The sequence below is a fragment of the Chelonia mydas genome, chromosome 3, assembly GCF_015237465.2.
Source record: "Chelonia mydas isolate rCheMyd1 chromosome 3, rCheMyd1.pri.v2, whole genome shotgun sequence".
NCBI lineage: Eukaryota > Metazoa > Chordata > Testudines > Cheloniidae > Chelonia > Chelonia mydas.
In genome coordinates this window covers 49927249-49999337 of record NC_057851.1, presented here as the reverse complement: position 1 = coordinate 49999337, position 72089 = coordinate 49927249, and the positions used below count along the sequence as shown (strand labels likewise).

Genomic DNA, 72089 nt, shown 5'->3' with positions numbered 1-72089 from the left:
GGAGCTTCTAACAAAGTGGCTGATGCACTCTCCTGGGAAGGTTTCCCAGAATCAGCTGGTAAAAATTTCTCTGTATTCTAAGTCATTGTAGTCCTTAAAATGTGGAAAATACTGTTTAGTTCTTCATGTAATTAGTAGTAAAATTAGAGGTGCATGTATCGTATTAACTCTGTTTTCCTAAACCTCCAGGAAGAAATCCCAGCCGGGGTGGACCTGATCTGAACCAGGCTGGCCAACACCATCTGTGATTTATGGGGCATGTGATAAATGAAGGCGGGGGGAAGCTCCCTTTTATGGACACCCACCCAGCCAGTAGCTATAAAATCCCTCTTATTAGCTGTTCTCTAATTGCTCTACCTGTAAAAGGTTAAAAAGTCTCACTGCTATGCATAGGTAAAAGGAAGTGAGTGGGCACCTGGTCAAAAGAGTCAATGGAAAGGCTAGCACTTTTTAAAATTGAAACAAGACTCCTTTTTTGTCTATCTGTTGTTGTTCTCCCGAGGAGAGGCGGACATGGCTTGTGGATTCCTCTGTGCTAACCCCAGGTGCTTTTGTTTTGCTTGTAACCTTTAAGCTGGACCTGAAGAAACCTATTTTTGGTGCTTAACCCTTGTAGTTGTTCTTTTTAAATCTAGCAATAACCTGAGTTCCCAGATGTATTTACTTTTTTTTTTTTAATAAAAATTACGCTTTTTAAGAATGGGATTGGATTTTTGTGTCTTAAGAGATTTGTGCATCTGTTGTTTATTTAGCTGGTGGCAACAGCGGATTTCCTTTGTTTGTTTTCTTTCTCAACTCTTCCCGTGGGAGGGTGAGGGAGAGCTTGAGGGTACCCCACAGGAAGGAATTCCCAAGTGCACCTTCCTGGGCTCTCAAAGGGGTTCTGCACTTGGGAAGCGGCAGCATCTACCAATCCAAAGTCTTATTTGTTTGGACTAATTTAGTCTCTCTGCGTCTCTTGGACCTGTTTATAACATTCTTATTGGAAGCAACTTAACTTACTTTTTATTGACATTTGTTATTTTATGTTATTGTGACATTTTATGAATTTCCATATACTTTTTACAATTGAGTTTACAATTAAAGTAAATTTATAAGCCCAATTATCACAATATAATGCTTCCATTTTATGAACCAATTCTGGGATTAGACATTGGTTCATAAAATCACAATCACAATTACAAACAAACAATCTTATTTTAGTTGAAGCTTATAAAGGAAAGGGGTGATGGGAAGTACTTGGTTTAAATATATTATGTTATATACTAGCAACAAATATCTCCAATGGCCAGTGATGGGACACTAGATGGGGAGGGCTCCTAGTTACTACAGAGAATTATTTGCCAGGGATTTTGCTGGTGAGTCTTGCCCACATGCTCAGGGTCTAACTGGATTTCCATATTTGGTATTGGGAAGGAAGTTTTCCGTGGGTCAGATTGGCAGTAACCCTAGGGGTTTTCGCCTTCTTGTGCAGCATGGGTAAAGGCTCACTTACAGGTTTAAACTGGAGTAAATGGTGGATTTTCTGTAACTTTAAGTATTTAAATCATGATTTGAGAACTTCAGTAACTGAGACAGAGGTTAGGGGTCTATTGCAAGAGTGGGTAGGTGAGATTCTGTACCCTGCAATGTGCAAGAGGTCAGAATAGATGATCATGATGGTCCTTTCTGGTCTTAAAGTCTTTGAGTTTGCACATTTTTTTATCCCAAAACTGGGATTTACACATTTTACTTGATTACATATTACACAAATTACAATTAAACATTTAAAATGTAAACAAAGCTTAAGAACTTACAACTCACTTCATTTGTAGCTAAAACAAAACTCAAAACTGCTGCTGTTATATGTTCGTGTGATGTTTAAGAACAAATCAGCTCTTATCACTTCTTTGGCTGCCTTCCCAGAGTATGCAAAGATGGAAAAACTTCTGCTCTCTTTTGCCGCTTACATAGTTAAAGTTGTACATTCATGCAAACCATGACAATTTTATGCATTTGTGATTAAGCTTGCTGATTTGGAGAAAAACTTTAGCCCTGGCTGTATTTTCCACTGAATGCATCCAATGAAGTGAGCTGTAGCTCATGAAAGCTTATGCTCAAATAAATTTGTTAGTCTCTAAGGTGCCACAAGTACTCCTTTTCTTTTAGCCCTGATGACATTCTTACCCAAGTGTATTGCTTTCTTTAAAAAGAAGCAACAAAATGGATGTTCTTTTGGAACCACTTTTGATCTGTGAGCCATTTGCAACTCCCAAAGATGGCAAAAACAACAAGGAAAAAACATTAAAAACAAAACAAGAGAAAAAAATTGCAAAAGCAAAACAATCAGAAAAAAAAATCACTGAAAAAGTTTGATGTTGCAAGAGCTCTTGGTACTGATAGTTTCAGACTTAGTTAAAACTTAATGTGGTAGCAGCCCTGAGTTAAGCTGCTGTGTTGTTAATAAGAAGATTATGCAAGATTTTATTTCAGTAAAAGACTGTATTAGTAACTTAACATTCAGCAATGTAAAACTTCGTTTTTAACACTTTTGCTTTTTTTCTAAAAATATACCTTTACATTAAACCTTCAAAATTATTACCCATCACAGAAATGACAATCATAAAAATTTAAAAAAAAGAAAAGAAATGAAGCACTTGTTAAAAGACATTAAAAAAATAATATAACTAGTATTATTGCTATTTTATTTCTCCTAAGTCAGCCCATCTGCTTACCAAGGACCTCCAGAAAAAGAAGTATAAAAGACCATCAAGTTTTTATTTTTCCTTCAAATGCGTGGTCCATATCTAAGCTCTACAAAAATAATAAAAAACAACAACAATCACAATCCCTATCCACCAAGAGAAATAACCAGTTTCCTTTTCACCAGAATGTGGGTATATATTAGGAATATGTTTATGTACGTTGCTGAATAAGGGCCTAGAACTTGCTTGTGTTATTCAAGTCTCCCCATGAACTTCTCTCAACTGCTTGGTTTTATCACTGTACATTCTTTTATACCTTACTGCTCTTTTTATGCACTTACATGTGTTACCTTGTATGACTTATTGCTGCTCTCCCCTCTCTCCTCATCCCCTCTCCACTCCCCCTCTGTCAGCCAATAACTCCCAGTTTTAAGAGAGTTAATTTCAAAGCAACTCTGTTAGATCAATAGTAGATGTCAGTACTCAACACTATTGAAAACCAGGCCTGTTTTTTATGCACTGATATGTGGGGTTTAGATGCCCACTAGGGTTCCTCACCCTCCAGGATTGTCCTGGAGTCTCCAGGAATTAAAGATTAAGCGGGCTGTCAAGATATTAACAAAATTAATCACAATTAATCGTTCGATTAATCACGCTGTTAAACAATAATAGAATATCATTTATTTAAATATTTTGGATGTTTTCTACATTTTTGAATATATTGATTTAAATTACAACACAGAATACAAAGTGTATAGTGCTCACTTTATTTTTGATTACAAGTATTTGCACTGTAAAAAACAAAAGAAATAGTATTTTTTTCAATAAACCTCATAAAAGTACTGTAGTGCAATCTCTTGTCATGAAATTTGAACTTACAAGTATAGAATTATGTACAACCCCCCGCCCATCTAAATTTGCAAGTTACACTTTCACGATAAAGAGATTGTACTACAGTACTTTTATGAGGTTTATTGAAAAAAATACTATTTCTTTTGTTTTTTACAGTGCAAATACTTGTAATCAAAAATAAAGTGAGCACTATACACTTTGTATTCTGTGTTGTAATATAAATCAATATATTTGAAAATATAGAAAAACATCCAAAAATATTTAATACATTTCAATTGATATTCAATTGTTTAAAAGTGCGATTCATTGCGATTTTTTTCATTGTGAATAATTTTTTTTAGTCAACTGCGTGAGTTAACTGCGATTAATTGACAGCCCTAAACATTAACATTTAATTAAAGCTTATGTCATGTGATGAAATCTCCAGGAATACATCCAACCAAAATTGGCAACCCGAAGGCACACAAGTTTGAAATTTTTGATCTTGATAGCCAGATGCAGTACTATGATGCTAAATCCTGTTAGCCTGGCAATGAGATGTGCCAGGACCAGTCACTTAATTTATCATAACCTTAGTGGATTGGAGTTCTGTTCTGTCAGTTCTCAGCAAAAGTGAGTCCTGAATGAAAAATAGTTTGTCTTCTGTGACCAAACCAAAAGGCTTGAGAAGTGGGGTAAAATGTCGTAACAGAAAAACAACAGTCAAGATCACAGTGCAGGAGACAATTAAAAAGGGGAATATGCTATGCTCTCTAACTGCAAGTTATCATTCATACTAGACTAGTCCTACAAGTGGGTATAAGACCAATCATGTGTCAGCACAGACCTCTCTTACTTTTCAAGTGTTTTTTTTTTAATTATTTTAATATTTTGGTATGCTACAGCATGGATACCTACTACGTCCTGCCTCCTTGTTCCATATACACATTTGTACGCATGGACACACCCACGCATTTGCTAATCAGCCATTCTGACAGTTGTAAAATGTCTCTCTAGGTGGTCCCATTCCCTAAAGAAAAATCCAAGTCCTTCATTCTTCCTTCTTCCACTCTGATTCTAACACATGCATGCACATGTGTGCACACATACATTTTATAGCCCTTTCTTTAAAGAATGACTCTTTCAAACAAAGGTCTGCAGCATTTCTATGTAAACCAAAGCTTGACTACGTGCTGAACTCAGAGGTTAATGGCAAATGTTTGTTTTTAACATGATTTTTACAGAGTGACAGTGGAGATTTTGCTTCTTCTGAAGACCCTGAGAAAAGTGTCATTAAGCATGCCTAGAAAACAAACTTGTCTAGGGCAGAAACCATCTGACTACCATTGCAGTGCCCAAACTCTGTTCAGATTCTTGACACTCTTCTGGCTGGAAAACAGTTTTCCTTTAAACATTCTATCTGACCTGATCTGAACCTGGGTGCATTTCCAGCTGCAAACAAGGCCTAAGCCTTGTAGTAGTAATTGTTATTCTGTAGTTGTTTCATAGATTTTTTTTTAAAGTTTGCAACATAAACGTGGTTAACCCAGATTCTCAAATAAATATAACTAAGTTTATAATTATTAACCCTTGTCAATCACAAAGCAAGTATTTTCATATCTGGTTTAGTACTATATATTAGAGGTAGTCACAGATTTCCTGGGAAAACTTTTTTTGTTATGACAATGATGAAAAATGATCTTTTTCTTAGTGATTTTTTTTTTCATTTGAAATTTTCTGGTTTGACAAAAAACTGGGAAAAATGCAAGCAAAAGGAAAATTTCAATGACAATTTGCAAAAAAACCCAAACCAAACCAAAACAAAAAACCCACACACTTTAATTTCTCTTGAATATTTTTGGGGAAAATATTTACCATTTTCCAACTAGATCAACTGTATATATCTTTAAAAGTTGTTTACAGGTCCTTGGCAGATTCACATAGCATTTATTGTCCTTGAGAAGGACATATTGTCTTAGTATCATGAGGAAATTGGCCTGTGGTTTGCTATCTTGGTTTTTATGGACAGGTACAGAATGTTTGATAAAAGTCATATGAACAGTATTGTGGAAAAAGCAATTGAGGAGAGAATAAAAGAACCTGCTGAAGAGAGAGAGAGAGAGCTGACTAATTTGGCCAAGTGCTCCATCTGTAAGACCAGATCACTAGCAAAGTTATGGATAGATCTAAGAAGGAAGACAAATAATTCATTATAGTGTCAGGAGCCAAACCGGACTTTCCAGAACATTCAGCTGCATCATAACTCTTGACTAATACAACAGGCAACAAATTATTTAAAAGGGCTCATCTCAAAGTGACTTAGATGAGAGAATTTGTCGCTAAAGAAATGGTCAAGTAAAAGACTTTTACAAGTTCTTGAATACTATATTTGACTCTAAACTGACTCTAAACATTTCTGTGTGTTTATTGTACTTGGGATTGTATTTCTCCTTATAATTCATGTAACTGTAGGCATTTGAGGCCTGATACAAAATCCACTACAGACTGCTGTTCCTACCTACATGCCTCCAGCTTTCATCCAGACCACACCACACGATACATGGTCTACAGCCAAGCTCTACGATACAACCACATTTGCTCCAACCCCTCAGACAGAGTCAAACACCTACAAGATCTCTATCAAGCATTCTTACAACTATAATACCCACCTGCTGAAGCGAAGAAACAGATTGATAGAGCCAGAAGAGTACCCAGAAGTCACCTACTACAGGACAGGCCCAACAAAGAAAATAACAGAACGCCACTAGCCATCACCTTCAGCCCCCAACTAAAATCTCTCCAACGCATCATCAGGGATCTACAACCTATCCTGAAGGACGACCCATCACTCTCACAGATCTTGGGAGACAGGCCAGTCCTTGCTTACAGACAGCCCCCCAGCCTGAAACAAATACTCACCAGCAACCACACACCACACAACAGAACCACTAACCCAGGAACCTATCCTTGCAACAAAGCCCGTTGCCAACTGTGTCAACATATCTATTCAGGGGACACCATCACAGGGCCTAATCACACCAGCCACACTATCAGAGGTTTGTTCACCTGCACATCTACCAATGCGATATATGCCATCATGTGCCAGCAATGCCCCTCTGCCATGTACATTGGTCAAACTGGACAGTCTCTATGTAAAAGAATAAATGGACACAAATCAGACGTCAAGAATTATAACATTCAAAAACCAGTTGGAGAACACTTCAATCTGTCTGGTCACTCCATTACAGACCTAAAAGTGGCAATTCTTCAATAAAAAGACTTCAAAAACAGACTCCAATGAGAGAGTGCTGAATTGGAATTAATTTGCAAACTGGATACAATTAACTTAGGCTTGAATAGAGACTGGGAGTGGATGGGTCATTACACAAAATAAAACTATTTCCCCATGTTTATTCCCCCCTCCACCCCCCACTGTTATTCACACGTTCTTGTCAACTGCTGGCAATGGCCCACTTTGATTATCACTACAAAAGGTTTCCCCCCCACCCCCACTCCCCCCCCACTCTCCTGCTGGTAGTAGCTCACCTTAAGTGATCACTCTCATTACAGTGTGTATGGTAACAACCATTGTTTCATGTTCTCTGTGTATATAAATATCCCCACTCTATATTCCACTGAATGCATCCAATGAAGTAAGCTGTAGCTCACGAAAGCTTATGCTCAAATAAATTTGTTAGTCTCTAAGGTGCCACAAGTACTCCTTTTCTTTTTACAGTCAATATGAGTTTTTCTATTGATTTTCATAGGCTTTGAATCCAGTTCTAGATGAGGAAAAGATAATAAGTGGTTATAGGTTAGGAATTAACATACTAATGTTTATTTGCATGAGAATGTGATTGTGTTAAAGTTTAGATGTGCTTACATTGCATAACTAGTAGGTAATATGTGTGCTATTCACTGTGGAGTATTTAGCAGCCAATCGTTTCCAACCCCCAAATAGTCATCTGCATCTCCTGTAAAATTTTTAGTATGCGCAGATAACATCTTATCCCTCTAATTTAGATCCTAATCAGTATAATCCCATCATTAGCAAATCATTAGTGTTACATTTTCCTTGTGTTTATCTCTTGGAATCCCTCCCATTGAGAAAAAATAAGATATTATCAAGAATACAAATTTAAACAGCATGCCAATATTAAAATTAAATAAAAGAAAAAGTCAAGATGCTGGAACTGTGCTAAGAGTTTTGCAAACCATTTTAAAGAAACAACTAATTAAAAAAAGGAGACATAAACAGAAAAAAAAAGTTTTTTAAATCACAAATCAGCTGCTGAAGGATAGCATTCTGATATGAAAAATAATTGTTTACTACCTTTACAGATTTCATAATTCAATAATATTCTTCTTTAAGACTTCCTGTGATCAGCCTACATAAACTTCCATTGGGAAAATATCTCTGAGGGAAACAGCTTGCCCTCTTTTAATCATCTGCTTGTATATCAAAAGGAATAGCCTTCGTTGGAAATAGGAACCATCTCCAATCACAATGACCAAACGGAAACTCAATGCCCCTCTACCATGTACATTGGCCATACTGGACAGTCTCTACGTAAAAGAATAAATGGACACAAATCAGATGACAAGAATTATATCATTCAAAAACCAGTCGGAGAACACTTCAATCTCTTTTGTCACTCAATTACAGACCTAAAAGTTGCAATTTTTCAACAAAAAAACTTCAAAAACAGACTCCAACGAGAGACTGCTGAATTGGAATTATTTTGTAAACTGGATACAATTACCTTAGGCTTGAATAAAGACTGGGAGTGGATGGGTCACTACACAAAGTAAAACTATTTCCCCATGTTTATTCCTTCCCCCCGCCCCGTTCCTCAGACATTCTTGTCAACTGCTGGAAATGGCCCACCTTGATTGTCACTACAAAAGGTTTTTCCCCCCCGCTCTCCTGCTGGTAGTAGCTCACCTTAAGTGATCACTCTTGTTACAGTGTGTATGGTAACACCCATTGTTTCATGTTCTCTATGTATATAAATCTCCCCACTGTATTTTCCACTGAATGCATCCAATGAAGTGAGCTGTAGCTCACAAAAGCTTATGCTCAAATAAATTTGTTAGTCTCTAAGGTGCCACAAGTCCTCCTTTTCTTTTTGATCATTAAGAGTTCATTTAGTTTTAGTTTACTTATTGGATTGTTAAACCTTGCAGGTTAAGCAAGGTTGGGTTGATTGATCTTTGAATGGGAGACCTCTAAAAAATTTCAGGTAATTTAGGAAGTGATCTTGGTGATTCAGTAGATTTCTTCTCTTCAAATCAGTGATGAAGCAATGCCTCCATACAGTGATATGGAGAATTTTGGATTGCATCTGAAAAGGAAATCCTGACTACTGGGGACCATCAAAAACTTTTCATAAAAATAGCATTGTTTTTAAAAGAATTTAATACCCATCAGAACCTATTTCAAGCTGTGGTCTTGGTCAAATATGGATTAGTGTACACAGGTGTAATTCCCCTCAAAAAAGTTTTTTTAAAAAAAGGTTACTGGATGCCTGTTCCATGGCTAAGGCATTATTCATATCAATAATACAACGTTCAGTGGCCGCAGAGGTAAATTCTGCACATGGAATAGTGGACCACTTAACTCAATCACTACTTACACAATTTGTAAAATGAAGTAGTAGCAGTAAAGAGTTATATTTTGTGGTAAAGGACCCAACTGGGATTAGGACCCCTTTATGTAGGGTGCTGTACAAATGCAGAAAAGGGGCAATATTTGCCCTGAAAGGTTATGTGACTGATTTATCTTCCATCAGTGCATATAACACAGAAATAATAAAGGATTCTTTACAGTGAACACCCGGAAATTATGGCACTGATGGAAGCAAAAGAATTCCACTATATTGGTGGGAGGAAACCTTGTTGGTCTTCACTCACATTTTCATTAATCGCACTAGCTGAGGAGTTTTCAAGATAATGTTTTTTTCCCCTTCAAAACATTGATCAAAGGAATCAATTTCCAGAAAAAGTGAATGCTTTTAGTATTTGTTTCAAAAGACTGAAGATGAAGTGCTCTCATAGAAGGATTTTACTCACATGGCTGCTAACCTGAATATCATCTAGCAAATTGCATTTGTTAGCACCACAGCTAGCAGCCTGTGTTCAGCAGCTCATTAATATTTTGTGGGCTGTGGGAGTGGATTGCCTATATAGCACATCTCTAGCTTGTTTTGTTCACAGTTAAATTAAACCCTTAATATGATACAGACAGAAATGGCTGAAAGTGAAACTAAGTTCTACATTACATGGAGACGTGGGCAAAGCGTAACTGAATTAATAACGGTTCATGTGCAGCTGTCTAGGTTTTTTGATGTTCATAATGTTGGTTAGCCAGCTGTGTGTCTTATTCTGAAGCAATCGGGTTCAATGGTCTTTTCACCTTTTGGCTGCAGTTTCAAAGCGAGTTTCATACTGTCTGCTCACTTCATTCTCCAGAGAGCTGATTTTCTTTGAAAGAGATAAAGTATAAATAATACTACCGTTAGCTTCTTGACATAAATGGGCAGAAAAGTAATGGCTTTGTGTATGTATTTTAATCTAATGGGATGTGACATGTGATTATTATAAAACAAGAGAACAAAATCCTAAATCTTGAAGTGGGAAAGCTATAGCAGAACTTGCCAAAATAGCTTTCGTTTTATAAATTAAAACGAACGATGTTACAGAAGTCCAAGTATTGTAGTACTGCAGCTGAGAAAACTCTTTGGTGGCTTGACAGCTTTTGTCTGCCTGTTTGCCATTTCCTGCTGCTTGCTTCCTTGTGTGATGCAGGCTGGTAACCGTTTCGTGTACTCTCTATGTGTATAGCTATAGCCAAAGGCGAAAGTAAGCCGGTACGCCCCGGTACGGCGTACCGGAAAGAGCCGGTGCGCCGTACTGGGGTAAATCAGTTTCCCCAGGCACAATTTAAAGGGCCTGCAGCTCCCAGCAGTGGCTGGAGCCCCTGGCCCTTTAAATTGCTGCCAGAGCCCCACTGCCCTAGGGGACTATTTAAAGGGCCTGGGGCGGTAGTGGCGGCTGGAGCTCCGTCCCCAGAACCCTGCTGCCGGAGCCCTGGGGAAGCAGTGGCGGGGCTCCGGGTATGATTTAAAGGGCCCAGGGCTCCAGCCGTTACCACCCCGGGCCCTTTAAATTGCCACCCCAGCCCCACCGCCACTACCCCAGGGCTCCGGCAGTGGGGCTCCAGCCGTTACCACCCAGGGCCCTTTAAACTGCCGCCAGAGCCCCCGGCTGCCACTGTTACCTGGGGGAGGGGGAAGGAGGCACTTCCCAGTACAGGGTGGGCCGGGGCTGGCTCTGACCTCCCCCAGACCCACCCCTTCTGCCCGAGGCCCCATCCCTTCCGGGGGCCAGAGCCGGCCCCAGCCCAGCCCTGTACCGATAAGTCTCTAGACTTACTTTCACCCTTGGCTATAGCCTATGCTAAATATCGTGTTAGTGAAATACATTGGGCTTGTATGGTTTTTCTATCTAAAAGTGATCAGGGCCCTAATAGGTTAATTCCTTCTCACACTCCCAGGAGTCTATAAAAGCTAAAACTTCAGGCCTTTACTCAACAGTCCATTAAGAATGATCTTAAGTGCTTTGCTGAAGAAGGATTGACTTAAGCACATTCTTAAATGCTTTGCTGAAATGGAACCTCGGATAATTACCACACCCTCCCCCGCCAATTTCACAGATTGTTAACTTATGTTCTCTAAAGGGCAAGCACTACAGAGCAACTTAGTCATAAAAAAGAGCTGATCAGAACATTTAAAAAAATAATTCCACAAAAACAAACCAAAATTTTAAATTTGTTTTACATTTTGCAGGGTTTGAAATGGAACATTTTTTTTCTTTTCTTTTTCACAACATGTTGAATTTCTGAGCTTTTCTTCTTACTCCCTTTCTTCACCCCTTCTTACTACTTTGCTTTTGAGTGAAATCAAATGATTGTGTCTATTTTATTTTATTTTAATTTCAGTTTTGAATGTCATGAATGTTACATGAATTTCACTTTATAAATATCATTTCAGATTTGGAATTTGTCTAACATTACACTTGACCCTGAATGTCTTTTGGGGCACTGGCTCTCATTTTTGAGTAGATTGTTCTATCCTTCGTATAACCGCCTACCTCACAGAATAAGCCTTAAAGGAAAAAATAAAATCAACATCTCACAGTATAATCAAGCATAGCCTTCCTGTTTTATCTCTGTCATTCAGATATTTATGTTTTCCTCCAATCCCTTTATATCAGCCTTGCAAATTTGCAACAAAATTTTACCACACCAAGTACAAAAATATACTTGTCCATATTTGGAAGATGATAGAAAAATATTATTTTACTCAGACATAAAAAAGAAATTATTCCCTGTGGTCCAGTGGGCATGTACACTTCCATACAAATGTGAATATTTAAGTAGGACTAGTAGAAGTTTTCCTGTCTGAACTGTGTTGGATGGAAAAAAATGAGATTTTAGGTATGCATTTTTCTTTTTCACAAAAAGTCTGCTTTCTCTGGGAATATCAACTTTTTGTCAAAAAGTTAAAAACAAAAATTGGACTTTTGGCTACAGAAGTTGTCATTTTTTTTAAAGATGAAATTTTACATGGAAAAAATGACAATTTTCTGCCACTTTCATTAACATTTTCCTTTAAATAAAACCCTATTTTTCAAACAGCTCTATCATTAAGATTAAATTAATTAAAGATCAGATTCAACCCAATGAAGCAGGCCAGCACAAAGCTAAAGGACCACGTTAACTGGGTTTTAAACTGGGTCTAGAACATGTGTTCATCCTATGCATGGAGCTGAATTTCACCATAACTAAAATACAACTTTTTAACGCAATATCAGCTCCAGAAATATACTATATTTGAGTACAGAGCAGCATTTTTTCGTGGTAGTATTTCGTTTGTGAACTTTTTGCATGAATAGTTTTTAACTTGGTAACTCACTTTAAGAAAATCATTGGTGTTTGCTATCTGATTTCTCAGTAAACTAGGTTAGAGTATAATAACCCCTTTGGTTACTGATATCCTCTGAATGACTGAAACTTTTGCCTGGGTTTGGGAGAATATTCTTAGATTTTTTTCCCACATACTTAAGCCAAAGATTTTGCATTTTTATCATTTGTTCTGCTTCTGACAATGCAAAAGTGCAGCACAATTTTAAAGGGGGGGGAGCGAGGAAGAGTGGTGCAAAGCTGAGAGAAGTACTAGAGTTTCCAGAAAGTAGTTTAATGTTGCATATTTTGCAGTGATGCTTATCAGGTGGATTCCCCTCCCCCCCTAGTTTTTGTGAAGTTTTCCCTTCATTTTACTTCTGGTAAATAACATATGGAAAATACATTTTGAAACCCCATTTACACAGAGTTACAATTTCTGTGTTTACATTGTAACATTCTTTTATGGCTTTTTCCTGACTGTGGTAGAGCTGACAGTCCTGTTGTTAGTTGAACCCTGGCACTCCATGATTTGGGTGCTTCTTTCTTCTCTAGGTGGCTTTACCAAGTGGCAGTTGCTAATGCTGCTACTTCTTAGTGGTGATAAAGCCTTAATCAGCTAATGGAATGATCCTAAGAGCTGCTTCAGAGAGACTGGAGAGCATTGTTATTATTTACTATTTGTATGATCATAGAGCTTAGGGCAGCTAGGTGCTGTACAAACACAGAGACTTACTCTGTAAAGCATGGAGCACTTTTCCAGTCAATAGGAGGTGAGGGCTCTTGGATCCTTACAAGATTAAGTCCTTAGGTTCTAGTCAATATTCCACTGGTTGTTTTGACTGTTTAAAACCTTAAATATTTTATTCTGTAAACTATTTGTTCCAGTTTGATATTTTATTTATTAAGAATCTGTTCATCATCCCTAACATTTTTTAGGGGGAAATAAACAATCTTTTTGGATTTTTACCCAGGAGCGTTCTGTGAGATGGAAATTGATGAGTGTGGTTCCAATCCATGTAAACACGGAGGAACATGCATTGATTCCATAGGCCACTTTAAGTGTACCTGCCTCATGGGTAAGTCATTCCAGATAAATTGTACTTCTTTAGTAACACCAATATTAAATGAGAGAATTTAATTTAATTTAATTCACCTATTTAAATTCTCTTTCAATCATTTCCTTATATAAAAGTGGCCATACAGCTTGACTTAATACATCGTTATACAATGCATAATTTTTTGCAGACTCTCCTTTCATGCTTTGTTTGAAGTGTCCTTTTCGAAACATAAAATGGTCCAATTACTCCTAGAGTTATGTTAACTACTAGCGTCATGGCTAGCCCCAATGTCAATGTATGTGAATGAACTGTGATTAAAAATTTTCTCTTTGTATGGTATAGGATTTGAAGGTGAAAAATGTGAACTGGATATCGATGCCTGCTTATTCTACAATATAAGCTGCACCTCAGAGGAACTGTGTGTGGACAGACCTCATGGACTTAATTATACATGTTTGTTACCATGTATTGAAAATATAGAGGTAAGATAAAGTAATATGTTCACCCCAATACTTTATGAAAATAAAATATTATAAAACCACAATCAAGTAATGGTAGTTGAAAATATTATAAATTTATTAAAAAAAAAAACATAGAAATTCTCATTGTAAGTACTAAGAACCTGCATATATAGGATTGAATTAAATTTGGTTCACATTCAGAGTATCTCAAAATATTTTATGAAGTAATGAGTTATATAATAGTAATGCAATGACTGTTCAGGCAAATATATTATCCATTATGAACCCAGAAATCACTCCCAACACCTAAGATATTAGAATCCATTGTTATTATGTGAGGAAATGCTTCCCAGGGGAAGAGAGTAATCCCCAATTCATATTCAAAAAGTACAATGGAATCCTATGCATCTGTTTGGACAATGAATGTGTGGAAGAAACCTCAGTTCAGCATGGTATCCAAATGATCATACTACTGTTGCCCCCGCACTCCAGTGCTAGTATTAGCCGTCAGACTGATTCCACGTGTAGAAATTGTATTCAGGATCATTTGGTCCAGAGGCTAGAGTGCTACACATTGAGTTAGATCGTATAAAGAAACCTTCAAGACCATGTACATACCTGCAAGATATACTGATCTGACTTTAAAGGCTCAGCAGTCAATTGAATTGGTGTAAATTATGACAGAATTTCTTCTCTTTTTTTTTCCTTTCTGTACTACAGGACAACTGTATATTTACTTGGCTATTTTCAATACCATTACAAACTCTGTTTTAAAAACGACTCAACCCATTTCTAAAGAAAGATGTGATGAGATCTTGAAACTGTTTACTCATATGAGTAGTCCATTCAATAGAACTATTTGTGTGACTAAAATTTATTCACATAACAAAGGGCTGCAGTCCTGGGCCCTTATTTTCAATTTTTAGGATATTTTATTGGAGGAAATAAAATTCTATTGTATTTTTCATAATGATATTTATTTGAAAAACAATGTTTGTGTCCTAGTCATTTCAAACAGCTGCCCAGACATGATAACCTGTGCTTAAAAAGATTTGATGTAGTCAATTATTTTACTGAAATATACTTACCACAAAAATATACTGTACAAAGCAGGCAATGCATTTACAAAGAAGCAATCAACATTTATTTTACCTTGAAGTCCATGGGTACCACATTCACCAATGAATATGAAATATAACACAGAAATACTTACTGCCTTAAAGGTTTAAATTTAAATTGTTCAGCATCTGGTAAATTTTAACATTTTTATGATTTAAAGTGCTATACTGAGTGCAAATTTACTGTACCTTGCATAACACTATAATGATGCAATAATCATTATGGCTAGTTAGGATGGGAAGTGATGATGTGCCAAGGATGCTGATGGGAGCTACTAAAACATTTTATTGTAATATTTCCTTAAAAGCCTTAAGACATATCTAATTTATTCATACAAACATTACAGAGACAGTCATAAATTTATGTGGACTGTATATATATTGTGTGAGGCATTTAATTTGGTCATAATGTGATAAACTACTGTTTTCTCTAAGGTGAAAGAAAACAGAAATAAAAAGAAAGTATGAGATACATTTTCTTTTTGCTCAACTCCTTAGTGCAGAGATCAGTAAATTAATATCATTTGCTTCGTGAAAATGACTTAAAAAACTCTGAACGGTGTTTGGTGTAGTGTTAGTAATATTGTAAGTGATACTACAATTTCCATTAAGGAATTAAATTAAATAATTTCTTAAACATTTAAAGCCGTTATTTCTTTTTGTAGGTATGAATGATTGCAAATTGCCGGCACTACTATGATGGGTCTCGCGCTTTCTCTTCTTGTGGGGGGCGGGGAGGGGGTTCAGGGCACCATTTCTTGCCCCTGAACTGGGTATTAACTGCCCCACTAGTCTCCTAGAGGAGGGGAGTGGAAAGGGAGGGACCTGGGCCCGCCCTCTACTCCGGGTCCCAGCCCAGGGGCCCTAGGGATAGCGGTAAACCAACTAGCTTATGCTCAAATAAATTTTAAGGTGCCACAAGTCCTCCTTTTCTTTTTGCGGATACAGACTAACACGGCTGCTACTCTGAAACCTGTCATTTTTGAGTTATAAGTGGGGAAAAAGAATGGTTTTCGAAAACTAAAACCCACCCATTTTTCAAAAAATGGCTTTTCTGATTTATCTCAGACTTGTCCCCCATACAAATAATTCTTCTGTGGGCAGAATGTTTATTACTGGTGATGTATGAGCCAGAAATAGCATGGCTTGGCTTTTAGATTTCTGGTTGGCTTTGCAGGTCTGACATTTAGAAAAAAGCTATACTTGCAATGTAAGCAAAACAAATTTGATCTGGTTTCAATGAGACACGGTCAATGGGTGTAGATTTTTTTTTTTTTCAATTTAGGAGCCACTTTTCAAAGTAGAACTACATTTTATTGTTTAAAGTATGAACTAATTATAAACCCTCAAGTCTAAATATGTTCAAACATGGTATTCGCCTTCTATAGTACATTGGGCTGCTACAAGGACTGTTGTGGATATAAAAGATTAACAATTTATACTTTCAAATTGTGTGGGATTTTAGCTTGGGCCATTCTACCCCAGAGAAGGTTGGTATTTTAGTGCTATTATACAATACTCGTACAGACATGGAGCCTTAACATTCTACCTGCCCTAACTATCATTTATGGGGATTCCGTAATCCACCTTTGCGGGGACAGATACCCTCTGAATAACAGGTGGAATTTTAAAACTTCAGGATTGTAGTTTGAGACACACTTTAGGATGAAGTATCAGGGGGTAGCTGTGTTAGTCTGTATCCACAAAAACAACAAGGATTCTGGTGGCACCTTAAAGACTAACAGTTTTATTTGGGCATAAGCTTTCATGGGTAAACAACCACTTCTTCAGATGCATGAAGTGAAAATTACAGATGCAGGCATTATATACTGACACATGAAGAGAAGTTACCTCACAAGTGGAGAAACAGTGTTGACAGGGCCAATTCAATCATGGTGAATGTAGTCCACTCCCAATAATTGATGAGGAGGTGTCAATTCCAGGAGAGGCAAAGCTGCTTTTGTAATGAGCCAGCCACTCCCAGTCCCTATTCAAACCCAAATTAAGGGTGTTAAATTTGCAAATGAATTTTACTTCTGCAGTTCTGCAAATTTAGGATGAAAATCTCTGAATAAAGGTAGTAGCTCAGTCAGTTTTCATTGTAGGCATAAGTTTTAGACACCGCCAGCAACCACTATAACTTTCTGGAAAAAAGGTCTTTTCTGTATATTTCTATACATTGTCATGATATATTGAGTTTATAATCCAAGACCATTTCTCAATTTGAGGATGGATATTTATTTCATTGTCTGGGATCAGAGGTAAAAGACAGCAAAAAGGTAAACATTTGTTTCATTTCTTGAAAAAAAAAAACAAACAGAATCCTGCTTTCTACCCATTATGTCTCCCATGAGTCCTGAAGAGAATATCGTCACTTGCCATCTAGGGCAAATTAACTGATCATTTTCACTTTATGGCATTTTTTGGTTGCCCTGCCTGCAACTATGAGATTGGCTTTGCAGTGATAATGCCTGAGATAATCTGCAATAATATGATTAGGGGTTACTATAAAAAGGGACAATATTGTTTATTAAAATAGTAACAGGAAGCCAGGCAAATTGGACTGGGAAATTTCTTGGGAGAAACTGGACAGTGAAGCAGAGACAGAGAGAGAGAGTTGCCTAGGGAATCACACTGTTTCTTTATTGTAAGAAATGTTCTTGTTCAGTTTTAGAGAAAAGTAACTGCCTGTATTTCTTTATCATTATCACATAACAAGGCATTTAAAAAAAAAAACTTTATTTTTGATATACAAGCCTTGGGAAGATTCTGGTATTGGGGGAATGAGGAAAGGTGGCTCATCAAATGATCTCACTCTTATCAAGGACAGATTTTGATACCCTTACTTATACTTAATAGTATTTTACTCCACAAGTAGTCTAATAGGTACTACTGAGTGTAAGAGTATCAGAATTTAGTTTTAATTTGCAAAATGAAAGGGTTAGAAAACCATTTGTATAGAGGTCTTTTTGTGATTTGAATAGTATCTTAACAATTGTATTTAGCTTAAATTCCTTCTAAAATTATTTCTGTTTCTATCAAAACTGGAGTATAATAATCTAAGGCAGTGGTGGGCAACCTCTGGCCAGTAGGCTGCTACTTCCCGCAGCTCCCATTGGCTGGGAACGGCAAACCACGGTCACTGGGAGCTGTGGGTAGCTGTGCCTGGGGACGGTCAATGCAAACACTGTCTTGCGGCCTGCCAGCAGATTACCCTGATGGGCTGCCTGCGGGCTGCAGGTTGCCCACTGCTGATATAAGGACTTGTCTGCACTGCTCTGCAGTGCAGGCTACGGGAGTATGGATTGCATAGTGCACCAAAATGTCTCACTGTACTACTCTGTGTGGGTGCTGATGGTGTGAACTAAAAGGTAGCTTGCTTCCATTAACATAGTCCTTTTTCAAACAGACTATGTTAACGTGTAGTCCTGTTTGAAAGAGGACTATGTTTATGCGAACTATGCACTTTTTATTTCATACCAGCAATTAGAATGCAACATTTATGTGCACTCTGCAATTCATACCCCTTTACTCAGTTTCAGTTGTGACCTCAGTCCTGATTTAAATCTAACTGAAGGACAACTTTCCTAACAACCCCTCCCCCCACCCTTCAATCCTCTTTTCTTAGTTCCTATGGAAAGTAAAGCCACACCCAGAGGAACAGGTGACTCAGGGAACTGGTCATGGAATCTGGAGCCTTTCACTTCTAGGTAACTGGTTGGAATCCAGCCCAGGCTGGTAGTCACCAAAAGACATTGCCATATGATAACCCTTGGGAAATAAGCCCAGTCTAGTTCCCAGTGTCACCAGGCAGCCACATCACAAAAAACACCACTGTAACTGGCATTGACTTGGACTCCCTTCTGAAACTGCCTCTGAGGGTGCAAGAGCTGACAGGGCATGAAGCCTTGACTCCCCTCTAGGGAGACCATAGACGTATGTTCCAATGGAACAATGAAAGTGTCACCTGATATGGGGAGGTACGCAACTGCAGAAAACATATCCCATTCCCCCAACCCCGCAGATGGGCCTAGACTCTGGAACTCACTGCCAAAGAATGAAGAATGAGGAACATACAAAAGCCAGTAGGAGAACACTTCAATCTTCCTGGACACTCAATAACAGATTTTAAAATAGCATTCTTCAACAAAAAAACCTTTAAAAACAGACTTCAGAGAGAAACTGCAGAGCTACAATTCATTTGCAAATTTAACACCATCAGTTTGGGTTTGAATAGGGACTGGGATTGGCTGACTCCCAACAAAAGCAATTTTCCCTCTCTTGATATTGACAGCTCCTCATCAATTATTGGGAGGTGGATCACATCCACCCTGACTGAATTGGCCTTCAACATTAGTTCTCCACTTGTAAGGTAACTCCCTTCTCTTCATGTGCCGATATATATTTATGCCTGTATCTGTAATTTTCACTCCATGCATATGAAGAAGTGGGTTTTTTACCCATGAAAGATTATGACCAAATAAATCTGTTAGTCTTCAAGGTGCCATCGGAATTCTTGTTGAAGCTGTATCTAATCTAAAACATTGAAGCAGGTTGCTAGAATAGGTTACAGTACAAGTGGGTCAGTGTACCCATACTAGCTTAGTGGAGCCTCTCACATACAGAAAGTTACTCATGTGAGTAAGTGTTTGTAGGCTAGGGGCTTATGGATGATGTGATTGTTAAATGAACATTAAAGGGAGGTTGTCAGTTGTCAAGGTAGGCTCATTTGAACAATATACATTTAATACAGTAAAATGCAAGGTCATATATCTAGAAATAAAGAATTTAGGTCACATGTACTGGTGGGTAATTGCCCTGGAATGCAGTGAGAATAAATAGGACTTAGGGGTTATTGAAAGTACCAGCTGAACATAAGTTCCCAGGGTAATGCTGTAGCTAAGAGGACAAATGTGATCCTTGGTTGTAAGAGCAGGGGAGTATAGAGCAGGAGTAGGGAAATGGTATTATTACCTTTAGATAAAGCCATTCATGGATACTGTATCCAGTTCTATGGCCAGTCCACACTTCAGCAAGGATTTTGACAAAGTGGAAAGGGTTCAGGAAAGAGCTACAAGAATTATTTGAAATGTGGGAAACCTGCCTTATAGTAAGAGACTAAAAGAGCTCAATCGATTTAGTTTATCCAAGAGAAGGGTTAAGAGATGGCTTGCTCATGGTCTGCAAGTACCTAAATGGGGAATAAATTTCTGATAGTAGTCAGATCTTAATTTGAACAGAAAAAGGCAGTACACAATCTAATAGTTAGATGATGAAGTTACACAAATTCGGACTAGAAATAAGGTGCACATTTTTAACTGTGCCCCCTTAGCTACAGTACCACACTGGGAGCTCAGGTTCAGCTGGAATTTGCAATGATCCTAACTCCTTTGCATTGTCACTGCATTCCAAGATAACCACTGAAACAACTCACCTAGGAACATCATGGACTCGCCATCATTTGGAGTCTTTAAATAAAACTAGATATTTCTGAAAGGTCTGCTTTATCTCAAACAGAGTTTACAGGCTTGATGCAGGAATCACTGAGTGAAAATGTCTGGCCTGACATATGCAGGAGGTCAGACTAGTTGATCATAATAGTACCTTTTGGCCTTAAGGTTTTGGACTCTATAATTGGTGAGGAAGCACGCTTGCACACATATATACTATACTCATAATGCTGCTGTTATCTCTGATCAAATATAGAGAAACACCAGTGGGTAGACTACCCTCATATAGGTATATTGGGGATATAAAGACCTCATATTTTGTTTTATTCCTAAATTCAAATGTACTCTGCTTTTCTTAACATTTTATTTATAATTTCCTGATGCACAATTCAGTAATGAACTTTGAAATCAAGGCAAACATTTTATATGAGATCCAATAACAAATGGAGTGGGAGAGAGCATTTAGAGCCTTGAAAATTTAGCAAAACCTCAGGAAATACCCAGACAAAATAAAAGGGCAAGATATATACATTTATATATAAAAGGGAAAAGATATTTCCATAACTGTAAAGAGGGCTTGATTCTACCAACTTTATTCAAGCTGAGTAGTTCCCTCCATCAAGAGTAGTCACATTGAGAAATGAGCCCAGCATAATTCCAGTATTTAACACTAATAGCATAGCAAAAAGATCCAATTTTAAGGTCAGTTTAAAACTTAATCAAAGACAAATTAATATAGCGAATTTCTGGCAAGAATTTTTATTGCTACAAATCTTGATAACATTTTAAATGGATTCAGACTCAATCAAACTGAGATACTAGGGAGCTACATAGATCATTGGCCGAGCCCAACTCACCATTTTCTTTAGAAGTCAATAGACTAGCGAGAAAAGCCTTAGTTTCATATTTTTTAAAAGTAGTTTTTCCTATTTTTATGAAGGCTAAGTTTGCATGGAAGCTGAAAAGAGACCTTAAAACTTAAACACTGACAAGAAAAGAGGATACATTTCCTTCCTAGAGCTCAGGTGATCTTTGATACATTGGAAAATGAATGAACATTTTTGTTTAAAGAAAAAAAAAGAGTATTTTTCCCCAACAAAATTTATTAATCTTTCACAATCAGCAGATTGCAAAATGTGCTAGTCCTTGCCAATCCTGTAAAATATTTACTAAGCATCAAAACAGGTTCAGAACTATATACAGGATAGATTGAAGACACTAGCAGAATTTTAAAGGTTAGTCATAGAATTATATTAATTCATCTTCCTGACAACCCTTGGAAAATCCAGAAAACTCAAGTCATACAAACATTTTCCTTTAAGCATCACAAATCTGCATTTTCATTAAATAATGCTGTAGGTGATATATTTGTATCTGCTAAGTTTTACTTGCCACTCAAAGCAGGGTATCCAACAACTAAGCACAAGAGAAATGTAGAAAGGTGCATGTAAGAAACTACTTCTGCTCTTAAGGTTCAGTGGAGTTGCCCTGGTTTAAGTAAGAGCAGATTTTGGTTCAAAAAGTCTTACTCATCTGTTTCAGTGCTTCTCCTTCTATGCCCCCAAAAAGTATGTTAGTATGTTACATTTGTCAGTCTTCACATTGTAATGACCAGCTAAAGTAGGAATTCCCCAAATTGCCTATAGATCTTTCAACATTCAGTGGCTGGCCAGAGAATTAGCCTGCCTGACAAACTGTTCAATATTATGTCTATAGTGACTGGTGGCTTATTTTCTCGACGAAACCAGCAACTTCATTTTAAAGAGGGTTTACCATAGCAAGAAATGTCATGGCTATCTGAAAATTATATTACTACTTTGTTTTGTTTTTTTCTTTCAAAGATAAGTATATTTTAACCCCCCCCCCAAAAAAAAAAAAAAAAAAAAAACAATTAGAATTCTAAGTCCAAAAACAGATGAAATGTGATGTCCTTGTCTCATTCAGTCACATAGGGTTTTTTTTTTAATACCCATATTTTAGAACATAACAAATACTCATATTCTAAAGTGTGCCCTTTGTTCCTCATACAGCCTTTTGCTTCTTCTAGCTCAGTGGTTTCCAAGCTATGGTCTGAGGACCCCTGGGTACACACACTATGTCTAAGATTTCCAACTTTTTGTTCAACATTTTTCAGGGGTCTGCAAATGAAAAAAAGATTGAAAACCACTGTTCTAGCTAATCATTACCGAACCAGCAAAAATGTTCACATCTGCTGACTAGAGCTTTATTCTAAGTTAAATTATAACTATGCTACAGGCTGCAATGCTTTTATTTTCTACATTTAACAGAATAGGTTATTTTATTATTTGTCATCTTACCTAAAATACGTGTGTTTATAACCAATTATAACAAACTGTATAGTTACACTGTATCATAACATTGTACACAACAATAGATTCAAATGTTCGTTTCTCTTCATTGCACTTTATATTTTAATTCACTGAGATTTGTCTTTGACCACATTATGAGAGAAAACTGTCACACTCCCAGTTATTTCCAAAACAGTTTATTTAATCAAATTTCTTAGGTAAGAACAACCCGTAGAGATGAAACCCTCTTCTTGTATGTGTGTAATTCTCACTTTTAGTCATGTGCAAATGGAGGTAGCTGCTTCCTTGATGAAGACAACAAGAGTTCTCAATGTGTCTGTGCTCCTGGATGGACTGGGCGAACGTGCCTGGAGAACATTAATGACTGTGAAGAGAACTGGTGCCAGCATGGAGCCACTTGTGAAGATGGAATCAATGAATACAGGTACTAACATGACACTTTAAGTGTATTCATAGAAGTTTGTGCAGGCTAAAGGCAAAGGTGAAATATTATTCCCTCCTGTTAAAATTAAAATGTGATTTGCTATTGCATTCCTGTCCTCCCTCAAATCTTAAAATGTCATGGGCACGAACTTGTAATAAGTGCATACCTTCAAAAAATATACTGTTCAGACTGAAATATTTCACAGGCTGGTCTCATAACTATACATATCTTTACCTGACAGGAGGCTAAAAGAACTAAAATACATTCCCAGCTAAACGGTTCATCTTTGCTTACAAAATGGTACATAACTTTAGGCCCATGAAGTGACAAATGCAGTAGCTTTTCGTATTAAAATATAAATAAAAATAACTAAATGGATAATTGAAATACTGAGTTATTGGTGGCCTTTACTTGAGGATGTTCAGACAAAACTGTCCAATGTGTTCTAGTTTCCTTGGTAAGCTATAAACACACTACACATATTTTAAAACCAGGCTCAGTGAAATTAGGGAGAAAATAACTCTATGCACAGGCACTGTGCAGTTGTGCTTCTGAGCACTGAATTATTTTTCTGTCAGGAAAAGGTGTAAAATAATCTCTATATAATCTCTATTAATATTTTTTGAAGTTGTGGTTTTTATGCTACCTCCAGTTACAGTGAGTATATATAATTAATATGCTTTATAATTTATATTCTAAAGCTCATGATAGAAACTATTAAAACATCTGAAATAAAAATATGCTTGCTCTCTAGCACTGCTGTCCTAGAAGCCTCTAATAAAATATGTAACTTAAATAATAATTGACCCGCCCCCCAACCCATACAAAATTAGATAAGTATACCCTACCAAATACAGCTGGCTTTGGGGGGAGCATGAGGGAGGGGGAAGAATGGATGATAATTTTTTTCACACACAAAAAAATCACAAAAATGCTTTTTTTCCAAAAATGTGGAATTTCATTTTTTTTCCGACTAACTTTAATATCAATTCATTGTACCATCTTCAATTATTTAATAATTTTAAAGGGGGTAAATGTGTGATTGTATGTAGTTGGCAGGTAAAATATTCCACAGTTTTAGTGTGACATACACAGGGTACTATGTAGACTGATGAACAGCTGTTGCATCTCAGACCTCTTACCTCAGGTGCCTTTTACACTGCTTTTGCTGCTGTAGTTTCCACTCTGGTTCTGCTCACACACATTCTTCAGCATGTAAATCACTCCCAGCTATATTGTGAGAGTGCTGCAGTCAGCCACTCTGGAATTACGTGACAGGGTGACACCAGTACATTCCCAGTCCCAGATTTTTCCCCAGAAATGTGCGTCTGGTACTGTTCAGCCTTCTCCTGGACAATACAAGTTCATATAAAGCCTGTTATTTCATTAATAGAAATACACAGATCCTGTTATCCCAAATGGATTTTCCCAAACACTTCAATTCAAACACATTTATTTAGATAAAACAATACAACAAGTTTATTAACTACAAAGAGATAGATGCTGAGTGAACACAAGTAATGAGGCATAAAGGTCAGACTCGGTTACAAGAAAAATAAAGATAAAATGCAACTAATGCCTAACTTAACAAATTAGGCTAAATTCAAAGCAAAGTCTCTCTAACCACATTTCAGAAGTTCTACTTGCTGAACTTCTATCAGTCAGGATCCCTCCCCCAGTCCAACACTGATTTCTTTGTTCCTCAGGTGTTTGTGAATGCTCCGGATAGAGACAGAGAGAGAGAGAATTTGGGTTTTCTGTCCTTTCTTTTTCTAGTCCTCTCTCTCCTTTGAGAAGCTTCTCCAGCTGGGAACAGGGGACCAGGCAGTCTCCCTGGACAGGAACTCTATTCTGTTTGCTCTGGTGGAGATTTTCACCCATGTACCTTTTCCTTCCAAAGAATAGCCACTTAGCAGGTGATGGCCCATTTGACCTTGCTTACACCTGGCTGAGGTGTCAGCTTGCCCTTTGTCTCTGAGGAACTGGTTTGGTTGCTCCCCAGACTTGGAACATGTCTTAGTAACACCATACAGTGGAATCGTATAACTTTGCATACAAAGTTGCCACACATATTTTACCAGGACAATGACGATCAGCAAATTATGAGTTTTCAAATGATACTTTAAAGACATTCTTTGCACAGAGATTATTGCACAGAGATTATACAATAGTGTGTAAGGGATGAATTCACTGGTACAGATGGTCACAAGTGGATCTGTAGAACAGTAAACAATGATATTATGTGCCTCTTGGCCGTTTGTCCTACAACAATGCTAACAAGTCTCACGGGACTGGATGGCTTTGGAAAATAGTAATGGGCTACAAGGCGTTTTGCATCTAGGTTACTGGTTTAAATCCAGTTCAGAGTCAAAACAAAAAAAGAACATACTTATCATTTGCTGACTTCTCAGTCGTTAGAAGGCAAATGATGTTGATGATCAAACCAGTTTCTGTGGAACAAGTACACACATTACTAAAACCATCAGCCCAACACTAACTGACTGCTTCAGCAGAGAGGCAAAAACTTGATTTAACATAGTCCTCCAAAACAAGGTGGAGGCAGATTACAGGAACAGTGCGTGGAAATTACAGTACAGTACAATCCTGCCATGTGCACAAGGATTTCTGATTCTAGGTGGCAATCCAAGCATTCTTTATGAGAACTGCAATATTTCTCTTTCAAAAATTAATGGATTTCTCAGGAGTACATGTTCTCAGTAGGTAAAATAATGCAATTTGTCATTTTGCTTTCCCAATCTACTTTAAAACTAAAAGACTAGAACAAGAACTACTGAGTATAACTACTGGAGTTACACAACTTTTTAAATAGATTGTTGCAATTTGAATGTCAGTCATAAAGGAGGTATCATTTTTGATAAGGGATATGTCAAGAGCCTTATTTGATATAAACTAGTTTTAAGAACAGATAGCAACAAACTGTCAATGTGATGAATAGAGAGTTAGACGTGTAACTCTAATTAACAATCATACTATGATCCATTTTAAACCTAGTATATTAATTTTCAAAGATTACTTACCACTATGTTCTTCATGCATTAAGTTTGCACCTTGATTATTCTCTAGAATTCCACAAAATGTGAAATATCATACCAGATGGTGTATTTCATGTATGGACATTCAATTTAAAATATCTTATCAAATGTGTTTTTCCTAATTTAAAAAAAATGAAATTCTTGTTAATCTTTGGCATGATGTGTCATATTGGGACTGCAGTGGGATCAGAAAGCTTGTAAAGCACTCAGGCTAGCTTTAAGCACCTTGTCATGCCCTTCTATCTGTCCCCTCTCCCAAACTGCTATTGGCCAGACCCGAGCTTTTTCCAAACAGCTAACAGGGATGGCAGAACCAGAATAGCTAAAGAAAAAGTTAGTTGAACTTGAACCAAAACTGATTTTTTTTGTTTTGTTTTTTCCTGACAAAACAAAGAACAAACCAAAATAATTTGGGTTGAACAAAAAGTTTCAGCTGTTGGTTTGAAATGACATTTCAAAACAATGTCAATTTGGAACATTTTAAAAAAAAAAAACTCTGTGTGTTGGCTGAAACTATTCACTGAATTCACAAAGTTTTGATACCCTGAAAAATCCATTTTTCTGCAAATTTACTATTAGCTGAAAAACTTTTTCCCAGCTCCAAATATGATTCAAACTCCTCTCTGGTGGAACATTACCAGGACATCTTCCAGCTGCCTAGTGTACTCTAACACCCAATCAGAGCCCCTCCCCCTCATCTATTTCTCTTCAAGGGTTAGGAGTACAAAAGAACTAGCTGTGCACATCACAGATAAAATGTCAACTGTGTATTCAATTCAATAGGACTGTAGTCTCCTATTTCCATGAAGGCATAATTCAATAGCAGACCCTTTTCAGAGAGAGCTGTGTATCTCAGGGTTTTAAGCTGTTGTCCATCACTGTAATATCTGAGCACCTTCCATGTAAAATTATAGTAGTAGGAAGTCTCTGGCACTTCTCCTTTTTTAGGTTAAAAGCTCTAGTGGTAGTGGTTTTGTTAAGTGTTTCTTTAAGGTTTTATAAAGATTAATTTTAAAGATATTGAGTCTAATTCCCCTGTTGCACGAGTGTAAATCAGGAGTACTTCTATTATAGACAGTGGAGTCACATAGGCATACAATCATTGTAAGAGAGAGGAAAATAAGGGCCTTGCCCTTTATTATTCCTTTTGGGCGCTTTGTGAAGATCTTCAGCATATGTAGCAGTTCTGGCTGAAGCAGAGAGGGACTTTTACAACTTTAATGGAAGCAGGAATCATGGTCATTGGTATATGGTTGGGGGCAAAAGGGTCATAACAATGTTCCCCAGGAGTTTCCTTTCTTTAACTTTAAGTTTTGCATGCCTTCTATTGACACGATGGTGTGCCAGATCAGGACTTCTGGAGGCAATGCGAACTCTTATTAATTAAAATAAAGTGCTGCATTTCCAAGGGTGCCAGTTCAGTTTGGATGAGTTATTATATCTGTTGGAAGTCAGCATGTCTATTGAAGTAATCCATTGTCAAATGCATATTGACCGCATTATCATACAACTGCATATACACACCAAAGGGAATAATAGAACTCTTGACCTTTTGTTCCCAAAAACTAGTGAGCAAAAAGAACATCTCCAGTGCCTGGGCCACTAGGGAACTGTAACATATACACATGTTTGAGATATCCCTTTCAGCTATACGTACACATCATTCAATTATATCATTTGCAGAGGGGGAAATGTATAGGACGGATTTAGCATGGCCTATGGATAGGTATTTATTTAATTATTCCTCAAAGTGAAAGATCCCTCCAAGGACAGGAATGTTTTGGAGTCTGCCTTGAGAGGGAGCCATTTCATTTTAGGTGTTGGATTTCTTTGGTATGTATGTTCCTGACATTCTAATCCTGATTAGGAGAAGAACATAAATTTGGGGGGAACTATACATTGTTACTAGAGTTGCAAAGTAGCTCTTTAATTACACTCTGCTTGTACTTACATAATTATGATCAATTAACTGTAGTTTTAATTAAATAAACCATGGCCCTGATCCCACAATCTGATTTATAATGGAGAGCGCTCACCCCCGCATAGAGCCCCACTGAAACAGCCCAATGGGACTCCACCCAGGTGCAGCAGTCTCCCTGCTTGGATCAGAATGCTGTAACAGGACCTAATAGATTATTTATACTTGTTGGTACCCTGATGTATTATTATGATTACAATTTTATTACAATGTTATGATAAACTAGTTTTATGCTTAAAACGTATCCTACTTTATAGAAATAGTTTTGAGGTCTGCATTTCAGAGAGAAAACTGATTTGGTTGATACTAAAGCCTAAATATCCTGCTCATTTTCCAGTATTCTTGACATATTCCATGTAAATTCTTATACAGTATGTATAATTTAATTTTGAATTAATCTCACTAACAAAGAGTAAAGTTTTACCGAGTTAAAATTGCACGACGACAGAATGGTTTGGAATATGAAACAGTCTATTTGTGTGATGCCAGCGTGATTATAAATGGTAAATATATTTTAGTTACATTTTGAGAAGCAAAAAACCCCAAAGCTACTGTTGGTATATCCTGTCTTTTGCTCAAAACTAGCTGGAAAATTTAAGGAGTTGGATTATATTTTTTGCTTCACACCTCCATACTTTTTCATTCTATTGTACATCTAGAATTTAACTGTAGAACCTAACTGGCATCCCTGTTTAAAATGCTAGTTCTGTGATCTGCATACCCATCTGTAACAATAATAGGCTTCTACTGCTAGTGAAAGAGGTGACTACTTTCCCCTACTTTGCTGTAGCTCTAGAAGGTACGTGGATATATGTTGTAATTTCTTAAGGAGTATTTCTGTAGTAACTTACATAACATCATTTCTGCAGAGACAACAGGTGCTTACAGAAACCACAGTGGAACTAAATAACCTTTTAATCCATTTATGAATGTGTGTACAGTTCATATTTCAGTTAGTATTTGAAATAATTAACACTGAGCAAACACAGTTAATCTGTTCAGAGTATTATTATAAATAATACTTAATTTTAAAAACTCACTACAGATACACTGGGAGGAATTCATCCTGTGCTAATGCTGAACCTGAGTGTTTCTTGTGCTTCCCCTATCAGTTGTTGGAGGCTGATTCAGGTACCAGCACCGGTTAGAGTAGCTACAGCACATGTCTAACTTGCTCATTGTCTGCAGTGATTGCTATGGGCTGTGCCAAGAGCCAGGAATCATGCATAGGAACTGTCATACTGGTCTGTTTAGTTCAGCATCCTACCTGACAGTGGCCAACACCATATGTTTCAAAGGAAGGTGTTAGAACTCCACAGTAGACAGATGTGAAGTAATCTTCCCCCATAGTAGGTCTAATACTGATCTCTAATAGTCAGAAATTGGCTTAACTCCTGAATCATGAGCTTTAACACCCATTCCAAAATGTTTGTTAGCATTAACTATGAAAACCCTGGTTATTATTATGTTACCCATGTAAATGTCCAATCACTTTTTGACTCTTGCTAAGTTCTTGGCCTAAACAACTTCCTATGTCAGTGAGTTCCACAGTCTAATTGCACGCTTCATGAAAAAGTATTTCCTTTTATCAGTTTTGAATTTGCCACCTATCAGTTTCATTGACTTGTTCTCGTGTTATGAGACAGAACAGAAGCTCCAGAACTAAGTTCTCTAGACCATTCATTATTTTATATACTTTTATCTCTGACTTTTATTTGTCTCTTATTTATCTCAATAGGTACCCCTGCACTGAGATTCCTGTAGGGGATGTGTTAGTGTCAGCTATGCTAGATCTGCCTCTGTGAAGAAGGATACTTATGCTAAGGGAAAAATTTCTGGGATGCAGGGCTTAATAACAAAGCCATCTTCAATGAAGTGTAATGCACCAATAAATGTAGCTGACTGTCCAAGCTTATGAGTTCAACCTTGTGCCCACTGAAGTCACTGCCAAAGCTGCCATTATATCAGTAGAGCTGGATCAGGTCCTATGAGCTCATTAATACCAGTCTTATGTTATTGTAAGTCCAATGATTTCCATGGAATTAGTCCTGGTTTACACCAGTGTACTTGAGAGCTGAATCAGGATCTTGCCAGCTCTTGTTTTATTTTGCCTTTGTCTTTCCCTTTTCCCTAGACTTTGGGTCTCACAGCTCTTTCTCTGCCACTGTCCATCATCCTTTGCAAACCAACAAAAATCTCCCAGATATCTCGAAAAGACATTATTAACCAGGAGAAAGGGGAAACCAAGACAAGTAAACTTTAAAAAAAAGACAAGCAACAAGCAGTTTTTCATGTCTGGTTTAATCTTTGGATTTATCTCTGGTGTCTATTCTTGGGGTGAATTAGTTGCACAGCTTGAGCCTAATAAGTAGAGATGGGCAGACAATGAAATGCCAAGTAGGACAGGAGTTGTAAAATACCTGCAGGTTATCGAGTAAACGCTGATCTCCCTGGAACCCAGTATCAGTCATGTATGTGGTCAACCTTCTGACACTGGACAGAGCAACAACAGCAGCATAATTGATAATAGTGTATCCCTCACACTCAAATGTAGAGAAATCAAGGTAGTGGGATGCCCTAAGTGCAGTCCTCTTTTATAATTTTTCTCGTTGATAGTGGGTTTAGTTTCTTGACACTGTTACTTGGTTACAGAGTGCTGCCTCACGGTAATAGGCTGGTGAGTTGGTACAGCTCTTTCTTTCCCACGTTTCCACACATCCAAAATGCAAATTACAGTCTCACATTCTCAGCTTGTTGTTGAAATATAACACAAATAAATCAGTGCACAAATACACCTGCCTGGTATAGGACAGTTAAATGAAACATGTTTATTTTCTCTTTTCCTTTCTTCATTTCCTAAATTAATGGGAAATAACTCTGCCATCCATGTAACTGTAGATAAAACTGTGTCAGAGAACACCTAATATGGCCAGTCCAAGACCCTCAACTCTGAAACAAACCAAATAGTCTGTTTGTCTGGCTTTCTTCTTATTAATGTACCCTTTCAGAGTACTGCAACAAAAAATGAAATCTCAGACTGTACCCGAAATGGCCAATATACTTTACCTAACCTTGGGAAAGACAAGATTTGCAATATCAATGAACATTTAATTTTGTTGTTCCCTTTTTAAATGGGGGATCTGTCCAATCTTTTATTCTCATTCACAAAGATATTTTTTCTGCTTCGCCGAGGACAGGAAAATCAGCCTGGCTTTTAGAATAACTAGAGCATGTTGTAAACAATGTAAGAAATGAGAAACCCTGACCACCTAATACAAAGAGGGGAATATTCTAGTCCTATTACAGTTAAGGGAAAATTTTTCATTGATTTTATTAGAGACAAAATTAGGCCCAGTGGCTGATTGCAAGAGCTACAGTCCTGTGCTTGTTATGTTAGTAATAGTGGGCTCAGACACAGTTCTAAGTGCGCATCAAGTACAAACGATTCAACCTCAAAATTGCATAAATACATTATTTTAGGTATCTAATACTGAGGCTGATGATAGCCATGTGATGTGCTGAAGAATCACATGATCAATGAAAAGTATTACATGGTTCTCTTCATAATGAACCAGCCTGCAGTGCTGTCACTGTTGTTGTCTGTTCTAAATCTGTTCTTTGGAAAAAGAGAACATTTGCCTGAAGTGTTGTCAATCTGATACCTTTCACAAGCACATGGTTCATACAAAAAAGGATTTTCAAAACACATTGCTATTCCCCTCTAACCATTTGTGATTTTTTTTATTGACTAGTATTTATGTGACAGATTGTTCCTTAGAAAGCTTGTTGCTTTGTTAAAAATGCTTCTAAGTATTACACAAAAGTAAAACAATTTTAAAAGTATTTTATAGAGCAGTCCCCTTATTTAAATGTTAATCTTTTGCCTTTAAAAGTACAGAACATTCCACTTAATTGACATATGCTTGATTGGGATAAGGCTGTTTTACAGGGACTTCTCCCAAGGAACTAATTTAGCCTAGTGATGAACAGCAATGGCTGCTGTTTTATCATAACAGAATTGGCATAAATTCCATATATTGAGGATTCATTTGACCAGAACAAAAAGTTTCTGTTTCCCAGCTAGGAACAGAGGGTGCCTGGACTATTTTTGGGGTGATACAGGGGAATAGAAGAGAAATAGTGATAGTAAGGAAAGCTACATGATCTAGATCAACCTTACACCTTCCTCCACACAGCAAACATACTTCTACTGCTGTAAGTGAAGTGGAGGGTAGCTCCCTGATCCCTTAATGTAGCTGGCCATAGAAGTGGTTCACATGTATATGATTCAGCCATCAGACAGCCAATCCAGACTTCTCTTTTCTCATTGCTTTTAGTGGATGGGATGAATGGATGCCTGAGCAGGCTGTAGCCTTCTGATGGGTAGAAGAATGGATCTGCTGAGTTACCAGGGTGTGAAAGAGAGATGTGGGAGTCACCAAGGGAGGGGGGTATATAAAAAAAAAGAAGAAATGGAGGGAAAATATTTTTAAAGAAAAATAATACACTAAAAGGAGGAAAAGAAAACCGAAAGAGAGAGAGAAAGGAAAGACAACCACACCTCTGATAAGGCATGGTATGTGGTGAGACTGAATACCATAATCACTGGGTTAAGTAGTACTTAACTAAATTTTGAAAAAGTATGAAATGTTATATATTAATATAAATACTTGTAATAGTTTCCAGATTCAAGGCATATCCTGTGCTGCATTCTGACCATTTCACATTGTGTAAACTCCCTTTTGATGGTTTAGTCCATCGTAGAGACTCTAATGTACTCTCTTCCTCCTTCTCTCCCTTCCCCAGTGTATATTGTGTGACAAGGGGGTTCTTGTGCTCCTATGATCCCTGGCTACCTAGACAGCATCTTGGAGGCATAGGTAGTGGACGTGTATTAGTGCTGCTTAGAGGCTGCTCTAACTTACACCAGTGATTGGGCATTTGCAGTAGTGTAAAGATTGCTTAAAGCCACTTTTGCTCATCCTTCCTTCAGTTCTGCAATTAGTACAGCTCTATCACAGCAGAGGATAACCCTAACCCTAAGCCCTAGAAGTTTTAATAAAGAACAGATCAAAGTGAATATCATTTTTGTTCTTGTATTTATTTTTTCAGTATCCTATTTTATTTAATTTAAAGTACTTTTAGATAGGACCAGCTTGAGACAATAAGCTTCCTGCTGGGATGTCCTAGTTACATTAAGATGGTTCTACTGTACTATGCAGGGGACTGGACTAGTTGACCTCTCGAGGTCCCTCCCAATTTTATGATTGTGTGTGAAGCTGCCAGAATATTTTAAGGCATAGATTTTGAGTAGAGAAATCACAGTAAAGGAGAATTTAATGTACAATAGTCAGGGTCATATCTAATACGACCATCACAATGATAACCGGATGAAGCCATGTTTTCTGTCAGCATATTCTTCATGATCTTCTCCATAGACTCATACTGTATGTGTAAGCAAGTTAAAGGAATGTCACAGGTCCAATCAACACCCCCCACATCTTCTGGGTCACTCACCAGCCACTAGAGCCCATGTGTTTTATGCCTCCAGAGTCTGGACAGAACCCAGACAATGCCCCTGTCTTGGGGTCCCCAGGAAACTCTTGCGGTGTAGATCCTCTATCTATCATGCATTCCTGAGAGTTCCAGCCCATTCAGTACTGATCTCTCCAACTCCCGCCCCCTATAACTTAACCACATCCTCTCCCAGAACTCCACCTGAAGGTGTGAACCTTCTCATTTATCTCTTACAGGGGGCACATGGTAGGTGTAACATACAAACACACTTTGCTTGGGATTCTAACATACTATTGCTATATCTTTAATAGCACTAGAAATATACACATCTATACAAAAATAGTAAACCCTACATGCATTTGCTTGCTTCAATTTCCTCACCATTCCAAATTGTTTGGGCTGGAGCCAGGGTTGCCTAGGGCTCTCCAGGGACCCATTGCAGTGCATGGCTTAGATTCTGAAACATGGAGTCTTTTTACCTCCAACTCACCTCTTCTGACCTTGTGCAATTCATCGTCTTCACTTCTCATGCTCAAAACTTGCTGTGTATGTTTTTTGGAGTCTTTTTGTAATCTGCTTTGTCAGCTCTGTCTCTTTGTTCTGCTTGGTGAATCTCCATTGTCTCCACTTCCACACTCTCTTTAGACAAGAGGAAAAAGTATCTTCTCCTAGCTTCAAGAAAGTCATTGTCCCAAGGTGTCTCACACTGAGTTCTAATGACCCACAATTGCCCCTGGTCTGGCAGAGACATGACACATCCCTGTCAACCTATGGTGGATACACACAGACAAAGCAGCATGTTGTAATTATTGGACCTAAAATTTACCCTAAACAACTGTGAAAAAGGATGTTAAAGTTCATAAGATAGCAACCTATGACTTTTTGCCTGCCTAAGAATTAACCATGGAAAATAGGTAACGTTATTTTCAATGAATAAATGTCATGAACAGGTGCAAGAAAAAAAGAGAGAAAAATTGAATTAGTCCAAACAAAAATGGCCTACTGATATAGGTCAAGGACTTGGCGAGATCATACTTGGTAAACAAGACAATAGGGGAACGAGGTTACCTATTCCAAGTTTGGCCTCATGGAGATGTATTTAGTCAGTGGACAAAACAATGAGGGTAAAATATGCCACCCTTTTTTACTCCTTTTAGGGATTTTTAAAGAGAGATTTTGGGTGGAAAAAAAAGAATAATCTTTCCCCCAGCTCATCTCTCAACTTGCCGTCATTGCAACTGACCTCAATTCATTTCAGCTTCCTTGAACTAAAGTTAGAAGGAGCACACCAGAATAAGGGACTTTCTTACTGACAGGAAGGCTGGCTGGCCTTGCTCACGGAATATTGTTTTCATTTGTGGGTGCTGAAAGCCATCACAATATCATGACATCCAGTCCTCAGTCCATCAGTGGGGATTATTAAGTGCATACATCACAGAGGCCTGTAAGATCCTGTATTGTTTTCCTTCCATTGTTCTGTTGCTTTCTAACTGCCCCTATGCTATCTCTCATTCTTTTGGCTTTTCATCAAATTCTGAAATCAACTATACTGTATTCATTCATGCCTGCCTTGTCTAAGGATAAAGTATACAATCAGATGATGTCCTTGACCATGATGTCAGCCAGGGTCCAAAAAACAAGTATCATGATCAACTTGCCAGGCAAAGCATCCACTAACTAAACAGTAGTCCAGTGCTCTGAAAAGATCAACAAAAAAACGTATTTCACCCATTTTTTTTTTCCTTTCTTGTTACTCCTCTGCCTTGTGTCTGTCTGTCAAAAACAGAATAAGTAAATGAATTTGCACAGCAGGACTGAAAGTAAAATTAACCCTTTCCATTTAATCAAAGAAAGGTTATTAATGAAAATAAGAGACGCTGATAGGGTTTGACTATGTTTGTTTTGCAAAATCACTCAATCACAGTTTCAATAATAAATGCATGTTTTAATTCATCGTTATTTGTGTGTGCATGTTTAAATAAATGAACTTTCAACTTGAATGAATGCTTTTGGATGTTTGCCAAGTAACCAATTAAATCCAAGGTCTCTGTAAAAAATAGCTCCAAACCTATTTAATAGGTTTAAATGTTGGACAGAGAAAGAGACAGAAAAACACTGTTAGCTTTTGTGGCCTTTGCCATATCATGAATGCCTGTTGTATTGATATTGATCTCAATTTTCTTAGAAACAACTTCATAATTGCTTAATATTATCAGCCAAAATTCATAAGTCATACATCATCATCCCAGGAACCAAATCATCACAAGGAACTTCACAGGGAATTTGTGAACAATCAGTTATCATTATTGACGTAGAATTCCATGAATTAGTTTGGGTAGAATTGCTAGAACAACAAAAGTAACACAAATTGTGTTTAAAGTTGTAATAAAATTATCTGATGCTTATTGAAAATGTTACTTTAATTCTACAGAATTCTTGTCAATAAATAGTCATGACAATTTTAAAAGATCTTGGTTCAGTTAAAAATTAGCTTTCTTACCAAGGTATTTTGTCACAAAGCTTCTGAGCAAGTTTGAAAATGGTCCTCTAATGCTTGACATGCTTTATATAACATAGTTTTAAGGAAGTGACCTGAATTCTGAGGCCCTATCTGTGCTACAAAATCTATATTTACGTATTATGCCCTAATTTCTGATCTTACCATGATTAGTTCTTAGATCTTTACCGTAGTTTATTGTGTTAAAATACAGTTATAATCAATAGTTATAATACAGTTTTGTCTTGCTTTTATCAGCAAGATGGACCCATGTCACAATGTTTAGGTATCACAACCACATATAAGTTCTGTGCTTAATTGTGGTAGGTTCTGTAGGTCATACAGGGCTTTAGAAGATGTTTTTTCAGCAAAACAAAACAAAAAGCTATTGTGATTAAGTGTAAGATTATAATTAGTCAATTGGACACAATGAACATTTCATTAGAATAGACATTAGATATGGTTGAAGTGATAACAAGATGGTATCAACAGAATACATTACTACTGAGACATTAGAACAGACATTAGGAGGATCATTTATGTAGAGGACAAGACCAGTACAAGACGGGACAAAAGAATCAATCATGATAGACTCCAGGAAATGTAGGGTGGGAGCCAGGTTTACAGTCATGAAGTACTCCTGATTAATCAGCAAAGTGCTGATCTGCTTAACATCTTGTGAAATCCCATTTAAATGGGATTACACGGGGAATAAGTTGGTATAGAATGTGTCTGACTGCTAAGAGAGACAACATGAGTGTAATGCTGCCACCAGGAAGTTGGGAAGACTCAGTTTCTTCTGATTTCAAGTACTAGGCAAAATGTTACCTTTCTGCCATCAGCCAACAGCAATTTGTGAACAGTCTGCTTCCATTCAATAGAGATTAACTATGTGCTGTAGCCAGATCAGGCAAATGCACTTCCTCCAAGCCTCCCTCCACTGTTTTCTCCTTTCAGATTCACATTGGACCTTGAAGGGGAAATCTATGGATACTAGGTTGTTGGAGAAGATGGGAGGTATTCCTAGAGAAATTGGCCTGAATGTGGGAGAGATCTGTGTGCACCATTGCTGAGCTAACCAGTCCTGAATCTAGCCCAGTCTTAGAATCATAGGGTTGGAAGAGACTTCGGGAGGTCATCTCTTCCAACCCCCTGTTCAAAGCAGGACCAGCCCCAACTAAATCATCCCAGCCAGGGCTTTGTCAAGATGGGCCTTAAAAACCTCTAAGGATGAAGATTCTACCACCTCTCTAGGTAAGCCATTCCAGTGCTTCACCACCCTCCTAGTGAAATAGTGTTTCCTAATATTCAACCAGACCTCCACGACTGCAACTTGAGACCATTGCTCCTTGTTCTGTCATCTGCCACCACTGGGAACAGCCTAGTTCCATCCTCTTTGGAACCCCCCTTCAGGGAAGGCTGCTATCAAATTCCCCCCCTCACTCTTCTCTTCTGCAGACTAAATAACCCCAGTTCCCCCAGCCTCTCCTCATAAGTCTTGTGCCCCAGCCCCCTAATCATTTTTATTGCCCTCTGCTGGACTCTCTCCAATTTCTCCACATCCCTTCTGTAGTGGGGGGACCAAAACTGGATGCAATACCCCAGCTGTGGCCTCACCAGTGCGGAATAGAGGGGAATTATCACTTACCTTGATCTTCTAGCAATGCTCCTAGTAATGCAGCCCAATATGTTGTTGGTTTCTTGACAACAAGGGCACACTGCTGACACATATCCAGTGTCTCATCCACTGTAATCCTCAGGTCCTTTTCTTCAGAACTGCTGCTTATCCAGTTGGTCCCCAGCCTGTAGCGGTGCATGAGATTCTTCCTTCCTAAGTGCAGGACTCTGCACTTGTCCTTGTTGAACCTCATCAGATTTCTTTTGGCCCAATCCTCCAATTTGTCTAGGTCACTCTGAGCTCTATCCCTACTCTCCAGCAAATCTACCTCTCCCCCGAGCTTAGTGTCATCTGTGAACTTGCTGAGTGTGCAATTCATCCCATCATCCAGATCATTGATAAAGATGTTGAACAAAACCATCCCCAGGACTGACCCCGGGGCACTCCACTTGATACCAGCTGCCAAGTAGACATTGGGCTGTTGATCACTACCCATTGAGCCCAATAATCTAGCCAACTTTCTATCCACCTTATAGTCCATTCATTCAATCCATACTTTTTTAACTTGCTGGCAAGAATACTGTGGGAGACCGTATCAAAAGCTTTGCTAAAGTCAAATATATCACACCCACCACTTTCCCCATACCGACAGGGCCAGTTATCTCATAATAGAAGGCAATAAGGTTAGTCAGGCATGACTTGTCCTTGGTGAATCCATGTTGACTGTTCCTGATCACCTTCCTCTCCTCCAAGTGCTTCAAAATGGATTCTTTGAGGACCTACTCCATGATTTTTCCAGGGACTGAGGTGAGGCCGACTGGTCTATAGTTCCCCGAATTCTCCTTCTTCCCTTTTTTTTTTTAAAAGATGGGCACTATATTTGCCTTTTTTCCAATCATCCAGGACCTCCCCGATCACCACGAGTTTTCAGAGATAATGGCCAATGGCTCTGCAATCACATCAGCAAACTCCTTCAGCACCCTTGGATGCGTTAGTTCCGGACCCATGGACTTGTGCATGTTCTGCTTTTCTAAATAATCCTTAACCTGTTTTTTCCACCACTGAGGGCTACTCACCTGCTTCCCATACTGTGCTGCCTAGTGCAGCAATCTGGGAGCTGACTTGTACGTGAAAAACGAAGCAAAAAAAAGCATTGAGTACTTCAGCTTTTTCCACATCATCTGTCACTAGGTTGCCTCCCCCATTCAGTGAGAATCCCGCACTTTCCCTGACCTTCTGCTTATTGCTAACATATCTGTAGAAACCTTTCTTGTGACTCTTCACATCCCTTGCTAGCTGCAACTGCAACTGTGCTTTGGCCTTCCTGATTACACCCCTACACACTTGAGCAATATTTTTTATACTCCTCCCTAGTCATCTGTCCAAGTTTCCACTTCTTGTAAGCTTCCTTTTTGTGTTTAAGCTCACCGAAGCATTGGCCACTCCTACCTCAATGCCCAACCAAAGCTTTTCGCAGTGCCTCCTCCCTCCCCAACTCCAGTGTTAACCCAGGTATCAGCAGAAATACTGATGCAATGAGTCTGTCAATAGGGCCTGGCTTTGGAGAATTTGATGAGGAGAAGAAGGGGTGTCAAAGGAGATAGGGCAAGAGAAATGTTGACTTAAAACTGAAACGGGCAATGTACACTAATTGTCATGTTTTTACAGAAATATGAATGTTCCAGAGATTTTTTTCCCACTTTATAGCTGTATTTGATTTTGTTGTAGAGACCCATTTTAGCCGTGCAGCAAATTTAAATATCAAATCAACCCTGCTCAAAGTTTTTGATAGCATTTTCAGTATGTTGGTGTTATAGAGGCCTGGGATATGAATGCAAGGTCATGTTCATTAGAGGCTAACATGAGAATACTACTTTTTCTAGGACATGTATAAGAGCCTTTTAATTACATAGAGATGGTTGATGCATATAACATTTTTACAGAAAGATAGGAAGAGCTCTTTGAAGTTCAGGTGTATGTCAAAGCTACATCAGAACAGTGTTTAACATAAAATACTATTTAAGCCTTATAAAAGAGTGATCTGGGATAAAATGATAACATACTTTAAACATCTTGGATTGTTCACAATCTAAGAAGGATGTTAATGTTATCAAAACATACAATAAGTTAATTGCCACCAAATCCCACAAGATTGGATTTATATTATATTTTATTCAAGCTAAGACATGTACACTATGTCAATTAAAACTGACCACACTCAGTGAAACTAGAGTAGTTCTTAGCAAGCTATTAGATGGACCTGGCACTAAGTTAAAAGAAATTTCAGTGGATGGAAACAAAGGCCCAGATACACACAGGGACGTAGACATAATATTTAGCATTTCAATGCCTAACTTTCAGGTGCCTAGGACAGTGGTTCCCAAACTTGTTCTGCCGCTTGTTTAGGGAAAGCCCCTGCCAGGCCGGGCTGGTTGTTTACCTGCTGCGTCCGCAGGTTTGGCTGATTGCAGCTCCCAGGGGCCGCGGTTCGCTGCTCCAGTCCAATGGGAGTTGCTGAAACGTCCCTCAGCCCATGCAGGGAGATGCCTATCTCTATTGCAATCCACAGCCAGGAACTCTTCTTCTGCAGTTTAGGTGCCAAAGCTGTTTCTGGTGAGAATGAGTTTGGCACCTGCCAATCTCCACACAAAATGGCCAGAAGGGAAATAGGACTCCTTTGTAAGCTTTATCCCCTTGGTTTGAGTAATCACCCAGGCTGTGGCAGAACCCAGTTCAAATCCCTTTTTCCCATTAGGGGAAGGAGGATACAGAAGATGGGTTCCCTACCTCTTAGGGGAGTGCTCTAATCACTGGTCTATAGAGCTCCCTTTTGCTGACCTAACTAATATTTCATTGTTCAATTATTTAACCAAAACAGAACAGCTTCTACAAGAGAGACTCATCTCGGAATAGTCCATAGTGCAGTGATTAAGACCCTCCCCTCAGATGGGGAAAACCCCTGTTAAAGTTCCTTTTTTCTCATCAGGCAGAAAACAGAATTAATCCAGAGTCTTCCAGATACTGGGTGAGTACCCCAACAACTGCACTAAAAGATTGAGCGAGTATGCCTATTCCCCACTCCCAGACATTTTATATCTACTGAATTGACCCTCTCCCCGCTCCCCCTGCCCCACCCCCGTGGTATAGACACTACGTTGCCTATCTTCCCCAATCTGTAGATTACGCTGGGGGCTAAGGCAGGAGATATGCATCTGGATGCCTAGAGCAGGGGTTCTCAAACTTCATTGCACTGTGACCTCCTTCTGACAACGAAAATTACTGCACAACCCCAGGATGGGGGACTGAAGCCTGAGCCCCCCACATGCCCCAGGCTGAAACCCTTGGGCCCCAGCAAGTCTAATGCCAGCCCTGGTGGCACCATTAAAATGGGGTCATGACCCACAATTTGAGAACATGCTAGTCTAGAGTGATGCAGCAGTATACGTGCCCAGAGGCTGAAGTTTAAAGGTATAAGGAACTTTTACAGCTGAAGTTTAAGTGCCAATTTAGTTTAAGTGCCTACAGGCATAGCTAGCAGCTGGGGTGGGAGTGGGAGGGTTAGGGAAAGGGTGTGGATCACAGTGGTGTCTAAAACTGGGACATAGGCACCTAAATCTGCGGTTTAAACACCATAAATCCCTTTGTAGTTCTGGGCCAAAGCTTGTACAGTCTAGATCAATTTTGTGTAAAAAAGTAAAATGCAGCCAATTTTTGATGAAGTGTAATAATATATTCAGCACTTTACAAACCAAACTTAATATTTGTTGTTTGATACTTCAAAAATATTTCTGTCCCACTTTATTTTACAGTTCCATTTATAAAAGTTTTGTAGAGGGTTAATAAATGATTAACAGATGTTATAAGTATGTTACAAACATGAATAGTATGTGTTATAGATGATCGTAAGCACACCGTTAGAATATGATAGATGATATAGATATAAATTATGGCTAGAGCGACCTGTTGAATTTTTGGAAGCTATAAAAAGTTATATCTGTTTAGTAAACAACATCTCTTAATCATTTAAAAATCCTTTATAATCCTTTATAATCTATAAATGAAACCTTAAAATAAAGGGTGACCAGTATTTCACTGAAGAAACACAATTTTATATCAAGAGCATTAGAAATACTTCTGTTTGTATGACTATATGTACACAGCAAATGCTGATTGAACAAAGGTTGTTTCAATACCATGAGATTGTGGATTTTACATTGGAAATGTTAAATTAATTGTGGGCATGAATAGCTATATATCTCAGCTACTCTGTTCCATGTAGTATGGAGAGTCTATTCTTTATAATGCTGTTTTCTAATCATGTTTTACACATAGAAAATAATTAGCAGCTAGTGTATATTTGAGAAAGCAGTATTTAACGGCCTGGCTAAGCAATTTTTTTTTGTATTGAAATGGCAAGGCTAAGCTCTTTTTTCTGGGAAATATTGTAAAATGAAGAGTCTATCCATGCAAATGATAGCTGGAGCTATCTGGTGAAGTGGATCTGTTTCATTAAACTGAAGGCATCCAGTTATAATGATAACTCTAGGACAAATATAGAACATGGATATTCATTCCAGCCTCAGTTTTTCTGGATTTGTGCACACCCTTGAAGACTGAAATATGATACTCATAACAACATGAGTTTTATTATAGACCAAAGAAACACAATAATGAAACCACCAGCATCGTAGTTATTTCTCTTAGTTATTTCCTGTATAGCTGATCTAGGGCATCATAAAATTAGAATAAAATCAAAAACAACAGAACATATATAGGAAAATAAACTCTTTAGTGATAGGATTAACTAAAATTAGGTGAATCCCTTTTTTCTTGTATTTCTCTTTCTCCTTAATTAGAGTGAAAAGACTAAAAGTTAAATAATACATCTTTTCAGTGTTAACACACAAAGTTTGGCATCTTGTGTGAATTTCTTGAACTCTAACTATATTGCAAATGTTTTAAATAGTAAGAGCCAACTTTTCAAAGATTGGTTCAATAGCTGCATCAACAAAATATGCCCACACCAACTGGTCCTGCAAAAACTCATGTTTGTGGCTGAAAAACAGTCAACTGTGTAACTAATTGTGTAACTGCAACCTAAGTACTAATCTGAGCACAAGTGTGGATTTACACAAATAACCAGTTTATAGGCATAAAAGTGTCCTTTGTGGGCTCAGTGAATGCATATTCAGCGTGAGGTCATTGAAATTGCTCCCACTTTTGAATATTTCTGTATTATAAATGTGTGAATGATACTTAAATTAGCAGGTATATTTACTTGTATAGAAGCAAACAATTAGAAATTGACATATTGTACTGAGCAAATTAAGGGCTTATGGCCCAAGTCCTCCCTCCCTGTGCACAATCCAAATAAACTAGCTTTGTGCAGGGGCTCTTTGCAGATGACAAGTGAAAAATATGTTTCCACCCCCTATTCCCCACAAGAACATGAATAATGCTACTTCATGGCTGCTCCTGCAACCCAAGGTTGTGATTCCACTAGTCATGCCACCCTCCTTTACTCAATCCATCCCCTCCACAATATGACCTCTATTTTTATTGAAAAAAATACACTGGGAAGGAGGGGAAATGGGAAGAAAAAAGGGAACTCTCTTCCCTTTAAACTCCTCTCCTTTTTAGGCTTTACATATTGTTCTCTAAAAAGTTTAATAAGCACAAGAAGAATCTTGATATTCTCCTCACTTGTTAGAATAACTAAACTTTTCATTCACAGACTGAAATTAGAGTCTATGTTTCTAGTATCAAAAACCTTTCAGTTCTGTGTTATGGTCATGTAAATCCTTTTGAGTAAAATAGAAAATCAAAAAATGAAAAGACAGGGGTGGAAAAGAAAATAAACAAAAAATATTACCCCTCATCCCAATCTTTCCCCTCCAAAAACATGAACCCCTCACCCACTCTACATTATTTCCTTTCTGAGGGCATAAAGAGCAAGAATGAAGGTTTTTTCACAACCCTAGAGTCCTGAGTCTGTTGAGGGAATTAAAGAAAGATCCCATATGATTCCAGTTCAGATGGAACCAGGTCCTGCCTACCTTGGAATGTTCCCTATATAGCCAGGGCTCAGCAGTTATAGTGACCCTATAGTACAAAGAATCCTCACTAGGGCCACTTGCACACCAGGAGGGCGGGTTTGCCCAAGGGGTAACCCCACAGAAAACAGAGAGAGAGAGAATCCTATTCTAATTTCACCTGCACGTCATTGGATTACAGCTCACAAAGATAAACATGACTGTAATAGTGAAGTGAGCTGTAGCTCACGAAAGCTTATGCTCAAATAAATTGGTTAGTCTCTCAGGTGCCACAAGTACTCCTTTTCTTTTTGCGAATACAGACTAACACGGCTGTTACTCTGAAACCTGACAGTTTTATATGTGCAGGATCAAGTGAACAGTCCAACGGATGTCTGTACTATTGTTTCTAATACAGCATGGACCATATTTCCAATACAGCATGCAAGCATTCTGTGAATATATCTGGATAATAAAGAACAGAGTGTTATAATGGACAATTGAAAAGCACCTGGGTGGGGGGTGGAAGGGAATCCAAATTCAAGTGATTTTGCTTTGACTTTTAATACTTTTCTGTTTGTTTTCCATAGATACTTGTGCAAGTAAGTTTATGGCCAGGAATACTTGCCAAAACAATAAATTTTAAATGACTATTGCCTAATATTTGTAGGAAATTAATTTTCAATTTGTAATAGTGAATATTATTACTGCAAATCTGACTCTAAAAGTTATTTGTAGCGTTGTATCTGTGTTGGTCCCTGGATGTTAGAGTGGAAAAGTGAGTGAGGTACTATCTTTTATTGGACCAACTTCTGTCGATGAAAGAAAGAGGTTTTCAAGCTATACAGATCTTTTCTTCTTCAGCTCTGTGTAGCTCAAAAAAGTTTCTCTCTCTCTCACCAACATAAGTTGGTCCAATAAACCACAATACCTCACTCACCTTGCCTCTCTCAATGTTATATTAATCCAATCAGGGAATAGAAACATACTACATAACCTATGTGTCTAGTTTAAACAGCCATGATTTTGATTATCAGATACTTCCAATTAACTATTGCAAGAAAACTACTGAACCAGAATTATTCAGTGAATAGTCTCAAATAATAAAAAAATCTGAGAAAATCACAATCCATTCATGGAGTGTTTCATAGTCATAAGACTCACACTTAATCAAATTAAAGATCATTTACTTACTCTATTATGATGCACAGAAGCATTAGTAGCTAATTTTGTTACTTTTCCCTTATGCATTTCAGGTGCATGTGTCCTCTGGGATACACTGGCTTCTTCTGTGATCTTGACATAGATTACTGCATTGGAAACCAGTGCTCAAATCATGGCTTCTGCCAGGACAACTTGAATAATTATAGCTGTCGCTGCATGCCTGGATATGAAGGACCCTTCTGTGAAGTGGAGATTAATGAATGTTCAAGTTCACCCTGCAAAAATGGGGCCACCTGTATGGATTTAATTGGCCACTTCTCATGCCAATGTGTCGCAGGCTTCAAAGGCAAGTTTTAAAATAGAAATATTCAACTTTGATTGGAAACATTTGGTTGTCTAGTTCTAGCTCGGTAACATTCTGATCATTGTTATTTTTAATCATGTGTATATTCCTATTTTGGAACAACATCAATTTTATTTGAATGCCTATAGAATTTCTTAGATTAGCTGTTCTAAATTTCCCTCTACTCCTCACCACATCCCCACTGTCAGCTTCTTTGGGTTAACTGTGGTGCTAATAAAAATGAAAAATGGGGAGTGGTCAGATTGTGGGAAAAAATCTCTCCCCCATGTATGTGTAAGGCCCCAAAAGCAATAGACATGCATTGAGCCCACTGTCGTGTGTACTAGGGTATGGAGGGCCCATGCATGCATGAGGATTCTGCACCCATTGTGAGCTGCTGAGTACCACTCTATGGTTGCTGCCTCCATAGGCGCCAACTCCCTGGGGGCTCTGGGGCTGGAGCACTCACGGGGAAAAAATTGTGGGTGCTCAGCACCCACTGGCACCATTCAACGGTTTACAGGGCCCGTGGGCCCCACTAGCTGTTCAGCGGCGCTGTCGGGGGACTGAGCCGCAGTTTTTTGCGGAGCTGGGAGCCGCTGCCAATCAGCTGTTTCCGGCTCTGAGCTGTTGAGCTGATCAGCCTGGCCAAAACAGATCTTCCCGGCAGGGCTGGTTAGCTGTTTTTTGGCCACCAGCCAATCAGTGACAGGGACTCTGCTCCTGGGGCAGGGTCTGTGTAACCCCACCTCCACCGGTGCTGCCCCGCCTCCTTCTCCTACCTGCTTCTTGTGGGCAGCAGGCTGCTTTCTGTGGCTCTGCAGCTGAGCAGCTCCCAACCTTGCTTCAACCTCTTAGCCAACTAAAGGCAGTAGCAGCAGCAGCTGATAAGTGTATTTCAAAGGGGTCTTGGGGTGAGGGTGGCTGGGGAGGGACTGAAACCTCCTCCCAGCCCCAGGTGGCTGTGCTGAGAGCTGACACCTGGCTGCTGGCAGGGTGGCCGTCTCTGCATCGGGGGGGCACTGGCTGGAGCCCAGCTCTCTGCATTTGGCAAGGGGCTCAGTCAGAGGTATATCCAAAAACATCCCCCGGACCTCCGCAGCACAGAGAGACTGAGAGTACCAGCCCCTGCCAGGCAGCTGGACTGGGACGGGCATGCGGGGGCATCTCCTGCGGGGTGTGATGCCGCCCTGCTTGCCCTCCCTGCCCAGGCAGAGATGCCTGCCTCTCGGAGACAGTGGCCATGTCCATGCAGTGCACTTGGTCCCCCTCCCTGGCATCTAGGTGACTGCCTCTTAGGCGTGTGGAAGGGAAGAGGCAGTGGGGAAGGGAAACTCAAGCTATCAGGGGAAACCTTCCTAGCATTGAAATCTCTGCCTTGGGATGTGGATGGAATAGTCTCCCAAGGGAAGGGCTAGTGTATGGTCCCTAGGGTACAACCTGTTTTATATGTTTAGTCCATGTGCTCTGGCAAACACAAGTCCAAGCATCATGTTGGGGGAAGAGGGAACATTGCTGAGTCCCAGGGTTGAGTAATTCTCTGGTGATGGTCACTGAATTGCTAATTGTCATTCACTTGCTGCACAATGGCTGGTGATGGTTGTGTAACATGCACCCAGCCATTTGATCAAGTGCCTTGTTTCTGGGGAGTTGCCTTCTGGGCTACTCCCAAATTTGCAGCATATTTCATTAACACCATACAGCACAATCTCATAACTTTATACACTTTAATGATATACATATTTCTATAGAACAGTGGGTTTCAGCAAATCATAACCTTTCCCCTGATACCTTACATGGCATACTTCATATGAAATATAAAGAATATATACAAATGAGGAATATGGGGCTTACAGGGCTAATACTAATATGGGAATTAGTGCCCTGACATGCAACTCCTCCTATTGGGCCAGTGTAGAGCCTGCTGTTAGTACAGCTATTTGGAGGTGCCCTTGTGTTTAGCTGAACCCTTGGACTAAACCCCCACTAAACTGAGCGCTAAACTGGCCCTACTATCCTGCTGTGTGGATCCCAGTGTGCTTGTGCTGTGAGTTTTTGGCATGCACACGTGGCTATATTTATCTCATTGTGCTGGTAGTGCTACTTCCTTGGTGTAATGATGACATTATGCTAAGATGAATCCTGAAAATAGTGCCCTGGTGTGATGGTCACTCTGTGCTGTTCATGTGAATCCTGCCTTTTTGTATGCCGTATTGTTGTAGCCCTGTTGTTCCCAGGAAATTAGAGAGACAAGGTGAGTGAGATAATATCTTTTACTGGAGCAACTTTTGTTGGTTAGAAAGAGACAAGCTTTGGAGTTTTCACAGAGTTCTTCCTGAAGAAGAGTTCTGTGAAAGCTCAAAAGCTTCTCTCTCTCACCAACAGAAGCTGGTCCAATAAAAGATATTACCTCACCCACCTTTTTTCTCTAATATGAATAGCCTCCCTCCAAAACTGGCAGAGGTGCTCGGAGGAAGGGGCGGAGAGGAGCGAGCGGTGGGCAGGCAGGGGAAGGCACCCACTGGCAAAACCAAAAGTCAGCACTTATGGCTGCCTCTATGAACTGGTGATGAGCTGGAGTGTGATCTGCAGGTCCATAAACTTTGCAAATCTACAGACCAAGCCTCCTATGCAGTGGGCTGCAGCCAGTACTACAGACATAGAGTGGCTGTATGTTTTCTTTGTATCCTGACAGTCTTGGGGAACAATTCTTTTCCTCCTACCAACTATTCAGGCTTCATGAGGTGAACCAGGGTATGGTTTTGTGTGACTACTTCTGAGGTGTTTCTTCTAAAGCATCTCCGTTCTAACCTATAGCACCCTTTCCTGGGTCAAGCCATACTAAAGGTGTTTAACATCTTTAAAATGTAGAACCCCTATTTTATAAAATAATTGGGGATTGAGGAGTTCGTAAAATTGAATATTTCAGTTACAGTAGGGATAGTGCATACATTGCATTATGATCACTACATTGTGTTCTTCTTCCTTCAACCCACTACAAAGCTATTTCCAATGTACTGATGTCATCATAATGTGAAGGGATGTCAATTTGTTCTTCGACATCACTTTCATTGTGATTTTTTTCCCCATTGGGAAAAATAGTTTGTATAATATGCCATTTGTAAGCTTATGTTTCTTAAAACCAAGATTCTGCAGTATTTATAAGTTAGTGTGGGGCTCTGCCCTCAACAAACATTGATAAAAAACATAAAGGGCAGAATGGCAACATTATCTATAATACTACATCAACATTATACTTTTTTTCATTTAGGACTTGATTCTGTGAGGTACTCTACCTCTGATACAGAAAAACATGTAAGCATCAGAGTAACTTTTAGCGCGTGTAGTAGTCCCACTGAAGTCAGTAAGATTACTCAGGTGTTTAAAGTTAACAAACGTTTAACTATAACATGGGCACTCCAATCTGAGCATCTCCACTGATTGCAGTTGTGGTAGTGTGAGAGACCATCTCCTTTCCCATATCAAGTAACCAGATTCCAAAATCATTTAAGATTATAAATATTATGGGACCCAATCCCGTTCTCATTGCAGCCAATGGAAAGACATTCTCTGCCTGCTAAGGAATTTGGATCAAGCTCTAATTTGATCACTTAGCAGAAAGGCACTGAATATCACCAGGAAACTTATCTTTCTACCTAGGATACTTATTTTATCTGACATAATACCTAGAAATATGGCTCACAGAGCATACTTAGCAGAAAATGTTCCTAACTGACTGGGCATCTCATATTTTTATTTGTTTCCAGAAATGCAGCCTTCTGGATGTAACTGTGATAAACAACCCAAGATGATGTATACAATGGTTAGAAGGGAATTGTGGGGAAAACGAATCTAATCAGTATGCAATGTTAATAGCAGACAAATATTTTCATTGCTAATTTGGCAATTCAGGATGGCATAGCTCAGAATTAGGGCTGCTGTACATGATGGATTTGCTTTATTTATTTAAGAGATAAAAATTAATAAGAATGTCACTCACCCACCTCAATGTGTGGGGGAACTTGATGGGGCCAGTCATGAAGGGGGACGTCCACATCTTGAATACTGTGTGCAGATCTGGTCGCCCAATCTCAAAAAAAGATATATTAGAATTGGAAAAGGTTCAAGAAGGGCAAAAAAAAAAAAGATTAGGGGTATGGAACGGCTGCTGTATGAGGAGAGATTAATAAGACTGGGATTTTCAGCTTGGAAAAGAGATGACTAAGGGGGGGAAATATGATAGAGGTGTATAAAATCATGACTGGTGTGGAGAAAGTAAAGGAAGTGTTATTTACTCCTTCTCATAACACAAGAACTAGGGGGCACCAAATGAAATTAACAGGCAGCAGGTTTATAACAAATAAAAGGAAGTATTTCTTCACACAGTGCACAGTCAACCTATGGAACTCTTTGCCACAGAATGTTGTGAAGGCCAAGACTATAACAGGGTTCAAAAAAGAACTAGATAAGTTCATGAAGAACAGGTCAATCAATGGCTATTAGCCAGGATGGGCAGAGATGGTGTCCCTAGGCTCTGTTGCCAGAAGCTGGGAATGAGCAACAGGGAATGGGTCACTTGAGGATAGCCTGTTCATTCCCTCTGGGGCACCTGGCATTGGCCACTGTCAGAAGACAGGATACTGGGCTAGATGGACCTCTAGTATGACTCAGTATGGTCATTCTTACGGAACAGTCCCAGCAGTGAGAGATGGGGCATTCTTTGAGGGACATGAGGTATCTTCTCCCCACCTAGGAGTCTCTGGCATCCACTGGCCAGCTCTAGGGGGATGGGTACTGATTGTCTAGCATTCCAGCGCTCCCAGGATTTAACCTGGACCAGAGGCTATGTGGAGCCTCTTTCCACTACATTTCAGTGGCCCCACCCTATCCACCACAAACTAGGAATGGGAACCCAGCCTGACAGATGCTGCTGTCTAGCCAATAGCCTGTTTAGGGGGTCTGGAAGGAATTTTTTCTCCTATTTGCAGAGGACCAAGGAATTTACCTTCCTCGCAGCACCTTCAAGCCACAGTAGGTTAAGTAGCAATGCGTTTTGTAGCTAATTGAGGTTTGTAAATTCATTGAAACTTGCAGCTGGTTTCCATTGCTATTAAAGGGATAAAATGAACAATTCTTAGGTGCAAAATACCTGGGATTTTGTGCTGGCCCTTGGGCTCATGGGACTGGGTGACCTTCGCAGACCAAGATCTCTATCCTTCTGCACCTCTGTACCTTTTGCAGGGGGAGGGTGCTGGGAAGAGCCAACCACAAATTGTGGATTATATGGTAAGGAGACCTGTATCCCCGACACTGGAACCAGTTAAATGCCTGGTATAGGAGAATATGGGTGATGTGTGGGTAGGGCCCCTCCTCTGGGCTAAAGTTTAATAAAAGTTGCAGCCTGCCACTTAATTCCATGCGTGTGTCTGTCCTCATTTCTCCCCTATGTCTTCATCAAATTCTTTTACAAAGCTTTCCATACTTCTATTTCTAAAAAGTTGTGATTTTTTTAAAATCTGTTTGTAGCTAGACATTTTTTCTATTTGCTGTTTTTCCACCAGCTTGCTGCTCTGTGGTAAGAAGCAGCTTTTTGTGATGAGCTACATTTGCAGATTATAAGACATTTTCCCCTCAATATTTCTTGCTGCTGCTGCAGATTAGATCCTGGAATTTCATTTGTCAGTTTTTGCAAGCTTGGACCAGGACCAGATCTGGAACAGTAGACTTCATAGAGCATGTCATAGTACAAAACACGAGCAGTAGAAATGCACATGTGAAGCAGGCATCAAGAAAAGTCAACTTTATATCTAGCAAAACACAAGCTTGCCATCAGGTTGGCCTAAAATTTATCATTAAGATGGAACTGTTAAGTGACTGAGCATAAGCAAAGAGAAATACATGGCCCAAATGTAGTACTAAACCATCAAGCTAACTTAGTACATTTGTATTACACTGTTGAACCTTAAACACCACGTGACACTTCACCATAATATGTGGGTCAGCTTATAGAAAAAGATATAAGAGAGTTCTTTCCTTTTTCACTGCCCAATACAGCATTGCAGGATAACATTCACAGGAGAGAAAATTTAAAGTAAAAATAAATTGCACAGTATTGCTAGTTCAGTTTTATTATGATAAATTATTAACACAATATACCAAATATATAGTAGAAGGGTTAAAAAGAGCCAATGGCAGTTTGTAAGAATTTAATTAGTAACCTGGCAACAAAAGCAATTCCATTTTGGTATGGTCCATGATGGTTTATGATTCTGGGACATTTTCCAAAGTAGAACAGGTTTTTAAAGTTCAATCATAACTAAACATTATAAACCATCAGAAAATATCCTGAATAGAATACTAGAAAGGACAGGTTTTTATCCAACACAATCCGTATGAAAAAAAGAATACCTCACTGTCTCTCTCCCCCTTACACAAACCCACATGCACTGGCTCATATACGAAATTCACTTTAAAATACAAGCTTCCTGGGAACTCGCAAATGATTTGAGGAATAAAACCAAAATTATGGCCGTGAAGGACTGTGCACAAGATTCTGTGGGACCATTATGTTGTTTAGCTGTATGAGAGTGTAGGATTTGGTAGGTTCACACAGGAGCCATGAAATCCCAGAAACCATCTTGGATTCATTCCTGCTGAGAAATGATTTCGTAAAGAGTTTTAAAGTACTACAAATGGAAGTTTTAATTGCAAAAGAATATTTGTATTAGAAAAGAATACGTCTATATGACATTTTATCAGATATTTCTATCAGCATTTCTAGAATGACTGCACCTGAAGCACAAGCGGAATGGAACATTATCTGGGCTTGCTGGAGGAAGGTAGCAGTGCTTTATGGTGATGTGGAGTGGGGGACAGGAAGGAGATCGGAAACTGCTGCAAAAAAGTTGATGGTGGTCAGCTTTGTGGCTCTGACTCACCCCCCTCAGAATGTAAGGATGGAAGGCTTTAAAAGGGCAACCAGGGGAGTTGGAAGCCCTTTCTCTACGTAGCAATCAAGGCAGCCTCCACACTTCCTCCCATCGAGATCCGAATATCAGGTTGGGTTAGGACCTGCTGTGGGGATTGTACTAGTCGCTCTTTTGTAAGGGAGCTGGGAAGGAATTTTCCCCTCACCAACATATTAGCTTCGGTGGAGTAGGATTTTGTCCTCCCCATAGCAGGTGTCAGGGAGGACCTATTATGGTGAGGAGAAAAGTGGTTAGGCTGTATGCCACAACTTCTTTTCTAAGTGTGGGGAAGATGTCCAGTGCAGGTACTCCGTACGGAAGGCATCCAGTGACCAGATAAATGGTCTGGTAAGGGACTTGAAAAGGATGTGCTAACTAATGGAACAGGGCTGGGGGTTCAGTCTCCTATGATTGGTATGGCAGGGAGCCAACCTCACCCCCCTTTCTTATAGCCCACTTTAACCCTCCTGCGAGGCAGGGGGTGGATAATAAGGTTCAAGCCATGGGCTGGCTGGAGACCTGGATGGAAAATGAAGGGGGCTGGTGGAAGCCCCGGGTAGTTATTTGAATGAACAAGAATTTGCCTGCACTGTACACTTTTATCCCCCTGGTAATCCCAGACATCTAATAATAAAGTTGTGGCCTGATTACATCCATTCCAAATGTCTCCTGTCCTTCTTTTGGTATAGCTAGACAATACCGCCTACTGTTGCAGGTCATGCTCCTTAGAAACTGTAATGGTATCTATCAGCATCTACACCATGGACTTCTTTAGCAGCAGCAAGTTGATAACAATTTTGAAATTAAGGTGTTTGTGTTCTGGAAATAAACACTTAAACATACATATGTTTTGTCACCTGTGGACAGAAATCTTTGCTTTTTCGTATAATAAAATGTAAATATCTATATTATAGATAATTGGTGATGGAGAGTTTGGGTTGGGTGACTTTTGTAGATGCCCAAGAGACTTTCCATTGGCTTCAGTGGAATTTGGCTCATGGCTTTAGTTTTGATTCTGTTCTATTTAGATACTTAAACTCCGTCCATCACCATTCTATGAGTGCCTGCCAGTGGTTCATTAAGTGACATAATTAACATCTATTAAGTGTGCTTTTTACTTCTTTATCTTGTCCTTTTGCACACACAAATATATCTATATACAGACAAAATATAAATATTTCAGAGAGAGAGAGAGAAAATTGTGTGATGTGCTCTTTAATATTTTAGTGCAAGCAAAGTCAAGTAGTGCACCTTACGCCTAGTGATGAGATGAAACTTCAGTGCTTTAATTAAATATCAAATATGTTCGAAATATTTTAATATTCTTTCAATAAATTTACACCTTTATGATGGAAATGAGCAGCATATCCTTGGAAACATTAGTAGAAGAAAATTTGGAAGAAAAAAAATAGTCTCATGGGCCATTTTAAAAACAAGAAACTTTCTTTGATGCAAATAAACTTAAAAGTACAAAAGTAATTCTAGAAAAGCTGGCAGTCATTCTAGAATGCCATGGGAGTTGGCTCATAATAAGTAAATTTGGAATTATAGAATAGAGAATTTTTCAGGTCTATAATTTTATAGCTATGAATGGATATGTCTATGGAATTCTATGATTGTCTGATTAATAGAATGTATTAGACAAACCTCTGTTGTGATAGTAACTGCATAACTACTAACTAAAGAAAAAGTTTTGCCAAGTCTAAGATTTCTAGTACCCTTTGAGCATTCACTTCCTTTGATTTCTGAGAATTCTTTTGCCAGAGGCCTGGATAGGATTTTGACTTTCACTTTTTCATTAAAGGACTGCCTATAGGCACATTTAAAGCTCTTTACTGATGGAAAATGTTTATCATTTGATAAAAATATAATTCAGAGCTGGTGCTGTTTTTCCCCCCAGTTACAATAGCCATTTCACTTTAAACTAGGCATTTCTTTTGGGTAGTGGAAACTTTTCCTAGAATACATGTAGTAAGTTACAGTCCTAGAAGCATTAAAATTTCACTTTTACACTTTTATTTACGTATCTTCTATTTTAGGAGCTCAATGTTATCTCATGTAAGTCACACCGCAGCGGTTAAGGCTCCAAGACTACATATACATGGATCAACTATCCAAGTATTTTAAGCTGCAGGGCACCATGCTTATGTAGGATTTTAACTCAAATAATAAATAGTACATCAAAAATATTTTTAAGTCTCACAGAATAGTGTCCAAACAGGTTGAAAATGACACCTGATGATAAACTGGTGAAACTTGATCATAGAACAGGGATCAGCAACCTTTGGCACGTGGCACACCAGGATAACCCCCCTGGCGAGCCAGGCCAGTTTGTTTACCTGCTGTATCTGCAGGTTTGGCCGGTCGTGACTCCCACTGGCCACGGTTTGCCACTCCAGGCTAATGGGGGCTGCGGGAAGCGGCTCTGGCTGAGGGATGTGCTGGCCGCCATTTCCCTCAGCCCCCATTGGCCTGGAGCAGTGAACTGTGGCCAATGGGAGATGCGATCAGCCAAACCTGAGGATGTGGCAGGTAAACAAACTGGCCCGGCCCGCCAGGGGGCTTATGCTGGTGGGCTGCGTGCCAAAGGTTGCTGACCCCTGTCATAGAAACAAGCACTTAGCAAGTAGGTAAGGAGTCAACAGTGTTGCCAAGAAGGCTAATGGCATTTTGAGCTGTATAAGTAGGGGCATTGCCAGCAGATCGAGGGACGTGATTGTTCCCCTCTATTTGACATTGGTGAGGCCTCATCTGGTGTACTGTGTCCAATTTTGGGCCCCATAATAGAAGGAGGATGTGAAAAAATTGGAAAGTGTACAGCGGAGGGCAACAAAAATGATTAAGGGACTGGAACACATGACTTATGAGGAGAGGCTGAGGGAACTGGGACTGTTTAGTCTGCGGAAGAGAAGAAGGAGGGGGAATTTGATAGCTGCTTTCAACTACCTGAAAGGGGGTTCCAAAGAGGATGGATCTAGACTGTTCTCAGTAGTAGCAGATGACAGAACAAGGAGTAATGGTCTCATGTTGCAGTGGGGGAGGTTTAGATTGAATACTAGGAAAAACTTTCACTAGGAGGGCGGTGAAGCACTGTAATGAGTTACCTAGGGAGGTGGTGGAATCTCCTTCCTTGAGGTTTTTAAGGTCAGGCTTGACAAAGCCCTAGCTGGGATGATTTAGTTGGGGATTGGTCCTGCTTTGAGCAGGGAGTTGGACTAGATGACCTCCTGAGGTCCCTTCCAACCCTGATATTCTATGAATTGGTGCAAACTGAACTGAAATATTCCAGTTCAAGAATGGCTTAATTGTCCACACAAGGGTTTGTACCAGTTTAACTAAATAGATTTTAAAGCCAGTTTATGTTAAAATGGTACAATTTCTCATGTAGAGAAGATCTTACTGAGCAGGAAGAAATAACTGAGTGTGAGAAAATTATAAGGAAGCTTTGAACTATTGGTCACAGGCAGCTTCAGTTCAGCAGAGAAAGGATTGGGTCCACAATATTAATTCAATACATACAAGTCAGTTTTGCCTTCTCATGAATGTGTTTGCCCTAAAGCAGGTATGTTGAGCAAATAGATAATATTTTACCTAATTGTTTTCCATATGTAGTTTCTAAGGTGTCAAAATTAAATTATTCATTCTTAAGTACCTTAGTTGGTTGCACTGTATTTTTACATTTTTGAAGAAAATTTACATATACAGTAGGTGCCTCATAAGCACTATTTTCAAATATATTGTCCTACTGTTATTAATCTGCAGCTGGACTTCAAGAAGCCTGTTTTTCAGCAGTGCCTCATTCAGATTATAACATATATGGAATATCAACTCTGCAAAATATTTGTTCTCCACCAGTTCTGGGAAAGAAAAGCTCCAGATTACCCAGGAAGCCAAGTCAATGTATAGAATGGGTGCTATTTAGCAAATATTGTGATGCAGTATAAATTTATTTTTATTTGTGCCCAATCTACCAATCCTCTACCACTTCACCATCAGATCTAATGTCCTGTTGTCCCTTTAACACAAGAAAAATGACAAACATACATGAAGAAGATCAAAATTACATCCTGGCATTTCTTTCCTTTTTAGTCTGTGAGAGGGATGTGGGAAATAGTGGCTACTACTAAAAAAGGGATGTTATTTGAAGTCTCTTCAAATGCTAGCCAACTACATGTGTCTTATTTACCCAAATAATTCCTGTTTATTTTTCTTCTGTTTATTGTATTGATTAATGTCTAATCTGACAATAATGAATCCTATGAGATTCACAGTATACCGCTCCCAAAACAGATTATAAGCTTTGAGGTACTTTGCAGAATTTAAGTTTAGTCATCAGATAAAATGTGAGGTTATTCTCTTATCAACCAGAAGGAAAAATCCCAGTTATAATGCTCATTACTGAAAGCATAAAGACTTCTGTAGTAGGAATCTTACCTCTTCCATGGTATGTCTGAAGCAACAAAATACTTGGTGGGGACTTACATTTTCCATCCACTATATTTGTAAAAAGGAATATTTTTTCTATTAGTTGGTCAATAATATTTATTAAAAAAACCTGAAAATTGTCTTTTTGCTAAAATAGCACTATTTTTAACTGTTAAATCAGTAACAGCCAAATTTACCAAAATAATACCAAATTATTTTGTATAAATACTGTTAGTATATATATAAAACCCAAGTCTTAGTCTATTTATCCTTGCAAGCTTTGAGTGGGCCTGCATGCCAAACAAGCTAGCTCTTGTTGAGTTGTCTTTGTGGCTCTTATGGAAAGTGTTGCTTTTAAACATAAGCATGTGTAATTGGCTAGCCTGGTAGAATTGTACTAAACCGCTGTAATTAATTTGCTGTACATTTGAAGAAAGTCACTACTGTAGTTCATATGTGTTTTAGCTGAAGTGGGATCGGCCCTGTAACAGAGCTCTGACTACCGGCATGACACCTCCTGCTGGTCATCTGGAAATTAGCTTGATTCCAGCTTCAGAGCACCTCCTGCTGGCCGGTGTCTCCCTACCAGTACCTGTTTCCTGTGAATCTCCACCACTTGTAGCACTTCAGGCCCCGCATCCCTCCCAGACCCTGCTACTCCTTAGCTTGGGGTGCTATCCCACAGAGGAGCCCCAACCACCCTATAGCAACCTTGCTTCAGTGGCTACTGCCAGTCATCATCTAGCCCCTTCTCTCAGGGGAAAACTGCAGTCTGAAATGGCCACTCATCACTGGCAAGGGGGTTAGACCTGCTGCCTTTTCTTGGCCTGGCTGTTTCCCTGCAGCCCTAGTACCTCCTCAGGCCTTTGCTACAAAGGCCTTAGCCTGGGAGGTTGCCAGGCCAGAGCTCCCCAGCTCAGCCTGCCCTTTCCTAGTAGTGCTCTGTCCAAGGTACCCCTGTCTTTACCAGGCAACTAGGTCCTTCTTGCTCCACTATTGGAGCAAGACTCACTTCCTTTTCCCCAGGAGCCCTTCTTATACTGGCCCTGCCGGGTCCTGATTGGCTGCCTCAAACTCGCTCATGATTGGCTCCACGGGGCAGCCCTTTCCCAGGGCTGTTTTTAACCCCTTCCTGACTGGAGCAGGGTGACCACCCCACTACAAGCCCATTGCTAGTTGTGGAGTTTTTTAACGTACTGTACAGTCTTCTGAATTGAGTAACACAAATACAAAATTGCTTAGGAAATGGGGTCTTTGAAAATAAGCACCCATAGTGTAATTAATAGATTCAACTGTATATTAACATTAAAATTTAAAGCGTGAAGTAATGGATATTTCTGTTAACAACTTCTGTCCTGGAGTCACTGTTTTTGGCCAATCATTTATGGCAATTGGATGGTCATGAATATTTCAAGGTTGTCTTTTGAGCTGGGATTGGTTGCATGGTGGAAATAAAATGGTCACATGGTATCTCTCCTGGTTTCCTATCTGACTGAGTGTGTTCAGAGGATAAGTAGGAACTATTGTTCTCTCAGAAACACTGGCAATATTTGATGTACTTTCTCTGAAACAGCCAGGAAAGCCTGTCATCCATGTGTTGTCTCTTACTTCAAGAGCATGAGCACTGAAGTTACCCTACCAGCTGCTTGCAAGAAGTTATGGGGCTACTCTGCGTGAAGCAGAAGCAGCCGCTCAGTGCTTCTCCCATCACAGCACATAAAGAAGGTCTTATAGACTCATAGACTTTAAGATCAGAAGGAATCATCACAATCATCTAGTCTGACCTCCTCAAATCATGGTTTAAAGACTTCAAGTTACAGAGAATCCACCATTTACAGTAGTTTAAATCTGCAAGTGACCAATGCCCATGCTGCAAAGGAAGGCAAAACTCCCCCAGGTCTCTGCCAATCTGACGTAGGAGAAAATCCCTTTCCAGCCCCAAATATGGTGATCAGTTAGACACTGAACATATGGGCAAGATGCACCAGCCAGACACATTTACAAGCTGCCCACAGTACACAAAAGGCAACCATTTTGGTTTTCACTAAGAATATATATTTGTTTTACCTAAAAGGGTTTTTCTGCTTGATTTCACATTCCACATAAAAAAATAGATTGTCTCTACCTTTTCAGAGGTTCATAATCAAAAGTGAAGTGGTGAACATTTTCAAATAAAAATCTGTCATCTCTTTCTCACAACTGTAAATAGAAAACTTTTCTTTGAAAGGCTAGGGAAATCAGAAGGAAGAAACTAGAATGATTTTGAGGAGTGAAGGAATGACACTCTATCTGGATAAAATACACAGTTTGCTGTTTCGTATATGTCAAACAAAAGTTGGGTCCAATGATCAGTTCTCTAAATGTGTGTGTGTGTGTGTGTGTGTGTGTGTGTGTGTGTGTGTGTTTATTGTAGCTGACCAAAATTTGTAGGATACCCAGAGAATTAAAACACATACAAACCATTTCTAGTTAGCGTAATATGACTATTTTCAAAGGCACACATGGCATTAAATATTTCAGCCAGTGTTTTTGTTCAGATTTCCTTTTTCTTGATTGTGATGCAAATAATATTTGCTAGTTTAGACTATAAACCACTTGGAGGTTTTTTCAAATGTTTTTAACAGTTATGAGAAAGGTATTTTCAATGTTTGATAAATCAGATGAGACTGAGTGGCATATAATTGCTTCTTTGTCAAATGAAGCAATTTAGCTGTAATAACAGCCTCCAGGCATAAAATCAGCACCATTATTATCAGACCAAATTTTTTATCATCTTATTATTATTCTAAATGAAGAGCAGAATTCACACATCTATCTAGTTTGGTCATAGATATACAAAAGCAAAATAACTTAAAACAGTTTGACGTGTGGCAATTCCTATATTGTTTTAAGCTGAAAAACAGCTGTCCTCCACACTATTCCTGATGCAAACGTCCATACTAAGTCTGTGGAGTACTGTAATACAGCTTAGTGTATGTTTAGAAAAAAATAGACTGTGCACTCTGTTATGAAGCCTTCACATGAAATGCTCTGTATTGGTTATGATAGCAAAGATAAAATGCTTTTTCTGAATTAGGTTTGATGAGAATTTACTTTTAGCTGTAGACTATAATAAGCATTTAATTGAGTTTTTACATGAAACTAGAAAGTATGTTGTCTTCATCTATTCTTTGTCATCGTTGACAGCATCACTGCCCTCCCCATCACCCAGAGTTCCAAACTGAGGGTCATTTTTATTTCTCTCTCACCTCTCTGCACAGCCAGGTTTTGTATTTCCTTCTCTAAAAATATCTGAAGTCCCACTGTTTATCTCACTGTGCTCTGACCATTTCCAGACTTCCTCTCAGGCCTCCTCAGTAGCCATGTCACCTTCTCCAATTCAATTAAAACATGGCCACTAAAATTAAGCTCCTCGTCTGATGATCAGGCCATATCACTACCCTCTTTGAAGGTCCTACACAATGCTGCTGTGACCTATATCTCTGTTATCTTCTCATCCTCTCCCACTATCCTACCCATAGCACTAATGACAGCCTTGATGACCTGTTTGTCTTGGTTGTGTATATAACTATGAAACTGCCATGGCTTTGTTTCTGTGTAATATACATTTAATTCTCTAAGAACGCTGTCTTGAGATACTGGAAGCTATTTGGTGCTCAGACTGTTACAAAGACTACACATACTGAATGCCCACTAGTGAAGACTTCACCTTTGTTTGTTCTTGTTTTATTGTTCGCTTGATCTAATGCTTTCAATTAATGTGCTCTTTGTGTATGGAGGAACATATGAGTTCAAGGAACAACAAGTGAAACTCTGAAAGCATTCAGAGAAGATAAAGAAGCAAGGGAAAAGTTTTCTCGTTAAAAAGAAATAAAGAAAAGGTAAAACAGCCACTTGATGGACCTATGGAATATATTACGTGTCTCCATTTTGAATTGAAATCTGGCCCTTAGAGGCTGAGTTTCTTCTCCCAAAAAGAAAGAAAATTAAGAGATGTGGATGAAAATAGTTCTCACAAAGAAACTTGCTGAGGGTAAAAGTTGGGAAACTGAGTCACAAGTCCACTCAATTTAGACTTAATTAATATTCTCTTTTATTTATACAATTTCAGGCAGAATTATTGTCACTAATAGTGTCCAAACATACATTTATGTCAGACAAATAATAATAGACAAGGCAAAATTGATAAGTGAGCCCAAGTTACGACATTCTGCAGTACTGGGAAATCCTATCTTCCATGATAGTTGTGCCTTCTCTGATCCCTTGGTCTGATTTTTCAGTCCCATTCTTCAGTTTCTGGTCTGGTGTTTTTATAGTTTGGGCCTGTGTTTGCATAGATCTTTTATACAATTCTGCAGTACAGATTACTTAATCTTTATCCAATTGGCTTTTAGTACAACCACCTCTGGGTTTTAGGTAACCTGTACATTATGCATGCACAAGCTTCAATTATCCAACTTCTGCATTTTTCCTGCTGGTTTTGCAGTTTCTAGATCATGTCCTGGGTCTTCCCAGGAAAAAAAAAAAGGTTTCTATTTATCATTACATGTTTGTGTATCTCTTACTTACATCTTACAACACAACGTATTGTTTCATCAGTAGTAACATTTTAAACAAATCAGTAATTCTATGTAAAAGAACTGGGAAAGTCACCCCTATTCCAGCAAGGCCTGGTCTTAAGTATTACCTCATTTGTACTCATTCATTATCCATTTTTAAAAATAGTTAAAATATAGCTAACAAAGCTTTTAATTTTATCATTTAGCAATCCTTCATTTTATATTTCAAAGTTATAAGTCAATATATGTGTATTATCTCCTTCTACGCTTTAATCTATTAGAAGGCAGGGGAATTAGAGAAAACATGATAATTCTTTAGTGTCAACATTTCTTATCTTCTTTAAACATGGGTTTTGCATTCAAAGTCCATTTTCTGTTTGTGACTCATTACAAAGAGACTTCAGAAATTTTCCTGTGAATGCATTTTGAGGGGTGTCTCAAGTTTAGGGCTTTGAAATTTAGCAGTTGTTAATGGTACCTCAACAAAGGGTAAATGTTTGAGTCTTAAGATTAAAATACTATCCAGTCTGAGAAGGTACTTGTGCTAATTCATCACATGTGGGAAGAAAAAGGCCCAGTTAACAGGCAAAGTTGACAACGTAGTCTGTTACACCTCAGATGGCATCAGCAAATGAGGATTCCATGTTTCTATTATTTTCATTCCATTTTTCCCTAGTGTCATTTGTCTCATTTTACCATCTGTTTAAAAGCTGAAGGGGAGAGGAAGGAAGGAAGATCAATCTTTTTTTTTTTCTTACACATACTTTTGCTATTATACCTCAGCCTCATGCCCAGCTGAGTCACTCAGAGAGGGGGCCTTCCACATGCTAATCTCCACCTGCCTGTGCAGAAGTGAACAATAGTTGCCTCTGTGGCCCCATTCCCTCCCGCATAGCTTAAACTCTACAGAGAGCCTTCCAGTAGCCTCAGATCCATATATGGGAAGGAGTCTGGGCCAGAAGAGGTGGGGAAAGAAAGATGTTGAGCTCGGAGAGCTAAACACAGTACCCTCTAATCTCCAACAACACTTCAAGGAATATACTTGTACTGTATTGACTTTCCTGAAGATTATCCATTTGGTTGTGAAACCTATTTGAGAGGGTGAGGAGGTTGGTCAGCTGAGGGCAGGGGAATTGAACAGGAAGCTCCCGTGAAGCCACACTGCAGTGATTGCCACTGGGGGGTACAGGGAGCCACAGGACTTATGTGGAGGCAGAGGGCCTTCATGCAGATGGTCCTTGACTTCCAGAAGATCCCCTGAAATCTATAGGTTCGGGAAGTTGAATCTCTTGATTCATGTGGCTTTGTGTGAGTGTGTTGCAGAAGGAAGGCAAAACATTTCCCCGAATAGAAGAATGCAGATAAAACTCAGGAGCTGTTCAGAGTTTTCCACCCTCTGATCAGAATTCCCCATGGAAGGGGGAATCTTGGCCAAATTGCTGTGAACGTACTGAGTATGTATTTTTCCCTTTCAGTCCATATTCCTGACAGACCACAGGATCCTTCTTTGTGTAATGAGTCCTAATTTAATCATACTGTCTACTTTCACTTTTAATTTTCTTTCCACCTCCTATCTGTTCTGTTCCTATTCCCATTGTCCCACTGCACATGCTTCTCTGACACCTTTCTCCTCCTCTTCCCTTGTACATGCTAGAAGGAAAGAAGGAGGATACACCATCATATGATTGATCAGCTTGCTGTAGACCAAAGTTTGAAAACAGCTGTTATACATAATTGTCTATAAGTTATTGTTCCTCTGATTTTTTTTATATGCAACAAAATATATGTTGCCAGCTTGTTTCAATAGAAACAAGGAGTGAAAAGAAATAGAGTGAGCTGGACAATTTGACAAAAAATGTTTTGAACACAACAATTTTGTAATGGAAAATTGTAATGGGTTTCTAGGTTTAAATATATATATACACTAGGTAAAACTCTCTATTTCCCTAAGAGTGCCACACTTTGAACTATCCCTGTTAAAATGGACCCATTGTAACTAATGAAGCAGAAAGATGCATGGCACACAGTTCATCCATCAGGCCATGCGTACAGTAGTAAGTGCACCTTCAAAGGATGCCCTGAGGTCAACATTTAAATTGCGGTATTCTGATAGTGCTTTTACATTGCAAATACTTTCTTCCTGGTTTTTAACAGTTCCGCATAATTTATCATATTTTCTTTATCTGCAATTTCAGGAGAAACGTGCTCTGTGAGCATGGATGAATGTCTGGACAGGCCCTGTAGAAATGGAGGAACCTGTGAAGATGTAATGAATGGCGTCAAATGCAATTGCCCATTTGGTAAGGATTTATAAGTTTTACATCACTCTGCATTACTCTGACTAAAGTCACATGTATGTTGTACTGCTGTTATTGAGATGTTATCAAATATTGTAAGCTAAGAGCATCTTGTCTGCTTCTTGAAAGACACATTGCTATTATTTAGAAAAGTAAATGTGGAAGCTCTTTGGGAACATTTGTCTAAAATTAAACCATGAAGAATTTTGATAAACAATAATCTAGCTCAGATAAAAAATTGCCTGTCAGTCTTTCATTCTAAGCCTTAAAATAAACCAAAACAATACATTATTTAAGGATAAGACAGCAATTCTACATAACTATGCCCACATTTGGCAATTTGTATACATTTGTTTACTAATTTAGTTATCTGATTTTAAATACCAGTTTAAACTGTTTTTTTTTCTGTTTTTTTGTTTGTTTGTTTGTTTGTTTGAAATATAAGTCCCAATTCAGGAAGACATTCCTATATATAAGGTTCCTATATTTGATTCAGCAAATTAGCAGTAGTAAATATTTAAATTATGGTAGCCCCTATAGTGTGCTGGGTGCTGTTCAAACACAGAAAAAAGTCTGTCCCTTTTGTGTAAACCCCACACTGATTCTGGAGGTTTAACAGGAGTTTGAGAGCTGAACTAACATAGTTGGTGGGGTGTTAAGAAGGTCAGTTAGCAAGGCCACCTGAAAAGGGGTCAGGTTTCCTTTGAAAAGGACTCTAAAAATTTAGCTAAAAGGAGACACAGGAAAGAGGAGATTTGCTCTGTGAGCATGGTTTGCTTGAAATGAGGAGAAAAAAGAATTGGAAAAGGCCATAAGAGTTGAATCCTGTGGTGGACTTCAAGATGGGGCAAGCCTCCAGGGAATCAGCCTTGGGGTGTGGTATTCAGCTAAGGAGCAGCATGTTGGGGAAGATTTATGAAGGGCTAAAGTTCAACCCTAGTGGGGAGTGGAACTGGCTTCAGTTTTTATTTTTTGGTTTGGTATTTACTGGAAACCTCTGGGAGACTCCTGTGGACCATAGCTGTAAAGGAAGGGTGAAGCTTAAGACCTTGGGGAGCCTGAGATGAATGAAGGTACACAGTGAGCCCCAGAAGGGGCTGTTGGGGAGGTCTGCAGATGAACAAGGTAAGAAGAAGCCCAGGGAGGAAGCAGCAGACCTGAGTAGAGAGACCCGGTCTGCTTAATACAGGACCCTTGGTCTGGAGCCCAGAGAAGAGGAAGGGTTAGGGTTCTCCTACCAACCATCAAAAAGAAAGACTTTGGAGACCAGGGGTAGAAAGACTTGAGTTTGGACTTGAGCCAAAGACGTGATGCAGACAAGACAGTCAGACTGGGGAAAGGAGTAGCAGAGTGAGCAATGTGATGGCAGCAAACAATATGTTGATGATAGTTGTGTGGTGGATATTTTTTTGTCTTTTTTAGGGGGTGTTTAGTTAGGAGGGATATTGAAGGGAGAGGGGACACTGAAAGAGAGGAAGATGAGGGAGATAGGGCAAGGGAAGAAGAGGGTAGTAATGCTGAGGTGAAGAGGCTCTGAGGGAAGGGAAGGGTTGATGGAAACAGTCAGCTAGCACAGAGTGGATAAAGTTCAGTGAAAGCTGTAGAATTTTTTCTGAATGCCCAGAGGTCCCTGCTTTGACTTCTACTGCCCCCTCAGCTGGAGTCTCTGTCTGGCTCCTCTTTACAACATTCTCCCAAGTCCATGTGATGAGAAAGAGGAAGGAGAGACTCCACCTGGTTTCTAGTGCCCCAGAGTGGCAGTGAAGGGGCTTCTCCTCTGCACAGTTCTATGTCTGGGGAGGAGTGGCCCTGTTTTCTTTCTAAATATGTATAAGTATTTCTTATACCAAAGAACCATAGTAACACACTTTGAAGCCAGGTTTTTGTTTGCTATAATTCTCTATACTAGTACTTCTAGTTTGCTAGGTTTTGTTTATTGTGGTTTTAGTTCCCAGAGCTATCTGGGACTTGGTACTGTACTTCTGATGGGATTGATAACAAGAATGTACTTGGAGCACATCATTTTGGGATATGGAAACTTGTTCACTAGAAACTGGACTGGGTGAATAAGGGTGGATATGATAGAGGACTATAAAATCATGAATGGTGTAGTGAAAGTGAATAGGAAAGTTTTACTTATCCCTTCACAAAACACAAGACTCTGGGGGCGGGGGGGGGGGGGGTCACACAGTGAAATTAAAAGGCTGCAGTTTTGAAACAAACAAAAGGAAATACTACTACATATGACCCAGTCACCCTGTGGAATTTGTTGCCATGAGATGTTGTTGAGGCCAAAAGTATAATTGGATTCACAAAAGAATTAAGGAAGTTCATAGAGGATAGGTCCATCAATATCTATTAGTCATGATAGTCAGGAATGCAACCCCATGCTCTGGGTGTCCCTAATCCTCCAACTACAGAAAGCGAGATTGGACGATAGGGGTGGATCACTGAAAATTGTCCTGTTCTGTCCGTTCCCCCCAAAGCATCTGGCACTGGCCACTGTTAAAGACAAGATACTGGGCTAGAGGGACAATAGCTCTGATCTAGTGAGGCTGTTCTTATATTCTTAAATGACCATTGACTTCTGAAAATGCTTAATACCTTTTCTGCACTGCCATTTGCATTTAAATGTTTAGTGTTGTTATGGGAAACTGGATTTGAAGAATGTGGTCTAGTGATGTGAATACACAACTGGAGGAAGGAACAAGAGAGTTTTACTCCCAGTTCTAACATATGGCATTGGGCAAGTTGTTTCCTATTTGACTTCCTTTTCCCCATCAGAAAATGTAGGTAAATTTGCTTTTCACAAAGGTGTTATGATGGGAGTTAATGCACGCGGAGTTAATGTTTGTAAAATGCATTGAAAAGGAAAAGACACTATGTAAATTGTAGGTATTATTACATTGATTCTAATAGGAGAATAACTTCCAAATATGAAAGAACTAACTCCAGGTAACACATGAATAAGAAATGAAAACCTAGCTTCTTGTCTCCATGCTTTAATTGAATATTAATATCTTACTGGCTTTCTGTCAGTAAATAGGTTTCCTTGATCAAAGGAACAATAATTGTTGGGTTTTTTTGTTGTTGTTGCAAATAAATAGCCCAGTCTTGTTTTTAACAGAACTAGTAATATATATTTCCAAGGAAAACAACACAAGATGAATAAATAATTTGGTTATAGACAGTCTGCTTTTCTTTAAATGAAAATATATGGGTCAATAATTGAATGTTTGACTAGATGGCCCACAGCTAGCACTTCATTTCCTTGTTTTCCTTTATAAGTATTTTCATTTATTGTAGCTGTGGCCTCCTGAGAAAGTAATATATTAATGAAAACTTGCAGCTCTATTTTGTGTAATCTTTTGGGCATTACTGCCTTAATTTTAAATAGTTTGTTTGATAAATGTTTATAACCATTCCCTGGTCACTTCTTCTTTTCACCTCCTTGTTTGTTATGCTTGTTTGTTGCATCTGATCTTTTGGAACGGTGACCATGTCTTCCTGTACAGTACAAAAATGAGGCCTCTGGGCACTATTGCAATATAAATACACAATCTAAGGGGTGGGCTATCATATGTGTAGAGTGGGTTTGCTTTTTTAGTAGCAGTAGTAGTCTAGCTATTATGGTAATGTGTAGAGAGAGTCTTCAATAAGGGATCAGACCCTAATTATGCTAGGTGCTACACAATCCCATAACAAAGAAATGGTCCCTGCTATGAAGACCTTACAGTCTCAGTCAAGGCATAGATTTTTTTTTTTTTAAATGCCAGAAGGGATCATTATGATCTGGTCTGCACTCCTCTGTAACATAGGCCATAGAACATCACCCATGCATTTCTGCATCATTTCTGGTTAAGCTATAGAATATGTTTAAGAAAAACTTCTGGTATTGATTTAAAGACTAAGACTTGGATGCACAAAAGGAGTGAGGAATCTAAGTCCCATCGTTAGGCATTTTGCTCATTGCAGTGAGGCCTGCTGAACATCATAGATAACTAAACTCCTTGTATGCATGTGTTTTTTCCAGTAACACTTTCCTAGCAGTTATGTTTCTGCCTGAGGGCATGTGCATTGCTGCCTATCTCCTACCTAAACCCCAGAGTGATTCACAAACTGGAGTAATGTAGGGGTTTGGCTATTTAAATTGAGTATGGGGGCCAATCCAGTGGAATGCTCAGTAGGTTTCTACTGGGTTGGGCCCCAAAGACAAATTCTCACAAAATAGCTGGTGGTGGAGGACCACCTCACTCACAACTTTTAGCCTAGTGGTTAGAGTATCCTCGGATATGTAAGACCCGCTGATTAAAGTCCCCCCATCCACCTAAGCAGGAGGAGGGATTTGAACAGGGACCTGCTATCTGAGTACTCCAACCACTGGGCTATGGGATATTCTGAGGTGTTCCTCAGCCTCTCCTGTTGAGGCTATTGCATTGTAGATAAATAATTAGTCACTGAAGAAGGCAGACTGGACTGTGTCTCTCACATCCTGGGTAAGTACCGTAATCACCAGGCTATAGAATCATTTGCATGCTTGTATGTGTTCTCTCTCACATGCGCTCTCTCTTGCATATACATATGTATGGGTCAGAGAGTGCACGGTCCCTGCTTAGCATGCTGTTTTTTATGAATTGCAGTCTGAAGTGCCTATGTTTCCATATTCATTGTATAGGAGCTTGGGCACTTAACTCAGGCTCTGTTAATCTCACTGATTTTGTTAGGCACCTAAAAGTTAGGCACTGTGGTGCTCAGTGGCACAATGCCTAACTCCTTTTCTGCATCCAGGCCTAAGTGACAGAGAATCTACCACATCAGTAGGTAAATTGTTCAAATGGTTCATTGCCCGCACGTATTAAATGAGAGACGACAGGTGAATGAAACAGAGGGAACACAAGGAAGCTTTGAAGTAGCTAAAGCTTTTCCTCTGTTACACCTGGAGTATTGTCTATGATTCAAAGTGATAACTTAATCATTAACTTTCCAGAAGCAAAAAGCATGATTGGTGTGCCCAGGGCAGGCAATATTGTTTTATGCCACCAACACTGACTGTTAAGGGGATATTCAGGCCACAACCTGGAGGGGATCATGGCCCCAGGGACTGTCTCTTATGTGTATGTACAGAGCTTAACACAATGAGGCCCTGATCTCAATTATGACCTCCAGGTGCTACTCTAATGCTGCTGCAGCTGCTTCTTATAATATAGTCCTAGGCTCATCCCACATTGTGAAGGATTCAGACCCCATGATCACCAAACTCTTACACGCTATCACGTATGCAGCAGGGGTTTTGGCATCAGTGATATCTACTTCTCAATAGAAGTTAGGAGAACATTTTTCTAAATTCAGCACAGATTCTATAGAAATGTGTATATTTAAAAGAACATCACATGAACACATTTGCTAACATTTTCCATTTTAAGTAGTTTCTCTAAATTTTCACACCACACTAATTACATGTTTTCAGGGTTCCCTCCCCACTCTGAACTCTAGGAGTGGGGGTTCGCTGCTCCAGGCCAATGGGAGCTGCTGGGAGCAGTGGCCAGTACGTCCCTTGGCCCACGCCGCTTCCAGCAGCTCCCATTGGCCTGGAGCAGCGAACTGCAGCCACTGGGAGCCACGATCGGCCGAACCTGCGGATGCAGCAGGTAAACAAACCGGCCCGGCCCACCCGGGGCTTTCCCTGCACAAGCGGCAGAACAAGTCTGGGAACCACTGATCTATAGGTTACACAAGGTGGGGAGACAGAGGGCTTGCTTCTCCACTGTCTTTTGCTTCATGTATATATTTACCCATGTGCCAGTGTGTGAAATACTAGCAAATCTGAAGGGGTACCATTCTATACCCATCTAGGTCTAAAAATCTCTAAGTGGTACATAATGCTAGGTGTTTAGGCATGTCTGACTGTTCCAAAATGAGTGAGTTTCAGCACTAGCATGGGAATGAAGGGCTGAATTTTTACTCAGATCTAGCCCCTCTTTGACATTCAAAAGTTGCAAAGTGACTAAAAACTGTCCAGCAGACAACTCCCCTGTCAGAAGGGGACCCCCTGCTAGTGCAAGTGTGCTGGATCAGACCTCGTCTGATGTTTCCCTTCCCCTAATTGGCATAGGTGGCACCATAGGGCATGTTAGAGCATGGCTTGAGCACAGCAGAGCTCTGCTCCTCTGTAATTCTCCAGTGGAATAGGGTCCAATCCCCATTGGCCACATATATACAGCTTTACTAACCAAACACATATCTTTTGGACATCTTCGGTACATGTTGGTTTCAGTCTCTAGCCTCCTGGTATTCGTGCTGAGGTGTCATGAAAACCCAACTGGATTTATGACCATCCTCCCATCTGAAGCTGCAGCTATATATATCCAATGTCATTTTTTAAGTTTGTTATCACATAAACTCTAACCTGCTTATAAAATCATACAAGTAGAACTGTTGGGGAGGGCTAGTGAGTTAGTAAAAGGGTCAAGTACATTCCACACTTGGGTTAAAATTTTCCAGTGATTAGTACACTCTTGAATGATACTTATAAATATCCTCAGGTCTCACTACTTAACCAGTTTCAAATGCCAGTGGATGCTCTTGTATGTGTAAGAATGATTGTGCATGCCTATAAATGTGTGAGTTCTTTCAAATATCAAGAACTGCAAACATGCTGAGAGATAGGAGATTGCATCTTTCTTACATGTATGTATAAGGAGTTCTGAACTTGTACAACATGATGTTGTCAAATAACCAAACTTTCTTTCAAAAATTATATTCCTCAAACAAGCAAAGACACTAGACTTATGTTAAATTTCAAGCTTCAGCCAAGTTTAGATGCAACAAACACCCAAACATTTTCAAAACAAAAGAGAAATGATCTTGTTTTCATTTTCAGAAAACCGATAGTATTTTTCTTCTGGTAAAGTTCATAACACTGCCTTATCTCGGGTGGGGGTGGGGCTGGGAGTGGGGAGGTTTCTCTCTGTCTCTTTTCTTTTTTCCTAAGAAACTTCTCCAAAATTTAAGTCCTAGAGATTCATAATTTTCTCATAAACATTGCCTCAACATATACTTAATAGTATGTTAGTAAATATGTTGATTTATGACAATATTTTAATTCCAACAAGATTGACACAACCACAGACTCTGTAAGCCTTTCTTTTATGCTACCAGATAAATTCATGGAGGATAGGTCAATCAATGGCTATTAGCCAGGATGGGCACAGATGGCGTCCCTAGCCTCTGTTTGCCAGAAGCTGGGAATGGGTGACAGGCGACGTATCACTTGATGATTACCTGTTCTACATAAGAAAGGCCATATTAGGTCAGACCAAAGGTCCATCTAGCCCAGTATCCTGTCTTCCAAAAGTGGCCAGTGCCAGGTGCCCCCAAGGGAATGAACAGAACAAGTAATCATCAAGTGATCCATCCCCTGTTGCCTATTCCCAGCTTCTGGCAAACAGATGCTAGGGACACCATCCTTGCCCATCCTGTTCTGTTCATTCCCTCAGTTGCACCTAGCATTGGCTACCGTGGGAAGACAGGATACTGGGCTAGATGGACCTTTGGTCTGACCCAGTATGGCCATTCTTATGTAGATGAAATTTAATAACTGATGAGACTTACAAAATCTACCAGAATAAAAGCTGAGTTGCAACCTTTGAATAGGTTTCAGAGTAGCAGCCATGTTAGTCTGTATTCGCAAAAAGAAAAGGAGGACTTGTGACACCTTAGAGACTAACCAATTTATTTGAGCATAAGCTTTCGTGAGCTACAGCTCACTTCATCGGATGCATGCAGTGGAAAATACAGTGGGGAGATTTATATACACAGAGAACACGAAACAATGGGTGTTACTATACACACTGTAACAAGAGTGATCAGGTAAGGTGAGCTATTACCAGCAGGAGAGCGTGGAGGGGGGCACCTTTTGTAGTGATAATCAAGGTTGGCCATTTCCAGCAGTTGACAAGAACGTGTGAGGAACAGTGGTGGTGGTGGTGGTGGGGAAATAAACATGGGGAAATAGTTTTACTTTGTGTAATGACACATCCACTCCCAGTCTTTATTCAAACCTAAGTTAATTGTATCCAGTTTGCAAATTAATTCCAATTCAGCAGTCTCTCGTTGGAGTCTGTTTTTGAAGTTTTTTTTGTTGAAGAATTGCCACTTTTAGGTCTGCAATCAAGTGACCAAAGAGACTGAAGTGTTCTCCGACTGGTTTTTGAATGTTATAATTCTTGACATCTGATTTGTGTCCATTTGTTCTTTTATGTAGAGACTGTCCAGTTGGCCAATGTACATGGCAGAGGGGCATTGCTGGCACATGATG

General features: G+C 39.2%; 1 protein-coding gene across 1 annotated transcript; it reads left to right on the top strand.

The window, feature by feature from the left end:
• The first annotated feature begins 13436 nt into the window (after positions 1-13436).
• On the top strand, positions 13437-45537 carry LOC122464871 (protein eyes shut homolog). The gene is made up of 4 exons (XM_043541925.1): positions 13437-13556; positions 13881-14020; positions 23155-23321; positions 45273-45537. Exons 1-4 carry the CDS (start codon positions 13466-13468, stop codon positions 45535-45537), a joined length of 663 nt encoding a protein of 220 aa, XP_043397860.1. The 5' UTR covers positions 13437-13465.
• Positions 45538-72089: the final 26552 nt, after the last annotated feature.

Bases quoted from the DNA above. Each gene is read 5' to 3' on its own strand.
- LOC122464871 (XM_043541925.1), top strand. From the start codon at position 13,466: ATGGAAATTGATGAGTGTGGTTCCAATCCATGTAAACACGGAGGAACA. The intron at 13,557-13,880 runs GTAAGTCATTCC...TGTATGGTATAG, and splicing joins TAAGTGTACCTGCCTCATGG to GATTTGAAGGTGAAAAATGT. The intron at 23,322-45,272 runs GTACTAACATGA...TATGCATTTCAG, and splicing joins GATGGAATCAATGAATACAG to GTGCATGTGTCCTCTGGGAT.